The sequence below is a fragment of the Limanda limanda genome, chromosome 17 (genome assembly GCF_963576545.1).
Source record: "Limanda limanda chromosome 17, fLimLim1.1, whole genome shotgun sequence".
NCBI lineage: Eukaryota > Metazoa > Chordata > Actinopteri > Pleuronectiformes > Pleuronectidae > Limanda > Limanda limanda.
In genome coordinates this window covers 21,796,205-21,865,801 of record NC_083652.1, presented here as the reverse complement: position 1 = coordinate 21,865,801, position 69,597 = coordinate 21,796,205, and the positions used below count along the sequence as shown (strand labels likewise).

At 44.6% G+C, this 69,597-nt stretch overlaps 8 protein-coding genes across 11 annotated transcripts in view; 3 read left to right on the top strand and 5 right to left on the bottom strand.

The window, feature by feature from the left end:
• LOC133023406 (uncharacterized) overlaps positions 1–6,522 on the bottom strand; it is an 8,290-nt gene extending 1,768 nt beyond the window's left edge. The window contains exons 1-9 of the mRNA XM_061090430.1: positions 6,426–6,522; positions 3,911–4,017; positions 3,748–3,787; positions 3,630–3,664; positions 3,415–3,481; positions 1,443–1,495; positions 1,041–1,073; positions 97–160; positions 1–4 (exon numbers count right to left, since the gene is read on the bottom strand). The exon at positions 1–4 is cut by the window's left edge and continues 64 nt beyond it. Of these exons, the coding sequence (XP_060946413.1) occupies positions 1–4; positions 97–160; positions 1,041–1,073; positions 1,443–1,495; positions 3,415–3,481; positions 3,630–3,664; positions 3,748–3,787; positions 3,911–4,010 (396 nt within the window). The 5' untranslated portion in view covers positions 4,011–4,017; positions 6,426–6,522. The remainder of the gene's footprint in view (positions 5–96; positions 161–1,040; positions 1,074–1,442; positions 1,496–3,414; positions 3,482–3,629; positions 3,665–3,747; positions 3,788–3,910; positions 4,018–6,425) is intronic.
• Positions 6,523–7,481: 959 nt separating this feature from the next.
• Positions 7,482–14,564, bottom strand: spns1 (SPNS lysolipid transporter 1, lysophospholipid). Its single transcript, XM_061089400.1, has 13 exons — positions 14,370–14,564; positions 12,195–12,410; positions 11,621–11,686; positions 11,325–11,461; positions 11,053–11,204; positions 10,800–10,866; positions 10,196–10,338; positions 9,794–9,946; positions 9,523–9,712; positions 9,326–9,391; positions 9,132–9,230; positions 8,816–8,984; positions 7,482–8,644 (listed from the first exon to the last, which is right to left on the bottom strand). The coding sequence occupies exons 2-13, from the start codon at positions 12,400–12,402 to the stop codon at positions 8,574–8,576; spliced, it is 1,521 nt and encodes a 506-aa protein (XP_060945383.1). The 5' UTR covers positions 12,403–12,410; positions 14,370–14,564; the 3' UTR covers positions 7,482–8,573.
• A 1,074-nt stretch (positions 14,565–15,638) lies between these two features.
• Positions 15,639–19,826, bottom strand: nfatc2ip (nuclear factor of activated T cells 2 interacting protein). 2 transcript variants are annotated; one of them, XM_061090040.1, is made up of 9 exons: positions 19,787–19,826; positions 18,692–18,790; positions 18,553–18,613; positions 18,338–18,458; positions 18,064–18,144; positions 17,489–17,720; positions 17,258–17,402; positions 16,564–16,682; positions 15,639–16,480 (listed from the first exon to the last, which is right to left on the bottom strand). In XM_061090040.1, exons 1-9 carry the CDS (start codon positions 19,796–19,798, stop codon positions 16,319–16,321), a joined length of 1,032 nt encoding a protein of 343 aa, XP_060946023.1. In that variant the 5' UTR covers positions 19,799–19,826; the 3' UTR covers positions 15,639–16,318. The 2 variants fall into 2 exon arrangements, with proteins under 2 accessions (XP_060946023.1, XP_060946024.1); XM_061090041.1 differs by having other exon boundaries at positions 17,291–17,402.
• Positions 19,827–20,380: 554 nt separating this feature from the next.
• sgf29 (SAGA complex associated factor 29) lies at positions 20,381–25,420 on the bottom strand. Of its 3 annotated transcripts, none has more exons than XM_061089576.1 (10): positions 24,610–25,420; positions 23,647–23,730; positions 23,491–23,566; positions 23,278–23,350; positions 22,885–22,949; positions 22,673–22,802; positions 22,439–22,585; positions 22,319–22,354; positions 21,791–21,953; positions 20,381–21,418 (listed from the first exon to the last, which is right to left on the bottom strand). In XM_061089576.1, the coding sequence occupies exons 2-10, from the start codon at positions 23,710–23,712 to the stop codon at positions 21,302–21,304; spliced, it is 873 nt and encodes a 290-aa protein (XP_060945559.1). In that variant the 5' UTR covers positions 23,713–23,730; positions 24,610–25,420; the 3' UTR covers positions 20,381–21,301. The 3 variants fall into 3 exon arrangements, with proteins under 3 accessions (XP_060945559.1, XP_060945560.1, XP_060945558.1); XM_061089577.1 differs by lacking the exon at positions 24,610–25,420 and adding an exon at positions 24,500–24,603; XM_061089575.1 differs by lacking the exon at positions 24,610–25,420 and having other exon boundaries at positions 23,647–24,493.
• A 1,357-nt stretch (positions 25,421–26,777) lies between these two features.
• nupr1b (nuclear protein 1b) lies at positions 26,778–28,196 on the top strand. The gene is made up of 3 exons (XM_061089614.1): positions 26,778–27,144; positions 27,233–27,368; positions 27,905–28,196. The coding sequence occupies exons 1-2, from the start codon at positions 26,793–26,795 to the stop codon at positions 27,358–27,360; spliced, it is 480 nt and encodes a 159-aa protein (XP_060945597.1). The 5' UTR covers positions 26,778–26,792; the 3' UTR covers positions 27,361–27,368; positions 27,905–28,196.
• A 13,176-nt stretch (positions 28,197–41,372) lies between these two features.
• doc2a (double C2-like domains, alpha) lies at positions 41,373–58,120 on the top strand. The gene is made up of 10 exons (XM_061090633.1): positions 41,373–41,709; positions 43,661–43,740; positions 44,938–45,012; positions 45,663–45,772; positions 46,709–46,835; positions 47,072–47,131; positions 53,914–54,137; positions 56,321–56,402; positions 57,212–57,308; positions 57,984–58,120. Exons 1-10 carry the CDS (start codon positions 41,373–41,375, stop codon positions 58,118–58,120), a joined length of 1,329 nt encoding a protein of 442 aa, XP_060946616.1.
• A 3,460-nt stretch (positions 58,121–61,580) lies between these two features.
• On the bottom strand, positions 61,581–63,558 carry LOC133023399 (zinc finger protein 358-like). Its single transcript, XM_061090424.1, has 2 exons — positions 63,330–63,558; positions 61,581–62,635 (listed from the first exon to the last, which is right to left on the bottom strand). Exons 1-2 carry the CDS (start codon positions 63,520–63,522, stop codon positions 61,635–61,637), a joined length of 1,194 nt encoding a protein of 397 aa, XP_060946407.1. The 5' UTR covers positions 63,523–63,558; the 3' UTR covers positions 61,581–61,634.
• A 765-nt stretch (positions 63,559–64,323) lies between these two features.
• LOC133023727 (trafficking regulator of GLUT4 1) lies at positions 64,324–69,089 on the top strand. Its single transcript, XM_061090788.1, has 4 exons — positions 64,324–64,470; positions 68,188–68,422; positions 68,541–68,830; positions 68,934–69,089. The coding sequence occupies exons 1-4, from the start codon at positions 64,324–64,326 to the stop codon at positions 69,087–69,089; spliced, it is 828 nt and encodes a 275-aa protein (XP_060946771.1).
• The last annotated feature ends 508 nt before the right edge of the window (positions 69,090–69,597 follow it).

Here is a 69,597-nt window from a genome sequence, read left to right as displayed (position 1 = left end):
GATGCTGCAGAGGAAGAAGAGGAGAAGATGATGAGGATTCGATTCTGTGAATAATTTAATTAAAGACCAGAAACCAGCTGGAAGGAGTCCACCTACATGTAGCCTGGATCTTCTACATCACTGTCAGGAAGGTTTGGATCAGGGTTCACATAATCAGGTCCTGTCAGAAACAAACGCAGCTCAGCCACCATCCAACAATTCACACTGAACTACACAGTCACTCACTTTGAGTTCTTTCAATCAACCAACCAACCAACCAACCAACCAATCAATCAACCAACCAACCAACCAACCAACCAGTCAATCAATCAACCAACCAACCAGTAAACCAACCAACCAACCAACCAGTCAGCCAACCAACCAACCAACCAACCAACCAACCAACCAGTCAATCAATCAATCAATCAATCAATCAACCAACCAACCAACCAACCAACCAACCAACCAACCAACCAACCAACCAACCAGTCAATCAATCAACCAACCAACCAGTCAACCAACCAACCAACCAGTCAGCCAACCAACCAACCAACCAACCAACCAACCAACCAACCAACCAACCAACCAACCAGTCAATCAATCAACCAACCAACCAACCAGTCAATCAATCAATCAATCAACCAGTCAACCAACCAACCAGTCAATCAACCAACCAACCAACCAGTCAATCAACCAACCAGTCAACCAACCAGTCAACCAACCAGTCAACCAACCAGTCAACCAACCAAACAATCAACCAACCAACCAGTCAACCAAACAGTCAACCAAACAACCAACCAACCAACCAACCAGTCAGCCAACCAACCAACCCACCAGTCAATCAATCAACCAACCAGTCAATCAATCAATCAACCAACCAGTCAACCAACCAACCAGTCAACCAACCAGTCAACCAACCAGTCAACCAACCAGTCAACCAACCAACCAGTCAACCAAGCAGTCAATCAACCCACCAAGATCAGCAGCTCAAAGTGATAGAACGTTCTGGTTTATGTGTCAATCTGAAAATCAATGTGAAAGTGAAAGAAACGTGTTTTTACCGTCTTCTGGATTCTCATAACTGGGGTTACTTCCTGTGGGAAGGAGGAAGCGGCGCTTTAGGAGTTTCAAAGAGTTTTACACAAAAGCTTAACAATCAGTGAAGTGAAGGATCAGCTCATAGCTAACAAGCTGGATCTAAGCTCTTCTTTCTCTTTTTTAAACATCATGTTTTCTTTTTAAGAAATCAAAGATCTTGATTTCACAGTTTATGTTTTATGACAAATACATGATTTAGATGATCGGAGGTTATTTCTACCACGAGAACAAACATGTGGGATGCTCAGCCTCTGTGGAGGAACACTCTCCTCTTGTTGACATTTGAATTAAGAACAGATGGAAGATAACTTCCTGACTAACAGGATTTATTAATCCTGACTTTACTTAACGAAGGAGAATCTCACCAGTGTCTGTTGGAGTGAAGGATCGGTGACGCTGAGTTCCATCTGAAGATGAGCTGAGCAGATTAAACAAGACAAACTGTTTTCATCTCAGAAACCATCTTCATTGAACCCATTATAACACATGTATTAGGGTTATGTATTACATTATAGATGTAAAACATTGAGAAACCTTGGTTTGATGCTGTGAGCAACTTCTTATTATCATTCAAAAGAAGCTGAAAAACTCCAGAGATTCTCCCTGTTTTTCTCTGACTGGTTTATCTCCGTACGGACTAGTCTATCTCCGGTCTACTGACTGGTTTATCTCCTGTCTACGGACTGGTTTGTCTCCGGTCTACGGACTGTTTTGTCTCCGGTCTACGGACTGGTTTGTCTCCGGTCTACGGACTGGTTTGTCTCCTGTCTACGGACTGGTTTGTCTCCGGTCTCAAACTGGTTTGTCTCCTGTCTACGGACTGGTTTATCTCCTGTCTACGGACTGGTTTGTCTCCGGTCTCAAACTGGTTTGTCTCCGGTCTACGGACTGGTTTATCTCCTGTCTACGGACTGGTTTATCTCCGGTCTACCGACTGGTTTGTCTCCGATCTACGGACTGGTTTGTCTCCGGTCTACGGACTGGTTTGTCTCCGGTCTACGGACTGGTTTATCTCCTGTCTACGGACTGGTTTATCTCCTGTCTACGGACTGGTTTGTCTCCGGTCTACGGACTGGTTTATCTCCGGTCTACCGACTGGTTTGTCTCCGATCTACGGACTGGTTTATCTCCGGTCTACGGACTGGTTTGTCTCCGGTCTACGGACTGGTTTGTCTCCGGTCTACGGACTGGTTTGTCTCCGGTCTACGGACTGGTTTGTCTCAGGTCTACGGACTGGTTTGTCTCAGGTCTACGGACTGGTTTGTCTCAGGTCTACTGACTGGTTTGTCTCAGGTCTACGGACTGGTTTGTCTCAGGTCTACGGACTGGTTTGTCTCAGGTCTACGGACTGGTTTATCTCCGGTCTACGGACTGGTTTGTCTCAGGTCTACGGACTGGTTTGTCTCCGGTCTACGGACTGGTTTGTCTCCGGTCTACGGACTGGTTTGTCTCCTGTCTACGGACTGGTTTATCTCCTGTCTACGGACTGGTTTATCTCCTGTCTACGGACTGGTTTGTCTCCGGTCTACGGACTGGTTTGTCTCCGGTCTACCGACTGGTTTGTCTCCGGTCTACGGACTGGTTTGTCTCCGGTCTACGGACTGGTTTGTCTCAGGTCTACGGACTGGTTTGTCTCAGGTCTACGGACTGGTTTGTCTCCGGTCTACGGACTGGTTTGTCTCCGGTCTACGGACTGGTTTGTCTCAGGTCTACGGACTGGTTTGTCTCAGGTCTACGGACTGGTTTGTCTCAGGTCTACGGACTGGTTTATCTCCGGTCTACGGACTGGTTTGTCTCAGGTCTACGGACTGGTTTGTCTCCGGTCTACGGACTGGTTTGTCTCCGGTCTACGGACTGGTTTGTCTCCTGTCTACGGACTGGTTTGTCTCCGGTCTACGGACTGGTTTGTCTCCGGTCTACTGACTGGTTTGTCTCCGGTCTACGGACTGGTTTGTCTCAGGTCTACTGACTGGTTTGTCTCCGGTCTACGGACTGGTTTGTCTCAGGTCTACGGACTGGTTTGTCTCAGGTCTACGGACTGGTTTATCTCCGGTCTACGGACTGGTTTGTCTCAGGTCTACGGACTGGTTTGTCTCCGGTCTACGGACTGGTTTGTCTCCGGTCTACGGACTGGTTTGTCTCCTGTCTACGGACTGGTTTGTCTCCGGTCTACGGACTGGTTTGTCTCCGGTCTACGGACTGGTTTGTCTCAGGTCTACTGACTGGTTTGTCTCCGGTCTACGGACTGGTTTGTCTCCGGTCTCCGTCTGGTTTGTCACCGGTCTACGGACTGGACCGATGTGCCCCAGATGTGCTGTGTGAGGAGGCGGGACTCACAGGACTCTGGGGGGGGACAGCAGGTGAGGAGCCGAGCGGATGGAGCTCAGGTCGCTGCTCGGCTGCACTGGAAAGAGAGAGAGGCATCGAGAGCTGAACACGTGAACAGATCAAGTTCTGTCGTGATTTTCATCAAACAAAAGTTATTAGTGAGAAGAATTTCATCGTTCATGTTTTACTTCTTATTTAAATGTGTGTTGTATGGTTTTTCTCACTTGGGTGGTTGACTCTGACATGGAACTCAGTGGATCTGAGAGAATAAAAGGAAACTGTTTAATAAATTCACTTCACATACAAGTGTGAAAATATGATCATGAATTCTTGGAGACTCACGGCGTGTAGTCCTCTGAGGCGTGGGTCTGTCTGATGGACACTGGTCAGAGGGACGAGACACTGGTTATATTATATACAGATTATAAAGGGAGTCATTCTCTCATCGTGTGGCCTGTATATCAAGACATACATCTTTATATATGTGTGTATATAAAGATCTCACCCAGTGGGCGTCGTCTCCAGCAGTTCACGCAGGCGAGCGTCAGAACCACGACGGAGACGGACAGAGCAGCCGACAGAACCACGAGGAACCAGGGAGTCATGATTCTCCTGAGGACAGAAAAACACTTTGATTCTGTCCATTCAAAACTATTTATACTTTGTTAAGTATTCAACAGTTTAAGCCTCGACAGTTAGAAACTCTAAACTTATTTCCTCATGTGTTCAGTGACTCGTCGACTTTCTCTGTTAAAAAAATCAATACAATTCTGCAGCTCCATGATTTTCTATAACAACAGAAGGAGAAGATGTATTTCAGGGACGAGTTTCAGTGGAGGAAGAATCCACATTCAGCTGCTTCAGTAAAAACAAGAATCAACTGTAACCGTGCCGGTGACGCCCCCTGGTGGTTAGTGAGGTTCTGATCTGAAGCCTCTTCAGAGTCATCTTGGGTGTTTGAAACCAGAAGTAACCATATATGGAGGAGCAGGGGGTGGAGCCTGACTGAGAGCTGGAGGACACGCCCACCTACACCTGCAACCATTGGACAGTACTAACTGTCAATCACTCTGTGGTATCCCCCCCCCCCCACACACACACACACATCCCGTGCTTTATGGTCTGTTTGACTCTTAATGATCATAATTCACTAAATGAACATCAGCTGAAACTAGAGACTGAGACAGAAACTCCTGAATGTTTACTGACGTTATAAAGTGAGAAGTATATATATATATTATATAAATCAAATGTCATAGATTTCTATATAAACTGGCTTCCATCATAGTTATATAAGAGCTCAGTTTTCCCAGTGCACTCTGGGTAAAATAAGCATGACAGCACTGGTGAACATGTTGATTTGAACAGAAACTACAACACAACTCGTTGTGTGTTTGTTGTTTCTCATCTTAAAGTTGTTCTTTGATCAAATTAAGCAACAAACTGCTGGTTTCAGGTTTGAACAGAAGAAGAAGAAGAGGGTGATAGAATCTACGTCCTGAACACAGACGTGAGTCACAGGAAGGAAACGAGTTCAACTGAGCTTCATCACACGAAGCTGCAGCAGAACTTCACTCTGCAGTGACTCACGTTATAGATTCTATATCTTCATTCATCTGGAAACTTCACTTTCAAACTTAAAATCAGATCCTCACTCAACAGTGTGAACAGCCGCCATCTTGTGAGGTTTAGCTCCAAATACATGTATATACAGTCACTGTTCCTCTTTATATAAAGTTACTGTACCTCTTTATATACAGTCACTGATCATCTTTATATAAAGTCACTGATCATCTTTATATACAGTCACTGGTCCTCTTTATATAAAGTCACTGATCATCTTTATATACAGTCACTGATCCTCTTTATATACAGTCACTGATCATCTTTATATACAGTCACTGATCCTCTTTATATACAGTCACTGAATATTTATATAAAGTCACTGATTAACTTTATATAAAGTCACTGAGCCTCTTTATATACAGTAATTGATCATCTTTATATACAGTCAGTGATCCTCTTTGTATACAGTCACTGAACCTCTTTATATAAAGTTACTGTACCTCTTTATATAAAGTCACTGATCATCTTTATATACAGTCACTGATCCTCTTTATATAAAGTTACTGTACCTCTTTATATAAAGTCACTGATCATCTTTATATACAGTCACTGATCATCTTTATATACAGTCACTGATCCTCTTTATATACAGTCACTGAATATTTATATAAAGTCACTGATTAACTTTATATAAAGTCACTGAGCCTCTTTATATACAGTAATTGATCATCTTTATATACAGTCAGTGATCCTCTTTGTATACAGTCACTGAACCTCTTTATATAAAGTTACTGTACCTCTTTATATAAAGTCACTGATCATCTTTATATACAGTCACTGATCATCTTTATATACAGTCACTGAATATTTATATAAAGTCACTGATTAACTTTATATAAAGTCACTGAATATTTATATAAAGTCACTGATTAACTTTATATAAAGTCACTGAGCCTCTTTATATACAGTAATTGATCATCTTTATATACAGTCAGTGATCCTCTTTGTATACAGTCACTGAACCTCTTTATATAAAGTTACTGTACCTCTTTATATAAAGTCACTGATCATCTTTATATACAGTCACTGATCATCTTTATATACAGTCACTGAATATTTATATAAAGTCACTGATTAACTTTATATAAAGTCACTGATCATCTTCGTATACAGTCACTGACCCTCTTTATATACAGCCACTGAATATTGATATAAAGTCACTGATCATCTTCGTATACAGTCACTGAATATTTATATAAAGTCACTGATTAACTTTATATACAGTCACTGATCCTCTTTATAAACTTGCTCAGACCCCTGCTGGACAACGACTGTAGCACGCGATGCTGAACCCTCGGTGTGAGAATACGACTGTATAAAGTCTATATAAAAACAAAAAGTCGCCACCAGGTGCATGCTGGGAAGAGTCGTGGATGAAGTAAAGGTAAACTGACCTGAGTACGGACGACGGCAGCAGAGACGTTGTCCACGAGGCATTACCGTCACCAAACGTCAGACATGTCTGAAGTTTCTCTTCACTCCTCCTCCTCTTCCTCCTCTTCCTCCCCTTCCTCCCCTTCCTCTCCTCCAATCACCTCATTCCCTTTCCCGCCACAGAGGCTGTGATGTCAGCGACCACCAGCTGAGAACATGATTCTGATTGAAGATGAACCTGACGAGTGTGAAACTTCTTCAATGAACAGATTCTGTGTGACGAGTTCTTCAAAGTGCAGAAGAAGCTTCGTCTCCGTCGCTCGACGCTGACGAAGCTTCGCTGGTTTCAAAAGCTGCAAAAACACTTCTGCAGCAGAGCAGCATCCTCCACCTGCACACAGGAAACCACACCGAGCACCCCCCCACCGCCGCCTCACCCCGCGCCTCCTCTCCTCTTCTGAGAAGATTCAGAGACACAAGGGGGGAGGGGGGCAAAGCCAGAGTCTGATACCCCCTGGTGGCTGGCTGCAGTACACTATCATTAATCCAAGAAGAAGTTAAATAAAGACGGTTTAGTCACTTTAGTTCGTTCTTATCTGATGTTCGTATGAGAAACGTTAGCATCATAAAAACAAGGTGAAGAAATGTTTTCTACAGCAGCTGACCAATCAGAGCAGAGTGGACCAGCTGACCAATCAGAGCTGGGCTTCATCAGGAGGTGGAGTCTTAAAGAGACAGGAGCTCAATCGAATTTTTAATGACAGAGGCTGAAGAGAGGAGCTGCAGCGATGGACAATATGAGGAAAGTGATTCTGAACGTTAGAGCATGAAAACTTTTTAAACCAAGAACTCTCATTAAATTATAAACCTGAAAATGAACAAATCGTCTTCTTTAGCGTTCAAAAACACATTTTATAATGGATCTTAATTCCTTATCTTAGAAGTATTGATTGAAAAAACACGTTTTCTAAATGAATTTGTTTTAATTTGAAGGAGTAAAACAAAGTGAAAGGATGAGACTGAAGTTGGAATATTCACATTCGATCGGAATGTTTCTACAATAAAAACACGACGACTTCTTACGTATCAAACGGTTTAATAACATGAAGCTGAACACACATTCTGACGCGTCTCATTCTTCACTCGATAACTTCGTACGGAAGCGCTGAGAGGGAAGTGTGTTTTTAAATTAAATATTAAAGATCAATTTAAAAGTTAAAATATTTCATCTTCGAAAACAAATTTAAAAAATGTCACCAATTCGTTTTTGCCAGGATATTTTTCTAGGGTTTTAAATTTTCATCTGTGAAAACAGCGTTTATACGATGTCATCAAACTAAAGTATCTCTGGGAAAAAACTTTATCAACATCTAAAATCATTTTCTAGACTTTAAGACGTGACAGTGATGTTACAGAACTTTATTTTTTTCTTAATGTCAAAGTCTTATTTTAAACTAAAAAAAGTGTCCCTTTGAAAAAGAAAAAACAGCGGATTTAGTTTTGCCTTCAGGGCTTCCGTACTTTAGCTGTAAATTATTATTTTAAAGATAAAATCACGAGTCCACCTGAGCATGTTAATACGACACAAACACTTCGTCCAACAAGTTCATTCTTGTTTAACAGAAACTGTAAAATGATTTGAGACTAAACAACTTTGACTAATGTTCGTTCTTTAAACAACTGTCGATGAGTTCCTGCAAAACACGAAGGAAATCCTAAAATTTAATTTAAAAAAACCTCCGTTAAACACTTCAAACATTCCAACAGAAGAACGAAGATTCAAATCAGCGATGAAGCTTAAAAAACGTACACAGATAATAACTGACTGCATGTAAAGGTTAGTGTTGTTACTCAAACGAGCTCAGGGGAAAAATGAATAATAAAGTTTATCGTCTATATAAACTTCTGATCTCACTGAATAAGATGATAAGATGTTTCCACCAGTTTGTCGACGGTCGGGTCAAATAAAAAGTCAAAGTGAATCGACAGATCAGCTTCTGTTCCTCAGAGTCGCTGAGGATTCACACAACGAATCAAAAATATCTCCTGAGACGACCGCGTTCTGGGAAAGTTATAAAAAAGAGAAGGATTTAAAAATAAACTTTAAAAGGTTTCTGCACGGCAGAGAGTCCCTTCAGTGTTTCAGTCCCACGCCACGATGAACCGGTTCAGATCAGAACGCTGGACACCGGGACCCGAGTGGACCGGCCGCTCTTCGGCACAACGATCGGCTCGTCGTCTGTGAACAGAGACGACAAGAAATATTCTATTAATTTTATATTTAGTGTTTTTCCACAGCTGCTGTTTTTAACCTGTAGAAACTGACCCTGCTCGACGGTCTAGGCCGACTCATCGTTCTCCTCCTCCTCCTCTACAGCTGAAGCCAAGCCAGCCGCCCCCCGGGTCTCACCTGTAGCCACGTAGTTCTCCGCCCGATCTCGGTCTCCTTCGATGAAGAGGGCGGTGGCGAGGAAGAAAGCCCCGCCCACCACAGCTACAAAGGAGCAGATCAGCAGAGAGAGCTGCAGCGAGCGAAACTGCCAGAGGAACGAGTCCGTCTTCCTCAGATAGTCCGAGACCTGGATTCACCAGAGAGGGACAGACAGAGATCAGAGGACTGCTCGGACAACACGTAGAGATTCAAACATTCAGTGAGTGTGTCTGTGTGTGTCTGTGTCTGTGTTAGTGTGTGTGTGTGTGTGTGTGTGTGTGTGTGTGGGACGTACCACTCCGATCAGGTAGGGACTCCCAGCGTCTCCCAGCAGATGAGAGATGACGATCTGAAGCGACTCAGCTGTGGCGCGGCGAGTAGGAACGACCACGTACTGAGAGACAGTTTGAGAAAGAGAACGTTGTGAGTGGAGCTTCACTAACTGAAGGTCAGAGGTCAGAGGTCGACCTGTAAAGTCTCGTGTCTCACCAGCAGAATATCAGCCACGATGGCCCAGTTCATGCTCAGGAACGTTTCTCCCAGGAAGATGAAAACCTGAGGGAACAGAAAACACGTAACGCCGCCGCCCCAGGAGACATCCAGCTCACGTCTTAGCAGAATCTAAGTTTTATGAACACGTGAGTTTCCTGTTGACCTGCGGACGCCACCAGAGGAAGAAGACTCACGTATGTGGCGATGGTGCTGGCCTCAGCGAACACGATGGCCAGGTAGAGGAACGGTGCAGAGAGCATCAGCCCCGCGGCACAGACCAGCGGATCCGCCCTGGGCGTCTTCTTCCTCAGCTGCCGACTCAGCTGCACGCCGCTGGCCACGCCCAGAACGCCTGTGATGCAGGTGATCGCTCCGAAGATCAGGCTGCGGGGAGAAACGACCTAGAGGAGTCAGGAGAGGTTTCTTTCAACCGGTATCAGAGTCGCTCCATCGCTCAGGCGTTACCTGTCGGAGGAGGCGCAGTGTGCGTCCGTGCACGGAGCCTTGACCCCGGTGAAGATAGAAGCTCTCAAGAGGAACGTCGGGGCCCAGAGCGCCAGAGAGCCGGTGACAAACGCCACCGCGGTGAAGCCGAAGGTGGACAACACGAAGCTGCAGCTGCAGCAGAAGAAGATGAAACACAACGCAGCTCAGAATAAAAGTGTTAAATCTGAGTTTAAAGTATCAAGTTAAATCACGTTCACTCCAAACACAAAGAAACACGTCGAATCTGCACGAAGATGCTGAACCTGGTTCTTTATAACGTTTGTTAAATCCTGTCGCAGCGTTTCGGGGCCGAAGCTGAAACGAGACTTCGCTCAGACTCGATAAACGTGGCGAGCTGAACCTGAGTGAGGTGGAACCTACTTCCTGCTCAGCGCCTGCAGGTCCACCAGCCAGCTGGTCCGGTGCAGCTGGTGCTCGGGTCGAGCCTCGATGGCGCCTCTGTTGGGCTCCTTGACCACGAGCAGCAGCAGGACCACCGCCACCAGCCCCAGCGCCGGAGTCACCTGAGGGACACGCCCACAGAGACAGATTCACACACATCCTTCATTTCATACGTTCATGCAAAGTCAGGATCATTTCAATCTATCCTCAAACAAATGATGAGAACTTGACTTTTGTTTGTGAAAAGCCGCAAATACTGAAACGTTTACTTTACAGATTAGAATCTGCTGTAAAATATTCAGACCAACACGTTTCTTAAAATTCTTTAAAATCAGTTTTAGAATCCGACACTTGATTCTGCCCGAGTTGATAAATGAATGATGATGAACTTAACGTTTTGAGTTTCAGCTCTTTTCTGTTGCTCTACTACATTCAGGCTCATTTATAAAAGACTAAGATATTTGACTTTGAAAACTTTATTTGACTTTTCACATTGACTGCAGAAGAAAGAGTTAAAGATAAATCTGAAAAGACGTCTGTGCAGCTACAGATTGAATCCGTTTAACTGGTAATAGAAACGTACCCGCAGAGCCCAGTGCCAGTCCTTCGCTATGTTGCTGACTTGAGAGCCGACGATGTATCCGAGGCCACTGAAGAGAAGAGAAACGAGACGTGATGTGGACACAGGAAGAAGAGACGTGTGATGAGTGCGTCGTTCTCTCAGAGACATATGAGCAAGTACAGCTGTCATGAGTTGTGAGTAGAACCAGGAACCCGGGAGGTTCTCAGATCTCAGAGCTGGTGTCAGAGTGGAGAACTGCTCAGGATCAGCTCACCTGCCCACGGGGATGGCGAAGTAAAAGACGGACAGCATGTTCGTCCGCTTCCCTTTGACGTAGAGGTCTGCGATGATGGTGGGAGCGATGGTGGAGTAACTGGCCTCGCCGACCCCGACCAGGCCGCGTGTTAACAGCAGGGCCCAGAAGTGCTGCAAGAAAACAAAAGGGATTTACACTGGACAGCGTCAGCTCAGCCGAGGAAGACGGAACATCCACCGAACTCAAGCAGAGGGGAGGAGTCACTGAACAGAACAGGAAACGTGTCTCACTTCTTTGGGGGTGTAGGAGCTGGCGAGCGTCACCAACGACCAGAACGTGATTCCGACGCTCATGATGATTTTTCTGTTGTACCTGTCGCCAAGGTAACCGAAGATCGGAGCCAGGAACATGTAGCTGCAGATAAAAACTGGACAGAAACAAATATGATGAAGATGTTTATGTTTGAAACTATTAAAACAACAATAAGATAAGATCAATATCATCCGCTCTGAATTAATCAGTTTAAAAGGAGAACGCAGCTTCTCTGATGTGATTCATAGATTAACAGATTAAATATTCTTCTTACCCGTTTGGAGTAAACCGGATTTCCCGTCATCGATCGAAAAGTAATGCTCGATGTCCGGGAGAACTCCTGGAGGAACGAGAGAAACCAGCAGTTTGACATTTTGATCGATTGTTCAGTGTCTAAAGTAAAAAGCACGAAGGTAAAAAATATAAGTTTATCTGCTGCATTTCAGTCAAACTGTTCCACTTCCATACTGCAGAGGGCGCTGTGCACAATCTGTGATAGTTACTGTGGATTTTAAATCAACTAAGTAAAGATGGACGACAGGAACCCTTCTCCTCTATGTTAGTGATGTTAAATAATATAAACTGTGAAATGTTCAAGTGTTTGTTGTTAAAAAGATAAATCTAGAAAATCAGCAGATGCTCAAAACTAAAAAACACTGATATTTAAAACACTTATTTAATAAAGTTGACTGGAGAACTTGATTTAAAGTTGCTCCCTCTATGTCTTCTGAATGATTTAAAATCTCCTGATATTCCTCATCTCGCTCTCTGACGCTTCAAATGACCGGAGGCAGGTGTCGCCAGTGTAAAGGCTTCTGATTGGCTGTGGGCGGCGCCCGGCGTCCTACCTGCCACAGTGAACCTGTCCATGTAGTTGAGCAGGTTGATGAAGCAGAGCACCAGGACGGTCATCAGCGCCCGGACGCTGGACACGCCGCTGGCCGGCTCCTCCGGCGCCTGCTGGCCCGCCCCCCCGCACTGCTCCTCCTGACCCTCCGCCTCGCTGTCGTCAGAGAGGAACGGCGCCGAGTCCGGCGTGTTCTCGCCCAGAGACATGACCGACGCTGGAGAGAGAGAGAAAGCGTTGCATCATTGACACCATCGTTCATTCATTTGAACCTGAACAGTGATTTAAACAGGACGCTGCAGAACCTCCAGAATAAAATCTGCTTCTTTTCCTGGTGTGAAATCGCTCGTCTCCGTGGGAACAGCTGGGATCAGATATCCCATAATGCTCTGCCACAGTTTCTCTGATGCTTTAACATATCGTTAAGATCGTCCAGTGTGGAGGACGAGCAGCGATCACATGTTCCCAACTAGAGAGAAGTTACCAGTCTACTCTCAATCTTGAATCACCCGGATTACCTCTGTGATTGGCTGGAGACATGTTAAGCCACGCCCCTGGACAAGCAGCACTTGATCATGTGGATAATAGAAAGTAGATGATAATGGATTGTTCCACTGGAGCCAGACGTGATCAACAAACTGACGACTGTTGAGTGAGACCTGAACTGATCCAGATCCTGTTTTATCTGGTTTTGGCCACAGCTGGATCATGTGATCAAATCAGGAAGTCTGAACACTTCAAAACACAGAACATTGATCCGTGTGTCGTCTGCAGTCACCTCTTTGTTTTTAATAGTGAATGAATATTTATTTGAGCTGAATCCATCCCTGACGTAGATAATAACAATTAGATTCTGTGATAATAGAAACAATCACCAAGTGAAAACTATGGAATTGAGTTGAATCAGTAAAAACCTGACGACCTCAGTGAGGATTCTACGAACTTAACAACAAACCACGTGTCAGGTAAAAACCACTGAGGTCTAAAGGGTTTTGATAAATTTATCAAATAAATGAGGGGATTTGTCATAAGCACTTATTTAAAAGAAAATCTGCTTCTTTAGCTGTGAAAATAAGGAAAAGAATCAGTTATCGTTTTTCTAATGATTTTTAAAAGATGTTTAAAACAATTACACGGCTTAAATAATTGGATTGATTTTGGAAATTTTGATTTGTAGAAGGTGAAACACAAACTCATTTCATCAGCTGATGAACCCGAGTCACAGAAACTCTGCTCACGTGAAGCTCCTGAGTTTGAGAAGAGGAACAAGCAGTGAAAGAAGAAGCCGCGGCATCGACCCGCTCCAACATGGACTCCAGGCAGGAAGTGACTTCTGTCTACGCTCGGCAGGAAGTGACTTCTGTCTACGCTCAGCAGGAAGTGACTTCTGTCTACGCTCAGCAGGAAGAGCAGCTTGTGGAAGTTCGATGAACCCGTTTGTTCAGAGTATCTTTGAAGAGAAGGTCCTCGTAGGCGTCTCCTCCACTCGGGTGGAGACCTGGATCTTTTGAGGACACGTCACTGGGCTCAGAAGCCGAACATCTGTATGAACACATCAGCTGATGTTTCTCTTCAGGGTGATGATGTAATCAGAGCGTTTTCATGCTCTAATGTTCAGAATCTCTCTCCTCGGACGCTGCAGCTCCTCTCCTCAGTCTCTGTCTCAAACTTGTCGGCTCCCCCCCTCCTTATAACGTCTGCCATGATTGGTCAACAGCTTCCAGCCCTTGCAGGAACCCGTGTCACACCAGCTGCTGGGGGGGGGGTTCTGGTCTTTGTTTGGAACCAAACACGAGAGGATTCGATTTCAAACTAAAAGTTTAGACTCTGAGGGAACGTCTTCGAAAAGCTAATCCGCTCATTGGAGAAACTCAGGCTGATTAATCTCTTGATCCTTTCTCATGCTAATTATATATAAATGATCGTAATCAATGCGATCAATCATGAGTGAAGACAGGATGATAGAGACAGACAGAGAGAGAAAGAGAGAGACAGACTCTTTGTTCCAGGAGCAGCTGAGGATCTGAAACCTCGTCAATCTGCTTCATCTTGTTTTCGATGAATTCTAACGTTAAAAAACCGTCTCGAATGACGTCACAGATTCAGAGAGGAAATGATCGTAAAGATTCTGTAATAAAATCAGTTCGGGATAAGACGTCATCGTGTTGTTGTTTACCTGACGATGACGCTTCTTCTTCTTCTTCTTCTGTCTCCAAACTTCTTCTTCGTGTGTCCCGTCACTCGGACTTCATGCCGGCGGGTCACGGTGACTCTTCCCCGGGCAGCAGCGCCTGTGTGTCGGACTCTCAGCGGCTCGAACCACCGTCCTCTGGTCCGCTGCTCACTGACGCCTCGTCTCCACCGCCGCCATGACAGCTCTGTGCACACTTCCGGTCCGCAGATCACGTGACGGCAGCCTCGGAGTCACATGACCACATGAAGTTGGTTTGAGTTTCGATGCCCTGAGGGACGTCAACAAGTTCCGGTCTGAACCAGGAGCTGTCATGTGACCCACGGACTGCTCATCACGTCAGACTCCATGTATCTAAGGCTGAAGACGCAATGCATGATGGGTAGACATTTAGTGTCTGCAGAACGACATCATGTCACATGACCTTGGACCTCTGACAGATGTTCTCCAGCTGCAGCACCTGGATCCAGCTGTGACGACACTGCTCTGCTTTGATTGGCTGAAAGCTTCACTCATCAAGTCTTTATTCTAAAGATTCTCATCTAATTATTATCATTATATTACTATTACTATTATATTAACTGTTGCTGCCATTATTACTATATACTGCTATATATACTGTACTATTTTTATATACTGTCTAACAATAACATTACCATCATATCATCAGTACTATTACCATCATCTTGCCAATGCACCTTATATACCTATTTTATTTTATTTTATCTTGTGCTTCTGTTTTTTTATTCTTTCTACCTCAATATTTTTTATTTTATTCTATTGTATTGTATTTTATTGTATTCAAATATACCGGCTGCTATGACAACTTAATTTCCCTTCGGGGATGAATAAAGTAATCTATATATCTATCTATCTCCTTGACTAAGCTCCTCCCATTTGCCTCTGAAATCAACACAAATAGTACACGCCCCTTTTGACTGAACTTGTTTTTTACTTAAAATGAAGTAAAATTCATATAATTTCCAATCACAACATATTATGGTAACTGTTGACAACTTAGTTATTATGAATATCCGTATAAAATACCTCTAACCTCTAAAATCCTCTACAGACCTGGTCTGTTCATCTACAGAAATAATACAAGCAATTTAATTAACAAGAAATCGATATCAATTATACTTATAATGGTGAACGTAGAAGAGTCCATTAAAAAGAGGCGTGTCTTGTTAAGCTGTCAAACAGTGGATATCTGATATAATATGAAGTCACATGATGAGGATGCATTTATTTGAGTTCCTGTTCAAACAGTAATTTATTGTCGGCCCCTGAGAAAGTCTTTGAATATCCAACATAAAACTGACTTCATAGCAGTTATCAATGATGACATGCAAGTTACAGATGAGTAATCAGTTACATGAGTACTTTTGTTCATACTTTTACTCTCTAACTTAAGAAATATGTATATAAACTTTTTAATTTTCTTCTTTGTTGCTATAAATAAAACTTTAGTTTACTTTACTGACGTAAACTTATGGAATTGGCACTTTAATGTAGAACCCATCAATTTACTGAAAAGTGAATGTGCTGAAACCAGCGAGTAGACAGATCATCTTGATCCGTCTCAGGAACATTCAAATAAATTTACATTTGTACAGTGATTTCAATTCCTGTTCTCTGTATTTCATAATTTACAATTCAGTCACTTTTAAAAAGTAACTAAACAAAACGTACATAAAATCTACACAAAAACCAGCGTTTCCACAACGATCATTTTGCACCAGCGACTGATCCGGTTCTGACGGTTCTGTTTTGTAATTGTTTGACTCAAACTAGAATTTATGAGGTATAAAAATAAAAAAATGAAAGAAATGTCCAACATTGCACGGATCCAGAATCCCAGAGGAAATACTGCAAAACCTCAGAGGTTTAATATTTGTTTCACGTTTAATAGAAAGAACAATTCATCTACAGGCTTAGATCCAAACTTCGATGATGTCTCCGTCCTCCATGTCCAGCTGGGCCGGCGTCTGGCCGGGCTTCACCTTGGACCCGTCGAAGTGGAAGCGGACTTTCCTCTGAGCGCTGAGGGTCATGCTGGACAGGTACTGGGAGAAGACAGGGCCCAGCGGTGCGTCCTGAAAACAACAAGAGGACAGGTTTGTGTCTCGCTGCCACTGAAGACACGCAGCAGACAACGGAGAAGAGGAGCAGTACGAACTCTGTGCAGAGAGAACTCCTGGGCAGCGGCTCGGTCTTTGCTCTGCAGTCGGACCGTGAGGACGTCGCTGCCGCCGACGGCTTCTTTGCTTTTCTCGTCGTCGGCCATGACGACGCACTCTGCATCGAGAAGACGGACAATCTCAGTTAGTTCCTTTGATCCTCAGCAGTTTGAGGAGTGGGACCATTTCATTAACTTCAGGAAACTGTTCATACATGCAGTTGTACTGTTTGCCTTTGTGGCCTGTGCATTTCTCCGTTTTTTATTTATAACTTTATTTACTTTGATTTTACAAAATATTTTCAAAGTATAGTAGAGGCAAATTCTATGTTTCAGTTGTGTGAAATGTTTCTGACTTGGGAGCAGTAAGACACCTATCATTTTAAATCTTAATTAACACTAAATGTATCTAATATTGTGTTGGTCATATTTAAATCATTCATTACGTTTTGTTAGGGGAAAAAAATTGGATCAAATAAAAAAATCGCATATTAAATCGCAATCGCAATATGGGAAAAAAAATCGCAATTAGATTATTTCCCCAAATCGTTCAGCCCTAGTTCTGTCTCTTGCTGGTCGACTGCCACACGGACACAAACAGAACTGGATTCTGATGAGAATCTGTGAGAACAATTCACCAATTAGGTTTCTTAAAATAACAAACAGCTGGACAGTGAATGGCTGATTTACTGACCTAAAATGTCTGCGATGCCGAGACCGATCTCACCGACTGTGGAATCCAGCGGCAGCTCGACGTCTTCCCTCAACAACAGGAGGCGGGGGGGCGGGACGAGAAGGACGACCGACAGCTGGGCCAACACGTCGCTTAGAGGTGTCGACTAAAACATAAAAACACAAACTGTCAAAGAGGACAAACAGTCAACACCAGCTGATGCTACGATACGGATTTGAATGTTTAACGAACCGACAGCACAGGGATCTTGTGGATGTCCGTTCTGCAGCGGATCTTCAGGGAGATCTCGTGGAGTGAGGAGCTGTACGATGAATCCCAGGAGCCCGAGTCAGGGTTGGTTATGATGACGTCATCTTGCTCCTCCTCTGACGCCGGAGTCCGGGAGCCTGGGCGGCGCCTGGTTCTCTTCTGTGGCTCGGGAGACATGAGGGAGCTCATCACCTTGAGCCTCCGGTCGATCTCACTGGAAACAAAACAACCAGCAACCGTTTTAAAGACCAAAATAAAACAGGAAGCAGCTTCAACAAGGAAACTGACGGATATGAAGTGAAATTAGTTGTTTAATTAACAGTTAGTGGATTTATACACCTGGGCAGGTCGTAGAATATATAAGATAATTTGGTCAACTTTTAATAACTGAGTGAAACCTGGAGTTAATCCCAGTGTCCAGTCATAAAGTGAGAAAAATGTAAATCAATTTTTCTCACTTACCCCCCTTGTTCTAACACGTTAAAACCAGGAGGTTTGCGTCTTTACAAATCAAGGGGACACAATTCAAAGCACCTGAACCGGGAATCCAGACTCACCTGATCTTCTTCTTCACCTGACTGGACTGTTTCTGGACCAGACTCTCGGGCGGCGGAGGAGACGGAGAGCGAACGGTTTCTCTGACGTGACATGTGTGACAAGACAAAGCAAACAAACTCAGTCCCTGTGAATTCCATCGCACTTCTTCATTTCAGATGTGAGGGTGTTCTGTTTTGGTAGAACCAGGGAGTGAAGGGACTCTGGTGAACTGCAGCTTGTTCTACGGTGGATTATAATAAATAACATCACGGTTCTCTGAGCTTCAGCACTTACAGTCCACCATGTTCTGCTTTGTTCTCCACATGTTCTGCCTCCTCCTCCTCCGAGTCGCTGAGGCCGATGACAGCTACCTTCGTTTCCCGAGACGACCACAAGCTGTCGTCTGCAGCGTCCTCTGGTCACAAACAGGAACAATCAGCTGCCACTAACTTCCATCCGGGATTCATCTTGTTCCCACACTTACAGCATATTAAGAGTTCCATTTCTACCTGTGGTTTCCTTTTTAGTGAACACGTGATCCATTGGCTTCAGCCGCAGACTGCTGCTCACCTGGAAACAGAAGCACTCAGGTGACAGGAGGAAGACATGGTCAGAGAAGCTTCTGTGGGCAGAGTGCTGGTTCTTCACCTTGTTGGAGTACACTGGCACCGGGACAATTGCCGAGGCGTCGAGGATACGTCTGCGTTTGGGCGGCGGCTTCACAGCCTGCGCTTCACTGTCAGATACCTTCAGACCGTGAAGAGAAGCTCAGGTGAGACACGACATCGGATTTACATGAACCAGAAGTTGTGCTACAGTGCGTTTGATTCAGGAGACAAAACAAACTGGCTCCAGAGTTTGTATCTTATCTGAAGGCCACCACAGGTTCATGATGTCCGACTGAATAAAGATGGAGCACGTGTCTCCACTTCTTTTGTTCATTAGGAATGAAACCAAATTATCTTGGACAACCCAAATATCATTAAAACTCATGTAGGAATATCCAGTCTCTCGTGTGGAGCCGTGGCGTCGATACACAGACTCTACCGAAGAGTCTCAGCTGTCAATCAGCTGTCAATCATCTGTTTTCATATCATCAAATAACTGATTAAAAACCAAACTGATCAGAAACACTTGAACAGGGAGAAGACAACAACCTAAAAATGACAGAAACATCTTTACAAACATTTATTTAAAGTCTTCTTTGAGGGTTTCTAATTTAGCCCTTGTCCCATATGTTAACAGGGAGGAGCTTAAAGACCGATACTGCAGCCAGACACCAGGGGGCGATCCAGACCTTTTTGAGGCTTTACTTTTGGTCGCTGCCAAGTCGGCCATCTTGGTTTTTTTCAGGCTTTGTGAACTCCTGAACTCCTTCGGGCGTTGAAACTAGTTTAACGTGAACTTTATTCCTGTTGGAAAAAGAGCCGGGAACCAGCGGGTTGTCACGTGGTTCCGTGTTTATCTTCCCGTCCCTTCAGAGTTAAAGCGAAACAGTTGAAGCACTACCACGCAGTAGCAGAGGAAGCTTTTATTGTGAAAGCCTCCCTGAATGCTAGATGCGCTCATGCTAACGCTAAGCTAACCCTGTACTTTTACACCATCTACGCGGTCTTACGTGACTTCTCACGTTTCTCTGTTCGCTCGCGTTAATTGAAACATCGTTAAGCTCCTCGCTGATGACGTCACTCCTGCTTTAAGTGTAGGTTAACGGTAAAAAAACAGCGGAAGTTAGAAACTCACCGGATCCGCCATGTTGGCTCCACTACCCGCGCTTTGTTTGTCGCCTTCACGGACTGTGGGACATCCCGACTGGTGTTGTGTTCAGGGTCAGTGTCGGTAACATCAGCCTCCACAGTGAGGTTCTTATAACTTCACCTCCATGAACACCAGACTTTACTCCGAGTTTTAATTTTAATATTTGAATTTTCTCATTTTATTTACATATTCCCAATCCTTCTCTTTTCAGAACTGTCTATCGTTCATTTTCTTTTTTTCCTGCCTTGTTTTCTCATTTTCAGTTTTATTTTATTCCAGTTCAAAGTAAAAACCAGATCAAGAACTGATTATGAATAAAGACCTGTGACTGATGAAGTTTTTCTTGTTTATGTTGATTTTATGTTGTGTGTGGGTGTGTGTAGTGAATAACGAATAAGCGTTGTGATTTCATTTTAAAACATGAATCAGTGACAATAAACACTCAAGGTCAGAAACAGACGCTCAGACTTTTGAAAGGTGTTGCTCTTGTACGCGTCACGAGAAGCAACAAAAAATTACTGAAATCAGCGGGAAAATGTCGGAATGGTGAGTTGATGTGATCCAGTCTACACACAAAGAGAATATTCTCATCTTTATCATACACAAAAAGATTTTATATACATCATGGCCATAAGAAAACAATGTTTTACAATTATACTTTTTTTTATTCCACCAACGTCCAGAATTCGTTAGAATCTGTTTTTACTTAACACAGCTGAGGAGGCGTTCAGGTCCCCACGGTTAATTTCAATTCTTCTGAGTCTGGGGTTAAATAAGCTGCTTTCAGACACTGAACTCCACAGTTCCTCTGTATTTTCTCCGAACAAATGTCAGAGTGAGAGAATCCACAGTCTCTGCAGACTTTCTCTGCCTGACCTCCTGTGTAAAGTCCGTAAAAATCCAGGAGAATCCGATGTGAGACCACAGCAGAGGATCCTCCACTGATTCACTTAGTCAGTGGGGGGGGGGAGCTTCTAACACGGGACAAAAACATGAAGAAACTAAAACAAACCTCTCTGGTGAAGAAGTGCAGACACACACGATGAAGACACAGACGAAGATGTGAAGAGAGTTAGTGGAGATCAGAGCTGACGACGTGTCAGGTGATGTAAACATGGTCACATGACCTCTGCAGCAGAGGTAACAGGTCACTTCCTGTGTGTGTCTGCTGTACCCGGCTGCTCCACCTCTCACCTGAACCATGAGGTGGCGTTCAGCTGTGAAACACAAACTCTGGAGAAGCTCAGGAGACGATTCTCTGGATCTGAGCTGGAGTCTGAAACCAGCTACAGCCTCATTTTAAAATGTCTGTTCGGGGAAGTTTTCACTCGACTAACGAACGTCTCCCTCTTCAGCTTCAAACCTTTTTTTTTTTGATTCTTCACTAGTCATCCAGAACCTGCTCCTGAACATCATCTCTTAAAAAAACTGAAAAAGTTTCAAACTAAACAATCAAACAGGCTTCGTCGGTGCGTTCATGCTTCAGCTCTTCAGCACCCGTCACTTCTTCTTGTTCTCTTTGCAGGCGACCACGTATCGCTGAGCCACGTTCAGAGGGGGGGAGTAACCGTCAGCGTACGACGTGTCCTCGAACAGCACAGAGTAGTCGTCCTGAGGCTGTCGACACACAAAGACACACACACACACTGAGGTCAGAGGTCACAGACAGGAAGTCATTCACTCGGCTCCTCTGATCATCTACAGACTGACTGGAGGTTAGTTATTAGTTTTAAATGATCGCTGGCAGGATTGTGAATATATCTAAAGATTGTGCTGTAAACACAGATTGAACTATTATGATTTAATTTTAGATTCAACTTAAAGACAATCATGCAACAATCTCCTGCAGAGAGTTCCCAGCAGGAGGCGTCTGTTTTCAGAGGGTTCATTTGAGCTGGTTCATTTTGTGCAATGTGAGGAAGTAGAGGTGTGTCGTCCATCTTTGTTTAAAGTCTTTGTGTAAAAAGTCTGCTGAGCTGCGAGTCTCACCCTGTGTGGGGGGGTGTGGATAAGGGCCCGGTAGAAGCAGGTGGTCTGGGGGTAGAGGGCCAACACCAGCTGGTCTTTGCTGAACAGGGCCTCAGGGTCTGTCTCTGGGTTTGCCTTCCACTGAGGCAGAGGGATGATCCTGCGTCTGCTCAGAGTGTGTCTCCTGATCCACAAACACAGACAACAACCTTTACTCCTCTTCATCAAATCTCATGAACCGACTGGAAGCAGCGACTCGTCTGAGCTCACAGCTTCACAGAGTCTGAGACATGAGACACACTAACTACACAACATGAGTTCCTGCGTGAAAAACATCGAGAACAAATCATGAGTCTGTGTTTAATTCTGACCAATAACCACAGAGTTGTGACAGAGAGAAATGTTATAATGGATATAAATGAATGAGTTGAATTACAGCCAATCAAAGTTTATGGTCAATAAACAAAGTGATCAATTAAAAGTTTTTCATAAATGAGATTCATGTTGGTGATAAATGTGAGAGAGAGTGAATGTGAAGCTGTGACTCACTCTTTTCCTTCTTCATCAATGTCGTCCACTTCGTATCTGGAGGAAGAAAACATTCAGAGCTGTGATGTCACATCCTGTTCTATAGCGTTATGATGCGTTGGACGCGTGCTGCGCTCTCACTTGTTGGTGGAGTGGTTGTAGCTGACCACCTCAGCCAGGATCCACTGCTCGTCTCCGTCCACGGCTTTCACCCTCGCTGCCACTTTGTCGCCCTGCTTGGCCACGTAGTCGCCGCTGGCGGGCGTCGCCCCACACAGAGGGGGGGGGCTGAACGCACAGCGGGAACGTTCAGAATCACACAAACTTCTCTGTGGTTCATTCAGTGTTGCTGGTTTTAGTTGGTGAGTGAGTTACCTCTCTCCAGGCTTTCCGATCCACAGAGGGAGCGTCATGGCCGACTGCTGGAGGAGCGTCATCAGGACGCCGCGCCTCATCGTCTTCCGGGGCGGGTCGCTGTCACTGTAGACGCCGGCCATCTTAGCAGCTGTTGGACAATTCAGAAATGAAATTAAAAATACACAAAATGGCAAAAAACACAAGCAAGAGTGTGATGTACTTGTTCATACCTATCCTCCTCTCCTCCAACAACGACTTGATTTCTGCGATTTTATCAAGAGCGTGACGCAGGATGCTGTGGGGGGGGGGGGACAACACAACACACATTGATTTTCTTTTTATGCTCAGCAGCCTTGAGAAAACTATGAGTAGTGTATGAGGGGTTTTAACTAGAGCTCAAACTTTATTTGATGAAAAACAATTTAACACCTAGTGTTTCAAACTGTCTTAGACCCAAAGGAACAACGTTACGTCATCATACACAACACATACACACATAATACAAAAACACAAGCCCGTAGTTGGTAAAGTGTGGACGCCAGGTGTAACCGTAGCAACAGTGGTGTGTTTTCAAACTGGAACATAGTGTGGGCGGAGCCTCTGTGGTCAGCGTGGTCACTCACCTGCACTCGGCCTCGGCGTCGGCTTTGGCTGTGGTGTACAGGCCCCTCAGCTTGGTCCTGTAGTACGGAGACGCTGAGGAGAAAGACAAAATGCTGGAATAAGTTTGGAGTCAACAGAGACACAGGTAGAAAAGGAAAATGAGGTTTGAAAACAGCAGAATATTAAGGTGTGAGGATCATGAGTCTGTGGATGGAAACCGTGAAGTGACTGACTTTTGTTTTCAGTCTGCATCCTCTCGTGTGTCTTTTGAATGTTGAGTAGATTGTGTTCACTCCGGGATCTTTCCTCCTGAAAACAGAGAGCATGTGGATCTGGTTCAGTTTCACTGACGACTCTACGTCCAGGTGAAGACGTGACTCCACCCTCACCTGCGTCTGTTTGATGAGCTGATGCAGCTCCGTCAGCAGCTCTGCAATCTTGGTATCAGCCGACATGTCCGAGCCTCCGAGATTCTGACAGTCAGAGAGTTTAGTTACAACCAACATACAAACAGTTTGAGACCAGAGGAGGATTTAAGACGGATCCACATTCATGGGACGTTTCCTTCGGTTCAGTATCAAGGCCAAAATAATAAAAAGCACGAGTAGAAAGCATTTTCCTCTTGGACTGGAGAGAATAAAACTCATTTACAATTTGTATCTTTTCTGTTTCTGATGAACGTATTGATTAATTACTTATTGCTTAAGTTATCGCTTTAATATAAACTGAACCATTTCACCTGGGATCTTATTTGTAGGAGCACAAGCTAAATTGTACTAATTTTCCTTAGTGTTAAACTGCTGAATAACTAAATTAACTAGTTAGTGTTATTATGAAATTTAAGGTTAAATCAAAGCTCACCCGGTTTTTAGATTCCAGGAAATCAGATCATGTCTGAATTAACAGATTCTGAGTCAAATGTGGTTTAAGCTTCTCTGATCGGGAATTCGTATTTTACATTGTATTCAGAACAATAAACTGGTTTATAACATTAGCTACAATGCTAACTGTACGTTTACACTGTAAATAAACTGGTTTATAACATTAGCTTCAATGCTAACTGTAAATTTACCCTGTAAATAAACTGGGTTATAACATTAGCTTCCATGCTAATTGTACGTTTACACTGTACATCAGCTGCTGTATAACGCTAGCTTCCATGCTAACTGTACAGTTGATAAACAGGTTTATAACAGTGTAGCCACTGTGCTAATCGTTAGCTGAGTTAGCATCTTCGCTAACATTCGCCCGGGTATTATCCGCTGAGCTTTGAGCTCCAGGCTCCGCGTCGAGGATCCGCTTCGTTCGAGCGACTTCGTGTTTTCATCCGAAGCGGAAGTTCAGTTTCTTACTGTGAATCTTTCTGTTTGTTTACTGACGAACTGTTAGCTGCACGGCTTAGCTCCTTCTTCTTCTCCTTCGTGCTAGCGTGGGTCCGCGAAGCTGCGCCAAGCTCTACACCGCCCCCAAGCTGGAGGGGAGTGGAACTGCAGGTCTGGTACAGAACACATGGAGCCACAGACAGTTTAATACAAACAAACTGTGACTGACACGTGGTCATTTACAATCACATGACATAAAACATCACAACACAATAACACATCAAAACATAACACAACAACACAGCGCAACATAACAACACAATAACACATCACAACATAACAACACAACAACACATCAAAACATTACAACACAACAACACATCACAACATAACACAACAACACAGCACAACATAACAACAACACATCACAACATAACAACACAACAACACATCACAACATAACAACACATCACAACATAACAACACATCACAACACAACACAACAGCACATCACAACATAACAACACAACAACACAACAACACAACAACACATCACAATATAACAACACATCACAACACAACACAACAACACATCACAACATAACAACACAACACATCACAACACAACAACACAACATATCACAACACAACACAACAACACATCACAACACAAAAACACATCAACACGTCACAGCACAACAACACATCAACACATCAAAACACAACACAACAACACATCACAGCACAACAACACAACATAGCACAACAACACATCACGACATGTGGACAGACTGAGGCAACTGAGGCAACCAGTCTGTTGGACGTCCAGATGTCCCCGGGTTCGATGGAGTTCAGACTAGTCAGAGCTTCATGAATCCCTTGTGACACACACACACACACACACACACACAGACTCAGGTCACTGCAACAGGTCGAGTTGTGTGAAATCTGCAGCTGCTGATAAAGAAAGAAAAACAGCAGATTTGAAACGAAGGTCAAACACGAACACCAGTCATCAACTGATCTGAGGTTTCAAATATAGAAAGTCAGTGTTTAATAAGTCATAGATTAGATTAGATTAGATTCAACCTTATTGTCATTGCACAAGTACATATGCAACGAAGTGCAGTTTAGCGTCTGACCAGAAGTGCAAGAAAAAGGCAGTAAAAGTGCAGAGTATCGTGCATATTAAAGTGAAAATGTAATGAATAAGATCTGTACAGTAGAAATATATATGGAATATTACAGTATTAACAGGAGAAGTAAGATATAAGGACTGTGAATACACTATGAGCAGGATAAAAATAAAAAAATATATAAATATGAATACACTATAGGCAGGGTAATACAGTACTAAAAAACAATAGTAACAGTCAGTGCAATGTACGAATGTTCAAATGTTCAGTTGTTGGAGGAGGGGGTGTGGCAGTCCAAGCCAGGCTGGAGGGGGGAAGTCTAGTCAGTGGAGAAGGTGTGTGTGTGTGTGGGGGGGGGGTTCAGCAGGGTGAACCTGGTCCGGGAACAGAGGACCCTGTAACGCCTCCCAGAAGGGAGGAGGGCAAACAGTCTGTGGCTGGGGTGAGAGCTGTCCTTGTTGATATAGGTCAAGTAAACAGTTAATAATTAAATATGACACAATCTAAATTCCCCCTCCTGTTAGCCCATGTTTGTTACGTGATGTGATTTTGTATATTTTGTACACTTCAGCTTTAACACTGTTTGGTTTATTTCAGTATTTGTTATAAAACTTATTATAAACCAGTGATATATTATTGAAGTTGTTATGTTTTTATACGACCTCACCTGAGAACACACGTCATGTTTGTTCTGTGTAAAATAAAAAAATCAGCTGGAAGACATGCGTAACTGGGGCAGCCTCTAGTGGCTGAAGGTAGTATTACACCAGCAAAAAAAACAACAAAATAGGAACCAGTCAGACTAAGGATTAGTAAATATGATCCTGTCCCGAAAATAAATAACAACCGTCTCACAGATTAAAAAAACAAAATAAAACTTAAAAATATTATTTCACAGATGAATAAAAGACCCCCCCCCCCCACACACACACCACCACCACCAAAACAAACAAACAAATACAACACATCAAAAACTAGTGGAAAAGCCTTTCAGGGATTCTGCAGACTTTTGGAAAAACTGATGCAACACTTACAGCAGGAAAAAGGGGAGGAGGAAAAAGAGGATAAGAGGAACATATGAGTGTTTATGAAAGGAGGAGTGAGTGTGGAGGAGGAGCAGAATGTTCCCGTTATAAAAACTCAGAGAACAGAGGAGAAAATAGATCCTGTTGTTGTCCTGCTCTGAAGAAGAAGAAGAAGAAGAAGAAGAAGAAGAAGAAGAAGAAGAAGAAGAAGAAGAAGAAGAAGAAGAAGAAGAAGAAGAAGAAGAAGAAGAAGAAGAAGAAGAAACTTCTGCAACTTTTATCAAACTGTTTTTTTTGTCTCACAAACATGAGTCACGTCGACGTGAAGAACATGAAACCCTCCTGCTTTGAAGACGAGCATTATGATAAATATGAATATTATAATCTGTCAGATAAATACTCAGGTGAGGAATCTTTTTAATAATGTGTTTGTTGAATCATTTGTGTGTCTAACACTGTGTGTGTTTAATACTGTGTGTGTTTGTTTTGCAGAGGGTTCGGCTCGTAAAGGCCGAACCAAGAAGGAGGCCAGTGACAACACCAACAGACCGAACCCTTCAGGACACGAGAGGAAGATCGTCGAGAAACTGCAGAACAGTGAGAAGAAAACCAAAGAGTGAACTCTGAGGTGAGACCCTTCATCATGTGTTCACGTGTAGAGAGCAGAGAGAATCATGTGTTCACATGTAGAGAGCAGAGAGAATCATGTGTTCACGTGTAGAGAGCAGAGAGAATCATGTGTTCACGTGTAGAGAGCAGAGAGAATCATGTGTTCACGTGTAGAGAGCAGAGAGAATCATGTGTTCACGTGTAGAGAGCAGAGAGAATCATGTGTAAATCACGTTTATTTACTCAAAGTTTACAAACAAATATTAAAGACAATCCTCACCAAGTTACTTTTCCCTTTTTAAAGTTGTCTTCCCCTGCACTTCCTCCACTGACCACATGAGGGCGCTGAGCTGCAGAGAGAAGAGTTGTCGGTTCACTTGTTTCAGTGATAAAGTGGATTTTATTTCCTGTTTTTTTCAGCAGATCCATAAAATAGAAATAGAAACTTTGAATTCAACCGTTTCTGAATGAACTTTGGAAACAGAAACTTGTTGAAGCCAATTGAAGTTTAAACATTTTAAATGCACAGTGCATTAAATCACTTTTGTTCTTCAGGGAAACTCGGCCTCTTTATCCCGGACACTGACCTCGGTTTCCCTGGCGACAGAACGAGACGTGTGGATGGCAGGAGCGTGTTGTGGTGTGAGGAGGAGGAGCCAGCACATCCAGATGTTCCAGCTGCAGAGACCCTTTCCCCCAGTGGGCGCCGCGGCTCCTCGGCCTGAAGGGCCTGGAAAGCACTCACCTGTGGTGGCGTGCACTGTGGTTGTGGTGGTGGGAGTTTGGTGATTTCAATGTGTTCATTGATTCACAAAATGTTTCCTTTCTATTAAAACATTTGAAGTGACTTGACTTATTATTTTTGTTTCTCTCGTGTCTCACGGGATCAAACCTGTGGTGTTTTCTCGCTGATCCCGTGACCTCTTGACTCTTCAGAGTTCAACTCTACAAGTTCACACTGATGTTTAACCTCAGGATTTAACCTGTTCACTATGAATCCAAACGTGAGATCAGACAACTCCTGGTTTTAAATGATGAAATGATCGTTTGAGGTCATTTAGACGTGAACGTTATTAAGAGGAACCTGGTTCCTTCTCAGACCTGAAGGTGTGACGTGCGGATCCACCAGCAGGGGGCAGCATGCAGAGACTCGAGCTCAGGAAAGTTTCACAGAAAGTTTTTGTTACATAACAAAGTGAGTCTGCAGAAAGTCAAAGGTTGGTTAAACAGCTTCAGTGGTTTCACACAGAACTCAAACTGCACGTTAACTGGATCAGCCTCGTTCTAACATCTGGACCCAGTGGTTCCACAGTTCTCTCTGCAGCAGCTGGATTTAAATGAGCTGCAGAGGAACCAGTGGTTCCTGGATCTGAGGTAGCAGCAGAATCAGATTCATGGACTTATAGTGTGTGTGTGTGTCAGTGTGTGTGTGTGTCACATGTCTTTATTATCGATAGTTGGACTCTGAACGAAGTGTATTTGTTGAAGCGGACTTGACTCGTGACTCGTGTTGATGCTGCTGAGTGAATCTGCTGCTGCTCCACCAACAGGAAGCAGAAGGTGGAGAACAGCTGCAGCCGGGACGCAGCAGGACCTGGCAGTGATGTGGAGACAGGGATCAGGAATATTTATAGAGACGATCATACAAGATGGCAACGACAAGACGTCCTTACATAACTAGCTTCCCCATCCAACACACACACACACACACACACACACACACACACACACACACACACACACACACACACACACACACACACACACACACACACACACACACACACACCACACACACACACACCCCTCTGCAGAGGAGATACCAGAGCTTTTAGAAACTCCCCTGGTTGCCTAGCAACTAGTCCTCAGGTTTGCCAAAAGAGAGCTGCCTGCTATGAGTCTCTAATATGATACTGTAAGTGTGTGTGTGTGTGTGTGTGTGTGTGTGTGTGTGTGAGAGTGTGTCTCTTAAGACTTGTTCAGACCAGGTACAAACATCCGATCACATGTTCAGGTGTGAAAGGAGACACAATGACGTAGAAGATTGAGAGTAGTTGGCTCCGGTCTGTTCGTGAGAGTCCATGAAGAAGAGAAAAGGTTGTGGCGAGCTGATGACAAACTGTGGAGCGTCCGACTCGTGCTCCTCTGTCGGGTTGAGGCTGCTGACGTGTCTCCATCTTTCAAACAGGAGGAAACCAGGGCTTCAACAAAAGAATCATTATAAAGTTGTTGTGTTGTGGGTTTCTGTCAGATGTGTGATCGGATAAAAACATCCTGCTGCTGCTGCACAGATCTGATACCATGTTTATTACATTGTGTGTGTGTGTGTGTGTGTGTGTGTGTGTGTGTGTGTGTGTGTGTGAGAGTCTATGTGTGTGTTGGCTCACGCTGTGTGGCAGGTTGTGGTGGAGCCGAACATGGACAGCAGGGGCCGGGGTCAGAGGTCAGAGGTCACTACAGGCCACTTTAATAACATACCTCCTGTTTGTGTAACAGATCTCCGAACACACACACACACAGACACACACACACACACACACACACACACACACACACACACACACACACACACACACACACACACACACACACACACACACTGATGCTGGTTCTCTTCACTCTCTCTATAAAAGCATTTCCCTGTTAACGTATAACGAGAAGGAACCAAACATCTAACGGCTTGAGAATATTACAAAAAGACAAACACAAACATTTCCTTAATTAAAAACTGATTGTGTGGATCTTTGTGTCTGTGTGTGTGCGGAAGGAAAACAAAGATTCATCGATCACAGACACATGAAGCAGGATAAGAAAAAGATTTACAATATTCCAACGTCACAGTTATTGAAGCTGCTCTCGTTGGTTTCACTGGGATTTGTCAACACATTATTAGAAACATCAATCTGCATCTGGAAATCAATGAGTTCGATGACAGATGTGTCTGAGTCGACTCGTGGCTCCGAGAGAAACATCCGAGAAATACTTTCAACGTGCACTTTATGAAACCCGTCTGTGGGAGGAGAACTCATCTGGATTCAATGGTTCAGACACAGAAACTGAACACGAGACGAGAAAATACACAAAGTAACAACGAAAAGAATTCAACAAGATGCAAAATGTCCACAAAGATACAAAACAACCACAAAATGTGTGTGAGGTTCGTCTTCACTGCAACAAACGACTAATTATCAGAATGATGGTGTCACAGTTTACAGATCAGCTGATCACATCTGCAGCACGTGCACACAGACACGCACACAGCCACAGACACACACACAGACACACAGACACACACACACACACACGTATAAAATATTCACATCACATAAAAACTTGTTTGTGAAAGAAACAATGAGAAAATCAGTTTCTCTTGTGACAAGAGGATTTATTGAATCTCAAACCTCGGAGGAACAATTTGACTCCACAGACACGAGAAGCATCAGAGACAGAAACTCGGCACGAGAGGAAACCAGAGTCAGAAATAATGAGTCTCACAGGGAGCGAGCTCACATCGAGGTGGACGAGGTTGTCTCACGATGACCTGGACGCCATCAGCCGCCATCCCCACCGCCGTCATGTGACCACACAGATCCACAGACACCTGCCAACACCAGTTACACTTCAGACCTCATCAATACACACTGTGTGTGTTTTAAATTAGGTTCATTCACATATTATCAGCTGTTTGATCAGCGAGGGCAGAACGTCCACCAGACATCTGGAGATTCACCTGGACGAGGAAGAAGAAGAAGATTCTACTGACCTGATTCTACAGCTAGAAACTCCCAGAAGCTTCATGAAGTGAAGATTGAAAACTTTGCAGTAATAACCAGTGAGCCGTTAGGCTTGTGAGCAATCTCAGTGTAAATAAACCCATCAGGACAGAATTCAGTGTGGAGGCCGACATCAGATTCACCAACAGGAAGCTGAAGAAACTGAACTCAGAGCTCACGTCTGAGAGAGGAGACAAACAGGAGCTTAAACAGAAATGACTCAGATTTATTTTGGAAGTTTTCATCATTCTCGTGTGAACACAGGATTTAGAGGAAAAAAATCAATCAAGTCTCAGATTTTAGCAGCTTTGTTGTGACATCCATTCATCTGTTTATATAGATATATGTAAGTGCTGTCAAACGATTAAAATATTTAATCACGATTAATCGCATTTATGTCATAGTTAACTCGCGATTAATTGCAATTAATCGCAAATTTTTATCTATTCTAAATGTCCCTTCATTTATTTTTTTTCCATAATTTTACTTTCGTTTTAATGCTCTTATCAACATGGAAAAGTGGATTGGCTTGCTTTATGCAAACGTTTTATTTTATTGAAAAACAACATTGCCAAACAGGGCGGTACAAAATAAAATTATAAAGTGCACATTTCAGGTAAACAAGGACTCAGCCTATAGTGCAGTTAAACCATGGCTTAATATTTTTTTTTCATGTTTGCTGTGAACATAGCAGTCAGGCCTCTTATTTTAAGAAACAATGAACCGTAACAGTTAGGTTACCAATAAAAGGTTAGCCTACTACTTCTTTGCTTTCAGCTAGCTACTCAAACAGACAAGTAACAAACTAACAAACAAACAAAATACACAGGCATACTTTGAAATAAATGAAACACAGAACTTTGTAGGGCTATTTGAGTCCTCCCCATATTTGTGGAAAATGTATGAAATAAGAAGTACCCTATTTTGAAATAAAAACATATAGCTGCAGCCTAATAGTGTAACGGACTGGGTTTATGTTTATGTTTGGTTTTCACGTATGTTCAGTAAAACACTGTGTTGAAGGAGCGTTCTGATATCCTAAGGGTCAGTGAAGGGGTCGGGGTGGGACATGTGACTGTTTGGACCAATAGGATGGGGTTGTTTGGGGATCGGGGCTCAATGAAGAAGTTAAGTGTTGTTGATGTGTGCGAGTGACGGAGCGCACATGTCCGTGTAGAGGATAATAAAAGCTACTAAACCACGAAGAAGTTCCGTGTCCTGTGGAAGCGGGGACGCTACAATAGCTTAAAAATATATATTTTAGTTGGCGAAATATTAAAACAAAAAGCGAGAGCAGGTAAGACTGGAGGCGAACACAGATACTGAAGCTGCAGCTCTGCTTTAACTCGCGTTAAAAAAATTGACGGCGTTAAAATGGGTTTGCGTTAACGCCGTTAATAACGCGTTAAACTGACAGCACTAATTTATATATATGTATACATATAGAGAGCTTGTGAATGTGCGTGTCACTTAGAGGCACTGCTCGGTTTCCTCTGGATCCGTAAAGTTTCAGAAGACGGTTCCTGTGTGTGTGGGGGGGGGGAGTTCCTGCAGAGGAAACATTCATAGATGATTCTGTTAATAACACAGATAGAACACTTGATTTGTCTTCATGTTGAATTACAGACACACTGTTATCGTTGTGATCGTCACGGCTCGACAGGTGAGTCTCATGTGACACTCGAGATCAGAGAGGGAGAGAGGGAGAGAGGGAGAGAGGGACAGGGGGACAGGGGGACAGGGGGACAGGGGGACAGAGGGAGAGAAGAGGAGGAGGATGGACGAGAAATGGAAAAAACAATCTCAGGGTTCCCTCGTCCATTTGGCATGCATGGGTGGAGAGAGAGGAGAGTGTGTGTGGGTGGACGAGATGCAGAGAGGAGAGGAAGAGGAAGAGGAGGATGAAAAATGAAGGATGGAGGGGGTAGATTTTTTTTAACAAGGGATTCCTTCCCCCCAGGAGTCCGACCACGGGAGTCAAGAAAAGAAAGAGAAGAAACAAAAGGTTGAGGAGGTTGTGGAGGAGGGATGATGAAGAAGAAGAAGAAGAAGAAGAGGAGGGGGAGACAAAGGGGGAAAAGGAGGGATGGAGCTCATCTACACCCTTTCCTGGAAGGGAGGAGTAAAAAGAGAAAACACTGCAGCTCTGGGTGTGTGTGTGCGACTGTACATGTGTGTTGGACGCACACATGTATCATTAGACATCATTAACCACAAATTATACAGAGAGAGAGAGAGAAAGACAGATGCTGCATTCTGAGAGGGGGGGAGAGAGAGAGAGAGAGAGAGAGAGAGAGAGAGAGAGAGAGAGAGAGAGAGAGAGAGAGAGAGAGAGAGAGAGAGAGAGAGAGAGAGAGAGAGAGAGAGACATAGACAGAGAGACAGAGAGACAGAGAGACAGAGAGACAGAGAGAGATATAAAGACAGATGCTGCATTCTGAGAGGGGGGGGAGAGAGAGAGAGAGAGAGAGAGAGAGAGAGAGAGAGAGAGACAGAGAGAGAGAGATAGAGAGAGATATAAAGACAGATGCTGCATTCTGAGAGGGGGGGAGAGAGAGAGAGAGAGAGAGAGGGAGAGAGAGAGAGAGAGAGAGACAGAGAGAGCTAGGGAGAGATATGGAGAGGGAGAGAGAGAGAGAGAGACAGAGAGGGAGAGAGACAGAGACAGAGAGAGATATGGAGAGATAGGGAGAGAGAGAGAGAGAGAGAGAGAAAGAGAGAGAGAGCTAATCTAATACATGTGTAGTGTGATTAAAGGACGAGCTTCATCACTGTTGACACTTCAGATGAATGTGAGGCTCAGTGAAAGGATATTAAACATTGAAAAAAAAGAGAAACGAGGGATGAGAACGAGTTAAAGAGTTAAACCAGCATCTCTCTCTCCCTCTCTCTCTCTCTCTCTCTCTCTCTCCCTCTCTCTCTCTCCCCCCCTCTCTCTCTCTCTCTCTCTCCCTCCCTCCACCACTCGGCTGCTCACTCCCTCTCTCTCTCTCTCTCTCTCTCTCTCTCTCCCTCTCCCTCTCCCTCTCCCTCTCCCTCCCTCCCTCTCTCCCTCCCTCCCTCCCTCCACCACTCGGCTGCTCACTCCCTCTCTCCCACCTGTTAGTGCGGACCCCTCATGCTCTCACATCCACTTGTTTGTGTTGGAATCTCCTGCACTCGCACAACCTGAGGTAAGAAAACACCTCGGATCCTTTACGTGTCTTCTCCTTTTCTTTATTCACCTCATTCTCTGTCTCTCTCTGTCTCTCTCTGTCTTTCTCTCTCTCTGCATCTCTCTGTTCTCTCCATGGAGTGGAGTGGTGGAAAGTGACAAAATTATAATAATCATAATAATCATAATAATAATCCTAGTGATGGTGATAAACTCTAAATCTTAATAAAAACTCAAAGTGCTTTAATAGGAAAAGGTCGTTACAACAAAATAAAATATAAAACTGTAAAATCTCTTTTTACGACATCGTCTTCAAAAGTTCAGATCTTTTAATTTAATCCTTATTATTTCTAATTTAAATACTTGTTTCTTTCAGCTCCTGTGAAGTTTGAATGAACCTGTTGTAACATATATGCATGAGACCATCTTTTAAAATATCACGTCCTCCGCCTTGATTTAGTCTCAAAATACTGTTTAGCTTTAAAAGGATTTAAATGTGACAAAATAAAACCCTTTGTAATCTATTAATGGCGAATAAAGAAAATATAATATGACGCTGCATGATTTGAATAAAAGTCGTGGCTGTGGTACAGGTCATAAATGATCCTCCTCCATGTTGGTAGATGGGACATGGTCCAAACTGACAAATCAAAGTAAATGTTAAATAAATGTTTGTAAAGATGTTTCTGTCATTTCAGCTCGTTCTTCTCTCACTGATTTTTTTGGTCAGTTTGAATCTCTGTTGTACAATTAAATGAATAATCTTTTAAAATTATTATTAAGTGGAAAAATTGCACCTCAAATCACCTTTTAGTTAAAGTTACCACGCTAATTATTTAATCAACAACTAAACAACAGATAGTACAACCAGCCTAAAATCAAAAAGGAGTATTCAACGTATTTCAATCACCGTTTGTTAGTTTGACATTTGCCCAGTGGGGGGTCTGAGCCAGTTAGCGTTAGAAAGACTGACGTGTGCAGTTCTGACTCGGTATCAGGGCTCGTGGAATCGAACGTGGAGCCACAGTGAAGACAGAGGAAGTGACCCGCTCGACCCGGATTTATAAATACTGTGATGAGATCAGGGATGGTCCCGAGAAAGATGATCTGTTGTCTCCGAGTCTGGATGACACACAGATACTGGACCCAGCGTTAAGCAGTTTTATTCAATATATTTGCTGAATATAAAAATCAGGACTTTGACTTGATGAAGGATGTGAACCGTTCTGCTGCTCTGTCAGTGAACCTGAGTTAATCCACAGCAGAGGGATTACTCTTCATCCTCTTCAGTCACGTTTCCTCTTCTTCACGTTTCACTTTCACCACCATCGATCAACACCGCAGATATTTAATCCTTCCTGACATTGAGCAGCAGGTTGATGGGTTTCTTACCTGAGCAGCTGTGAAGCTTCTCTCACGACTCTCTCTGTCTTTTTAAAACCAGAATAAAACACATCTGCTCCAGAGAACATTTTCTCTGCTTTTCTCCGGGATTTGAAAACCTCCAGTCACCCAAACATCACATTACAATTCATACCCACCAACGGCTGCATCTAAATCGATAGCGCCTCAGCTCCGACATGTTTCTGCTTGTTCTGAGGAAACGTTGCTGCAGCAGAGAAGAGGAGGAAAAATCATCACAGACATTTGTTGACTCATAACTTTCAAAAGTTCCCACATGTCTGCGACTGTGTGGAGGTTTTCAGCCTCTTCAGTGTTTCAGTGTTTCAGTGTTTTCAGTGTTTTCAGTGTTTTCAGTGTTTTCAGTGTTTTCAGTGTTTCAGTGTTTCAGCAGCAGGATCAGTTTCCATCAGACCTGCTCAGCAGCAGCTGCTGAACACGCACCAGCAATTAGCTGCTAAGTGTGTGTCTTTCACACACAGCTACACTTACTCATGGATTAATATTTACTTATCAGCTGCTTTATTTATTCATCTTCTACACATCTGCTGCATATACTTTTTATTTTACCGATCCTCTACATACGTTAATATAATCTTCATTATCAATACTCACCCTAACTGTTCATTATCCGTATATATACTCATCTGCTGCTACCAGCTCCTGCAGATAAATCCTTATTCACTTTCACTCTATATTATCTACGTCTGTATAACTTAGCTCAACGCACTCCGATCACTTTTCACTTCCTGTTCATCGTCACTTCTCTGATGACTCCTTGTTTCCTTTCTGGTGTTTACTTGTGTTATCACACTTGTGCCTTATAAACCGCCTGGGGTCAAATAAAGTTGTTTTTTGAATTTGAATTCGATTGAATTTGAAATAAAGATCCTGAAATCTCTCTGAGGAGGAGGAGACCAAACATGGAGATAACAGCGAGGGAACACTGTAGCTGAGGACGTTTTCTGATCTGAGACTGTCGTGTTTGTTCCATGTTTCATCTGATCTGTTACTTTTGGTTTCACATTGTAATTTAGGGACTAAATCTGGTCTGACAGGTGAAACTCCTGTCATGTTTGTAGACGGTGCCTGGCGTGGGGGTGTGGTCAGCTGGTTCCTCTTCTCTCAGTGGTCAGGAACTCACCAGGTGCTTAGGGAGCTGTTAGAAACCTGACAATAATTCATTAAGCTTTTAACTTTGGGGAGCTCTGTGTTTCCTCACCTGTCCGTCAGACATCCTCCAGTGTGTGGGAGGGAGTGGGGGGGCGTAGGAGAGCAGGCAGCAGAGAGGGGGATGAAAGGCGCGGGGGGACGTCAGCAGGTGAGAGGGGAGAGAGAGAGAGAGAGAGGATCACTGAATGTGTCCTGATTAGCATATGACTATGTGCTTCCCCCTCAGCTTAGCGCTCCACTGCAGAGTTCCACCAGTAATCCCAGTGTGACTGAACCTCCGCCACTGGGCGAGCAGCCGACTCCCTCTCATGTGGGAGAAGGTTTCTGCTGATAAACACTGCTTCTCTGAATTAAACATGAGGAGCAGTCGGCTGATCACCCACAGCATGAATGTAAATCACACAACATGCTCACGAACAACGGAAACTAAATGAGTCAAACTCTAGTTCGTTAACATGCACGAGAAATTATTATATATGTATATATATATCTCATAGATTTACATCTTATGTTCTGTTATTGCATTGATGACTTAGAAGATCATAAATATCACTTTATATCTTGTGATTATAGACTTGAGAGTAAATTGTGATGTGTCTCATAATTATAACTATAGATTCATTATTACATGAAATTATAATTATGAAGTTTAGAACCTTCAGAGAGAATCAACGTTGAATAACAGACTGTTTATAAAAAGAGACGCAGACTAGATGTGCCTGAAACCTGTCTTCTGTCTAGTAACCAGCAGGGGGCGACTCCTCTGGTAGTTTCTAAAGAAAGTGACTTCTCACTTTCTAACGTCAGTAACATTCAGGAGTTTCTGTCTCAGTTTCTAGTTTAAAGTCTTCTTCAAACAGCTGATGTTCATTTAGTGAATTATGATAATTTATAGTCAAACAGACCATAAAGCACCAGATCTAAGGTGCTTTATGGGGGGGGGTTCCACAGTGTGATTGACAGCTGGTACCGTCCAATGGGTGCAGGTGACAGGTGTAGGTGGGCGTGTCCTCCAGCTCTCAGTCAAGGCCCGTTCAGAACCTAGAACAATCTCTTTCTGAACACACTGCTTGATTCTCCGAGGTGTGATCTCCTCTGGTAGCGGAGGCTGGTTGTTTCCATGGTCATGTGACACGAGACGAGTCAGTGAATCAGCAGGAGGCGGGACAAAGGTCTCTGTCCGTCTCTTCATCAGCTCGTGTCTCGGTCTGTTGTCCCCTCCAGGTTCTGTTGCTCAGCGCTGCTTCTGTTGTTTTTCTAGCACATTTAGTTTGTGGGTTCCGGGCCCGGTGAGCCCTCGGCTCTCGGCTTTGTTCTTTCCTCGTTTGGAATTCTTAAATCTTCTGTTCATCCATTAAAGATTCATGACTGCACTGACCGGCCTTGTCCTTGTAAACCAAACATCCAGAATCACTAGACAATCTCACATCTGTTTTATTACTTTGTAAAACACATTTTCTGAGGTTTACAAAGAATGAGGAAATCGATAATTACATTTTTGTCATAAAACACAATTATAATTCTCCATGAAGAGATTCAGCATCTATACAAACGTTCCTATAACTACATTGATCGTCTGATGCTACCTGTAACCAGTGGAAGCCAGACTCAGACCAGTCTGGACGTTACTGCTGCCTCCTTGAAGCTGCTTTGATGCCACCTCGTTCATTTCACCTTGAGGCACCGTTGGACTCATATGTATGAATCAGCACATTCCAAACCTCTGAGGGAAGAATTCAGCAAATAGAAAAGATCAACATTTTTTGTTAAACCGGGCGGATCACTAGTCCTCACGTCCTGCAGGTCGAGCAAAGGAGAGAAACTCAAAAAGAAAGGGACTGAGATGCTTGATATCAAAAGCTTGATATTTGGACCATGATTTCCAATTCATGTTTTTTATACAAAGGCTACACAATGTTACACTTGATCATCACAATACAACTCAATTGATTAACTTTAGTGTTTGGACACCATTTAAAATGTGATCAGATTCTTTACTTTAATGGAGCATTACCACTAAAAAAAAACTCAACACTATCAGACTTAAAATACAAGGGACTGCAAAAACAACAGATGAGTATCATAATTCTGAATAATGAAAAAAGCAAACTGGATCCAGTTTTTCACAATTACAGACTTTAGGGACTATCCTCACTCTGTCACACTTTCATCTCAGATATCAGTTCCTGCCTCAGCCTCGTTAAAGACGACCCGCAGAGCACACTGAATATATTTCATCCGACATCAGGTTCTCCCACTGTTTCATTCCTCTGCTCTCCCCATGTGTCCTCTGGTCACATGTTCTCAGATGGAAGATCAGGAGACATGCTAACGAGGAGTCTTCAACACTTCAAAACTCTTTTCCGATGGAGCGTTCAGGTGCTGCTGGAATCATCGGAAAAGCACGTGGGTGAAATGTTCTGATGTGAACGGGTCAAATGTTAAACGTTTGTTCATCTCTCACAAAGCTCTGCTACTTTTCAATCTTTAACATGAACATTAAAATCATTTTTCTTCCACTTCTCAGCTCTTGGTTATCATGTAAATCTCATAAAGACAAGGTGTCAACTTTGTTAAGACATTTGGTTTAGGATGTCCACGTTATTCTGTCTCTACAACACGTAGATAGACCACCACAGATTTCATCCTGGACTGAAACAGCAGAACAAACTGTGAACAGACAGGAAGCTACAGGACAAACAGAGAGCTCGTGGTCAATCCTCCAGCTGCGGCGTCCAGGTCCAGATGGAACCGTCCTGGTTCTTCTGCTCGCGGCTCAGAATCATCACAGAGACGTGAGGTGAACCGGCTCGATTCCACTGAGAATCCCTTCATCAGGCTCAGTGATAATTAATACACTGATGTTGTGCGACTTGATGACATTAACGAACAGTGTGTTAGGAAGAATTAAGCAGCTGCTGTTGCTTTTCCTGTTGATTCCAATCAGCTGCACGCGACTGCTTATTTTATATATTTCTAAGTTGATTTTGGCTTCAGATGATATCAATGTTTCTGTGAAAGTGCCCGAGGCTTTGAGCTGTGAGACCTGAGCCCAGTGGAGCTGTTTGACTTCCTGTTCAGGGGAGTGTCTTCAGGGAGTCTTCTCTTCACGCTCCGCTGCCTCTGCTGGGATTCATCTTTACTCCTTGACTGGTCATTGGAGACGTCACTCACCTTCTCTTCCTGTTTCTCAAACACCTCCAATTTATTTTCTCTTTTCACGTCAGGCTCATCACCTGCTCTGAGATTAAACTGGGCTTTACTGGCTTCCTTCACTTGTCACCTGACCATCTGTTCCCCCCCCCGACGTTTTACAGGGGGGAGGTGGGACCCCAAAACTAGAGATATCATGACATCACACAACGGGGTCCCTCATTGTACAGGTCAACAAGTATTCTAACAAATAACACCTGGAATAGTGTCAAAGAGTCTGAGCATAAAGGCTCCAGTATGCTCCTACGAATCCGTTACGGACGGACGAACGGACGGATCGGACGGACACTTTGTCCACGCTGTTTATTTACTTACTCCCCACTTGCACACAGTGTAGGCTACGATGGCAACTAAATAAAATAAAGTGACACCCAGCAGGTCAAAATGCTGATGTAATCGTTTCTTAGCGCAGCGGTTCCCCGGTCTTGTTTCCGAACTGTGTTGCTAATCCCACAGTTTGAAGCTGTGGGATTAGCAACAGCTAATGCAACTACACGGAGCTAGCTAGCTACCCCCCAGCTTCCACACACAGTCAGCAGGGACTCCCGACACTAACTACTACTACCCAGTGTTATTGTAGAAATTTTACACGGTATTGTAGAAACAGTGTCATGATAGAAGTGGAATTAAAGTCGTGACAGCGGGATTTTGCACTGTTACCATCCTAGTTAGCATGGTTGCTAGCCAACTAGCCTAGCCCACTAGCGCCGTTTTGAAAGCTCCTTATAACCGTATGTGACCGTGCACACATGCCGTCAGTGCTCTAACGAGCCACCGTCAGCCGGACAACTCCGCTGGCTTAACACACACGTCACATTAATCGTAGAATCATAGTTGTGTTTGGGTTTGTTGTGACAGGGAAGGAAGCAGGAAGTTTGAGGTCCGGAAATGTGAAATACGGAAATGACGTCGTACGGAAATGATGTCGTTCGCGGACCAATCACAGCCAAGGTCTGTCCGTTGGGTCTCCGAAATAAACACGGACAGTTAGAAAAATCAGAGGTGCACGAAAAGCTCTCCGAGGCGCTCGGAGAGGGCGGTCCTATCTGTCCGTATCCGAAAAAACGCAGAAGCATAAAGGAGCCTTAAGAGTCGAGACGCCTTAAGCTTTTAAGATGTCATCATGTTTTATAACCATGTTCAAAAGATCTATTGGCTAAAATATACTATATATCGTTAACTAACTTAAGTGAAACTAAACTGATTGACCACTAAAGTTTAAAGTGAAGCTCGACTCGTTAGTGTTTGTCTTCCTGTGCTGATGAAGCTGATCCAGATCCTGATTGGACGTGTTCTCCTTTCAGACTCTATGACGGTGCGGAGAGGAAAGAAGCTCAGCATCTCCATCCAGGAACACATGGCCATCGACGTCTGCCCCGGACCAATCAGACCCATCCAGCAGATCTCCGCCTACTTCCCCCGCCTGTCTCCCACCTCCCCCAACCCCACCTCCCCGAGCCCCGCCTCCTTCCCCATCCCCGCCTCCTCCCCTCGGGCCCTCAGCCCTGGGGCCTCCAGGATGGGGGGGGCTCACCTCCTGTCCCCCCTGATGGCCCATGGCCGGCCCGCTGGGGGGGGCTCCTTGTCTCTGACCAGCAGCGTGGACACGTCGGTGGAGATGAACAGCTCCGACAGCGACGACTGCAGTGAGCCTCGCTGTCGTTGTGTGTGTGTGTGTGTTTGTGTGTCTGTGTGTCTGTGTGTGTGTGTGTGTGTGTGTTTGTGTGTCTGTGTTCGGAAGCTTCTGCGTCTTTTTGCTTTTCACACCAATCATATCGTTATTCTCTTTTTGTCACCACTCGATTAGTTTGTTGCACGTTGGTGTGTTTACAGATTCAGTTCTGGTCCAGATAGGATCTCCATCCACTTACTGCTGAACTCACAAGGACGTTAATCCACGTAGGACAGAGACACTGAAGATAATTCAGCTCTCACATGTTCCTGACGTGTTCCTCACATGTTCCTCACATGTTCTGCAGGTTCTGTCTGTGAGAACAAATGTGTGAGTCAGTGTCTCTGGACATGTTCTGGATCTTCTCCTGCAGCCTCCTGGTAACATGTGTGTAACATGTCCTTGTGAGTCCATGTGAGGAACCAGCAGGACAATGTGTGGAAGCTTCCCAGAGAGCGAGTGGACGTGTGGATGAGGTTTCTAACTCGTGACAGATGTGAAACTGGAAGAACACGAACATCTCAGGATGAAGAAGAGGAGCCGGACACGTAGAAGACGAAGACGTCCACTTGGAAACACGAGGAGATTCCAGATCTTCTGGTGATGAGGCCGACGCCGTGTGGAGGAGCTGGAAACAACAACACTGATCTTTCCACAGCAGAGTTTGTACGTCATGTCCCGCCTCCTGCTGCTCTACAGGTTCCACCCCTCTACACAGGCTCCGCCCCTCGCCTGTTTGAACGAGTCGGACCCGACAGCCTGCTGCTGTTGCTTCGCAAACACTGACTACACAACCTGTCAGGACCAATTCTCCAGAGTTCCTGTCTGAAAGCAGTTTGAGGAACGAGCTGGACGCAGCAGCAGGTGAAACATGACCTGAGCTTCAGAGACGAGTCAGTTCCACACGATGAGTTCTCTGAGGGGAGAAGACCAACAGGAAACAGAACTCATTTCTCACTTCAGTGATTCAATGAGAATAAATAGTGATGAATGGTCTCAGGACTCGTTCACACCTTGTTTGTTTCAGACCTTCAGACTCTTTAGTTTAGTCTGAACCTAAATATCAGGTGTGAATTCTTCTAAATGATCGTCAGCATCTGTCTCCTCCAACTCGATGAAGGAAGGAACCTGCAGAGACAGAATCCACAGACTCGTCTCATTCACTGAGATGTTCCATCGTCTCGGCCTCGGGGGGCTCCCTCACTGCAAGTGGGCGGAATCATAAAGAAAAAGCATTTCAAAAAACTGCATTAAACACGTGAGTCCTCTGCTACACAACATGACAAACCTCTGCTACACAACAGGACAAACCTCTGCTACACAACAGGACAAACCTCTGCTACACAACATGACAAACCTCGGCTACACAACAGGAAAAACCTCTGCTACACAACAGGACAAACCTCTGCTACACAACAGGACAAACCTCTGCTACACAACATGACAAACCTCTGCTACACAACATGAAAAAACTCCGCTACACAACAGGACAAACCTCTGCTACACAACAGGACAAACCTCTGCTACACAACATGACAAACCTCGGCTACACAACAGGACAAACCTCTGCTACACAACAGGATAAACCTCTGCTACACAACATGACAAACCTCTGCTACACAACATGACAAACCTCTGCTACACAACAGGACAAACCTCTGCTACACAACATGATAAACCTCTGCTACACAACAGGTAAAACCTGTATCTATACAACTTCAGTCCCTATGAATCATACAGTCCCTCTAACCAGTATGTTTTGTGTGTCACTGGTATGAGAAATGTTTGTACATTGTGTGTGTTTGTGATTCAGTGTGTTGTCGAGTTGTGTCCTTGTGTGTCGGTGTCATGTCTCTGTCCTCTGATGCAGCGGTTGTGACTCTTTTCCTGTGTGTGTTCCCATGTTGTGTGTCTGCTGTATGCAGCTGCTCTGGGGACTCTGGAGTTCGAGCTGAGGTACGAGCGGAGCTCCAGCGAGCTGCACTGCACGCTGCTGCGAGCCAAGGTTCGATTCCCGATGTCCCACCGCACACACACACACACACCCACACAAGTGAAGCTGCAGGTGGATTCTCATGATGTGGACAAGATGCTGGTCTGTGTGAGGCTGTGTGTGAGGCTGTGTGTGAAGTTGTGTATGAGGCTGTGTATGAGGCTGTTTGTGAGGTTGTGTGTTAGTGTGTGTGAGGTTGTGTATGAGGCTGTGTTTGTGTGAGATTGTGTGTGTGTGAGGTTGTGTGTTAGTGTGTGTGAGGTTGTGTATGAGGCTGTGTTTGTGTGAGGTTGTGTGTGTGTGAGGTTGTGTGTTAGTGTGTGTGAGGCTGTGTGTGAGGCTGTGTTTGTGTGAGATTGTGTGTGTGTGAGGTTGTGTGTTAGTGTGTGTGAGGTTGTGTATGAGGCTGTGTTTGTGTGAGGTTGTGTGTGTGAGGTTGTGTGTTAGTGTGTGTGAGGCTGTGTGTGAGGCTGTGTATGAAGTTGTGTATGAGGCTGTGAATGAGGCTGTGTGTGAGGTTGTGTGTTAGTGTGTGTGAGGTTGTGTATGAGGCTGTGTTTGTGTGTGTGAGAGGTTGTGTGTTAGTCTGTGTGAGGCTGTGTATGAGGTTGTGTGTTAGTGTGTATGAGGCTGTGTGTGAGGTTGTGTGTTAGTGTGTATGAAGCTGTGTATGAGGTTGTGTATGAGGTTGTGTGTGAGGCTGTGTGTTAGGCTGTGTGTTAGTGTGTGTGAGGCTGTGTATGAGGTTGTGTGTTAGTGTGTATGAAGCTGTGTATGAGGTTGTGTATGACGTTGTGTGTGAGGTTGTGTGTTAGTGTGTGTGAGGCTGTGTATGAGGTTGTGTATGAGGCTGTGTATGAGGTTGTGTATGACGTTGTGTATGAGGTTGTGTGTTAGTGTGTGTGAGGCTGTGTATGAGGTTGTGTATGAGGCTGTGTATGAGGTTGTGTATGACGTGTGTATGAGGTTGTGTATGACGTTGTGTATGAGGTTGTGTGTTAGTGTGTGTGAGGTTGTGTATGAGGTTGTGTGTTAGTGTGTATGAGGTTGTGTATGACGTTGTGTATGAGGTTGTGTATGACGTTGTGTATGAGGTTGTGTATGACGTTGTGTATGAGGTTGTGTGTTAGTGTGTATGAGGCTGTGTGTGAGGTTGTGTGTTAGTGGACCAATCATCTTCTTCTGTCTGAGTCTCCGGTGTCTCCTCAGGGTCTGAAGCCGATGGACTTCAACGGTCTGTCGGACCCGTACGTGAAACTGCACCTGCTGCCCGGCGCCTGCAAGGTGACACGCCCACCACACCCCACTCTCACAGGGGACACGCCCACCACATCCCACTCTCACAGAGGACACGCCCACCACACGACACTCTAACAGGGGACACGCCCACCACATCCCACTCTCACAGGGGGAATCTCATCTGTAAATCTGATTTAAAGTCTTTACTTTGGTTTGTTTATCCAAGGAAATTATTACGTAATAAAAAAAAGGTTTCAGTATCGAAAGACACAGACACGTGTATGAATATATAATAATGTATATAAATGTGTAAGTCACATACATATAAATAAACATCTTATTTACGTGCAACACTTTGTTCTGTCAGTTCGGATTCAGAAGGTTTCAGGCTCCATTTGAAATCTATGAAATTAAATCTGTGACGCATGGAAGAAATTAAATAAATGAAAAAATTATAATAAATGAAATAAGAGAAGCGTTGACTGACGATGAGGAAACTGAATCTGTTTTTCTGGAACTTCACAAAGTTTAAATGTGTCTGTGATCGAGCTGCTGCAACTCTTTATTACAAACTGTTTACTTTTTGTTTAATTCAGGTTTAATGAAAACAGGAATAACACATTAAAACACATATCTTAATGTGTTTGTGTGTGTGTGTGTGTGTGTGTGTGTGTGTGTGTGTGTGTCTCCTCCAGGCCAATAAGCTGAAGACAAAGACGATCCGTAACTCTTTGAATCCCGTGTGGAATGAAACTCTCACGTACGTTGGGATCACGGAGGAGGACATGCACAGAAAGACGCTCAGGTGACGCTCACAGATCGTAAATAAAGACGGACGACGTGACAGCTCCACTAAAGACCCACCAAAATGTCTCGATCGCCCCCTGGTGGCTGACCTCAGTATAGGTCATAAACCTTGTCTCTTCCCTGTACGAAACAAAAATAAATCAAAGGTCACGTTAAATCCCAACAGTCCTTGAACACACCATGGCCTCTCTCCTCAGGCTCAGAGACACGTGTCAGGGCATCTGAAGCTTGGAGGTTGTGGGTTAAAATCCTCAGAGTGTTGAAGACGAGCTCAGAGAAGCTCCTGTGCTCGGTAGCTGGATTATGGGTTTTAAAGGTGAAAGATGTTGAGAACGATCGGGTATGAACGTGTTACACAGGATCTCATTTCAGCTGATTACACTCCCCGCCATTAATCACGTTGACATTCAGATGTGAAGCTCAGATGCCATCTTACATTCATCCATCAGTGCTGAAACCTGCAGCGTGAGAAGCAGCGAACGAGCGCTGGATTCAGACCAGGAATCAGGAGGTGAAGCCGACTGAGCTGTACGATGACCAGGGGGCGGCGACCAGGGGGGCGGGGACTAGAGGGCGGCGAGCAGGGGAGCACGTCCATCATCAGAAGAAGAAGAGTGAAATAACAGGGCAGGAAACTGAGATCACTGCCATCTAGTGTCAATGAGGTCGTCTGCAGTCAGGGGTGGAGCCATGTTGTCAAGATCCCGCCTCAAACACGTGCTTGACCAATCCTGAGTCAGTCTCAGCTGTCAATCATGACGTCTCACCCTGTTTTTATTAATCATCAAATAACAAATGAAAACCAAACTGATCAGAAACAAATGAACCACGTCCTGAACAATGTGCTATGAATGTGTTCTTTATAGTAACTGATGATTTGGGCCATTGAAGGGTCAGTTGGAGGTCAAAGGTCGTCTCTCCTCTCTGTCCTCAGGTTGTCTGTGTGTGACGAGGACAAGTTGACTCACAACGAGTTGATCGGCGAGTCGCGGGTTCCTCTGAAACGTGTGAAACCAGAACAGACCAAACATTTCCACACCTGCCTGGAGCATCCGCCCCCGGTAACACACACACACACACACACACACACACACACACACACACACACACACACACAAACACACACACACACGCACACACACGTCTTATTTTCAATCCAACATCCACAACACAACTGAGTTTTCCAGTCACTTACTTAAAGACACATTTTTAAATCCAAACATATTTGTGTGGACGTAAAAGAATGTCCACAACGTCTCTTCTCTGATTGACTCTGTGTCTCTCGTCCTCTTCACAGATCCCGTCGCCCACGGCGATGGGCGAGGCTCTTCGGGGAATCTCCTGCTACCTGAGAGAGGTGAGACAGCTTGTGTGTTTGTGATGCTTCACATTCTTGGTCCTAACATTCACATGTAAATAAGCAAAAGCTCAGGTTTGAAAACAACTGGCCCCACTTCCTGCAGAAATGAAGCTAAAATAACTTGCATACGAACGCTGCCACCTTGTGGTGATGAGGTAATTCGCAGTCAGAGTCGTCAGTGGTGACCCTGGAGTGGAACCGCGGTGTCGAGGTCCCACCCAGATATGCTCTCGACCAATCAGGAGTCTGAACAAACTGATCAGAAACACTGAGTGTTCATCAGTGAGAGAAGAACGACCTGAAATGACAGAAACCATGGAGGAGGTTTATGAGCTATATGGCATCTAGCCACCAGGGGGTGCTATAGATGATTTGGCTTCAGAGCTACAGACTTCTAGCAGACTTGTCTTCACAGGGGCCACCCCCCCGCTGTGGGCTGCTGTGACATTACTCCGCCCGTCACTCAGTTTCCACGCTTCCTCGCTGAATTATTTCCCCGTCATGGGATTTTGCACAGATATAAAATCACATTATCTCTCAGCTGTGCTTATTGACCTTCGCTGGTTCAAGTGCAGCTGGAGGGAGGCGGAGCCAGTTTGAACCAGTTCACACAGATCCTGCACGTTCACGTCTGTCTGCGTCCATCTGAGTTATGAGGATGTCAGGCTGTGAAGACAACCTCTCAAAACGTTCTGTGTGGAAGAGCTTTTATTTGACGTCTTGATATATTAAATACATTTTTGGAAGAAGGAGATGAACACAGGCGATGGTGCACCTGGACGTTGGTGGCCACCACTCTAATAACTGAGCTGTCACCATGTTCTGTAACTAAGATGGACAACTTGACGGCTCTGAAAAAAATGAAGTCAAAAATCTATTGCCCCCTGGTGTCTGGCTTCAGTATAGGTCATAAACCTCCTGCTCCATGTTAGCAGATGGGACATGGACCAAACAAAAAAAAACTAAAGACGTTAAATAAATGATTGTCACAGATGTTTTCTGTCATTTCAGGTCTTATCTCAATGATGTTTGTTTCTGATCAGTTTGGTTTGAATCTGTTATGTGATGATATAAAACGAGTTGAGATGAAGGACAGCTGACACTGACTTGTGATTGGTCGAGAGTGTGTGGGCGGGACCTCGACACCAAGGAGACAGATTCTTTCTGCTCTGACGCAAACGAGCAACTCAGTGTTTCCTCTTCACGACAGAACTACGACACCAAATCATGTCCAAGGCACAAAATGGTTTCAACATATTTGGAGGAAGTTAGTGAAGATACATATTTATACAGTCAATGGTTTCTATTTATAAAAAACATCATTCAGTTAGAACTGCAAGTGAAGAGGAAAAAGAGTCAAACTGTTGTGAGTGTGGGACAGAAGACGCCGGGTCAGAGAGAGGACGCCAGAGGCCTCCACACCAACCAGACAGAGAAGCCATGAAAAGAGCCCAGAGTGACAGCTGCAGGAGAACGAGTGTGAGCGAGCGACAGCTGACGAGTCGCGAGGAGCTTGAACTCTTAACGAGTCCAGACGCTGTGCAGGGACACACAGGGACACACAGGGACACACAGAGACACACAGGGACACACAGGGACACACAGGGACACACAGAGACACACAGGGACACACAGGGACACACAGAGACACACAGAGACACACAGAGACACACAGAAACACACAGAGACACACAGAGACACACAGGGACACACAGAGACACACAGAGACACACAGGGACACACAGAGACACACAGAGACACACAGGGACACACAGGGACACACAAAGACACACAGGGAAACACAGAGACACACAGGGACACACAGGGACACACAGAGACACACAAAGACACACAGGGACACACAGGGACCCACAGAGACACACAGAGACACACAGGGACACACAGAGACACACAGGGACACACAGAGACACACAGAGACACACAGAGACACACAGGGACACACAGAGACACACAGGGACACACAGAGACACACAGGGACACACAGGGACAAACAGGGACACGCAGGGACACACAGAGACACACAGGGACACGCAGAGACACGCAGGGACACGCAGGGACACGCAGAGACACGCAGGGACACGCAGAGACACGCAGGGACACGCAGGGACACGCAGAGACACACAGGGACACACAGAGACACACAGGGACACACAGAGACACACAGAGACACACAGGGACACACAGAGACACACAGGGACGCACAGGGACGCACAGAGACGCACAGAGACACACAGGGACACACAGAGACACACAGGGACACACAGGGACACACAGAGACACGCAGGGAAACGCAGAGACACGCAGGGACACGCAGGGACACAGGGACACACAGGGACACACAGGGACACACAGAGACACACAGGGACACACAGAGACACACAGGGACACACAGAGACACACAGGGACACACAAAGACACACAGGGACACACAGGGACACACAGGGACACGCAGGGAAACGCAGAGACACGCAGGGACACGCAGGGACACAGGGACACACAGGGACACACAGGGACACACAGAGACACACAGGGACACACAGAGACACACAGGGACACACTGAGACACACAGGGACACACAGGGACACACAGAGACACACAGGGACACACAGGGACACACAGAGACACACAGAGACACACAGGGACACACAGAGACACACAGGGACACACAGAGACACACAGAGACACACAGAGACACACAGGGACACACAGAGACACACAGAGACACACAGAGACACACAGGGACACACAGAGACACACAGAGACACACAGAGACACACAGGGACACACAGGGACACACAGAGACACACAGGGACACACAGGGACACACAGGGACACACAGGGACACACAGAGACACACAGGGACACGCAGGGACACGCAGGGAAACGCAGAGACACGCAGGGACACGCAGGGACACAGGGACACACAGGGACACACAGGGACACACAAAGACACACAGGGACACACAGAGACACACAGGGACACACAGGGACACACAGAGACACACAGGGACACACAGGGACACACAGGGACACACAGGGACGCACAGGGACACACAGGGACACACAGAGACAAGCAGGGACACGCAGGGACACACAGAGACACACAGGGACACACAGGGACACACAGGGACACACAGAGACACACAGGGACACACAGAGACACACAGGGACGCACAGGGACACACAGGGACACACAGAGACACACAGAGACAAGCAGGGACACACAGAGACACACAGGGACACACAGAGACACACAGGGACCCACATGGACACACAGGGACACACAGAGACACACAGGGACACACAGAGACACAAAGGGACACACAGAGACACACAGGGACACACAGAGACACACAGGGACACACAGGGACACACAGAGACACACAGGGACACACAGGGACACACAGAAACACACAGGGACACACAGAGACACACAGGGACACACAGGGACACACAGGGACACGCAGAGACACACAGAGACACACAGGGACACACAGAGACAAACAGGGACACACAGGGACACACAGAGACACACAGGGACACGCAGGGACACGCAGAGACACACAGGGACACGGAGCAGGACTTTCTCTATGTTTGGAGACGAGTAAACAACCTGCTGAGCTCTCATCTCCTCTCGTGAAGTCAGGACGCTGAGCTTCCGTCAGACTTCACCAGCTAAATGTGAAAGCTTCAGAAGACTCACAAAGACAAGAAGTCCACACACGAGTCAGAGAGAAGCTCAGGAAACAAATCAATCAAAAGGTTTCAAACGAATCGAAGACGCTTCAGTGAGACAAGCTTCTGAGACAAAGTGAATTCAGGCAGGTCAGCAGCAGATCCGTCAGAAGGCAAAAGACAAGAGAAGAAGTGAGAGGAGAAAACAGAGCATGCGGCTGCTCTGTGTTGAAGGATCTTTTAGATGCTTGGAACTGACGACACTGTGGTGGAGCTTCGACAGAACCAGTGACCGACAACATCAATCACCACAAAACACTACACACAGACAAACTGCAGTTTCATTTTCCATCATGCAAATGAGGAGACCAGTCCTATGGCTCATGTTGCAGCCGGACTCCTGCATCTGGACAACTCCATTCACTCCCAGGTGTAAAGATCTCAACAGTCACAGACTCAAAGGCCTGTGGAGGCAAATGAATAGAGCAACATCCACCACCAGGGGGCAAGGGCGAGTAAACAAGCTGAATCACCTGCTTACGTAATCGGAATCTTTAACAACAGTTACTATGTATAATTTATAAACATGTGAGACACAGGTCGAACCAAGATGATTCCCTGTGGAACGCCACAAGATATATATATATTTTTTTACGTGAATGTTTTTGCGTTGAACCTATTTGACGGATAAACCCTGTGAGGAGGTTCCACAGCTGGAGGTCGGTTGTGTTGTTGAATCGCTCGGCCGGTTCCCGTCCTCACACGGAGCAGATCTCATCCTGATGAACCTGCACACCGAACACACACAGTCTGATTTCTGTGTCAAAGAGAATTCACTGGATATCTTGTGGTTTACAGAGAAAAGTGAGTCGCATTTGGTTGAGCTGCATTAAACTGAATGAAGAATATAATGATGCAGAGGCGGAGAGAGGAGAGAAACCTATTATCTGAATAAGTCCTTAATACACTCTCTCTCTTTTCCAGTGAATTAAACCATTATGAGACGAAACCACTTCTCTGAGCCTGTGAGCTGCAGGTTGGTGTTAGGATTCATCTCTCTGACCCCGAGGGATTTAGATTCATTACTCTGTCTCTTCCATTTACCAAACTAAAACTCAGCTCGTCCACTGAGACGAGTGATGTGTCCAGTGGAGGATTGGTAGTAAACGTATTCAGCTCTGTGTGTAGCATCATTTTTCACTGTGAAATATTTCATATCTTATAATGGGTGAGAAATCAAAGTCTCGTCCCAGTTGCTCCTGTGTCTCAGAGAAGTCTCATGTATCTTCTCCTGGAACCAGAGGTTTGATCCAGTGAAATAATTCCACCTGTTCCCAGTAGAGTTTCTCCTCTTTAGATTTAAAGTCTCGAGGCTCAGACTGAATCTCCTGCATCGTTTTGGATAATTTATGTCACTATGATTAAAACCTCAGAGATTTACTGAATAATGAATAATATAATAACGTTATTGGTCTTAAATAAGGTCCTGGGACGAGTTGGTCATTTTTTGGTGTTGACCCGTGTGTCTGCATCCATTACCGACAGCGAGTTGTAGAGGACGACGCCGTCTTGACTCAAGTGATAACTATGAGTTTTGTTTTATTAGAAATCTTTGGCTGGTTTCCTGCTCTGTGTTTTTTTAGTACCAATTATACAAACTGGTGGAGGCACAAAATATGTCTCATTAGTGGCCTTGGTCCAAAATATATTTATTTATTGTGCATTGCAATCTATTCTATTCACATGTGTCTGTTGTTGCAATGAATTATTTATCCTTTCTCCTGCTGAATGTGGAAGAGGTGGAAGAACAACCTCACATATTGATGGGCATCGTTTTATAATAGGTTTTTATAGGTAATTTCTATATTAGCAGATTATGGATGTGTTTTGATGGAAAGCAGATGTTTGTTTGATTATGTGATGATATGATTAATTAATGCTGCTTTTCCTCTTTACGATTATTGGTCTTCAGCCAAATCTTTTTCATTACCAGAAAAACTAAACAGGAAAGATTATGACCTAATTCAATCATATTACATAAACACTAAGCAGAGGTCCTGTCAACGTTGGTTCTTCTGATCTTTGTAAGAGGACCATTAATTCTTCTCTGGTCACTTTATTCAGAACTCAGACGATATAGTATAAAGTGAGGATCCACAGCTGAAGGTTTATTTCACTTTGTAAATGTTGCTGATCTGAAATCTGATTCAGCTCAGGTCTCATCTCCAAAGCTCCTCTCCCACCAAGTGCAGCAGGCGGGAGAGAAGTCCAGCCAAGCTCGAAAAGTCATCGACCTCCTTTCTGACCTTTAGCTGCACTTTTATTGTGAAGGACAGTGGGAAGCAGGAGCTGAATACCGACTGAGTTTAGAAACAACAGAGTACAAGTGTGAAGGTGAATGAGGTGAAGGTCAGATGATCTGTGATCCGTGACATCTCGCCCACGGGTCGGAGAGAAGAAGAAGGATAAACCGTCAATCTTCCCTCAGCTGACCCCAAACATCCAATCAGATACCTGCACTTTGTAAAAGCACCACCAGGGGGTGCTGGTGCGTTTGCAGCTCTCCTCTGAGTGAGAACGTTTCTGGATGAACCTAAATTGAGCAGCTCATCCGCAGAAAACAGGATTATAGCGAGACTGAAAAGACTCGACTCCCACCAGCATCAGGTTTATTTTGAGATGAAGGACGTGATCCTCTGTTACTCACTCCACCCCCACAGGTTGGGTGGGGGGGGGGTAACAGCTCGGTTTCGAGCCTGCTCTTTTCCTTCACTGTTTCCAGTTCGGTCCGGTTACGTCGTCAGATTTTGTGAATCAAATGATCAAAATCAAGTCTAATAAAAAACACTGAAAACAATCTGACCAGTTCTGAACAAATCCAACAAAACAATCTGATTCACCTGAACCTGATTCACCTGAACCCGATTCACCTGAACCTGAGTCACCTGAACCTGATTCACCTGAAACCGATTCATCTGAACCCGAGTCACCTGAACCCGATTCACCTGAGCCTGATTCACTTGACCTGATTCACCTGAACCTGAGTCACTGATCTGATCTCACTCCTCTGGTTTGTCCGCAGTGGGAGAACGAGCAGCTCCACAGTCTGGAGGAGAGAGGTCGTCTTCTGCTCTCTCTGCAGTTTGTGCCTCCGCTGGGTTTGGACGATAAAGACGTGGAGGGAGGAGGAGGAGGAGGAGGAGGTGATGAAGGCCGTCGCAGCGGCGGTCTGTGTGTGGGTGTGAGGCGCTGCGCCCACCTGGCGGCCATGGACGTCAACGGATTCTCCGACCCCTACGTCAAAATGTAAGAACTTTATAAACATTAAAAACACTCATGTCCGAGGAGTCATCTTCTTTCTTCGGTAAAGATGCTCCAGTGTTTCAGATGAAAGACAATCTGCTCCTTTAAGTTTGCTCTCATCACGGCTGCTGCTTCATGTGCAGACGTTTCCTGACCTGCAGGAGCACAACGGCTTTTTAATGCAACTGTGAATCTCAGGTTTTTCTGTTAATTGGCCATTTTTAGTTGTAAACTTATTGGCGGTTTCGTGGATTCCACTGAGTCGTGATGAACACATCATGGATCCTCGACTATTCAGACACTAACTTCCTCCTTCAGGCTGGTGAGTGAATCACTTATGACACAACTGACAGAAGCAAATGGTCAGAAAGCAGCTGGTGTGCGTCGCCTCACACAAACACTGGACCTCAGTGTGACGATGAAGGCTGGCGTGCTGCCATCGTGTTTACTCTTTCTGCGATGGTGCAGTCGTGCTCAGAGGAGAAGCATCTGCTCCTCGGCTGGAAAGACAATCAGCAGCTCTGTCAGGAGGAATCACCCGGGGCCTGGTGGAGGATTCAAGGCGTGTGTTTCCTGCGTTACTCGGAGGAAACACGTCTGAATACGAAGCCAGAACCAGAGGGCGACTGACAGAGTCCGACTTTCACCAGTTTGAGAGCCGGCCGATGCTTCCTGTGTCACGACTCAGTTCATCAGCTGACATCAGGGCGATGATCTGTTTAAAAACCAGACGCGTTCGTTTCACCGATAAGTTAAAGACAGGCCGACGTCACCGTGAGCTGGATTCCACAGCTTCCTGGTCCTGTGACCTGTGACCTTTAATCACGTCTCAGTCAGCAGCAGATTCCAGATGCTCTCAACACCATCAATGTCCCGGTGGAGTTTGGAGAAGTGATCGAAGGATTCATCCTCTGGGGACAATGAACACTGTATAAACTGCTGTACTAGTTGATTTATTCCTGATGATGATCTCAATTTACTTCGATTACACCACAAATGAATATGTATTATGTTATATATTGATGACACATTATTATTATGATAAAACTCAGTTGATGTGACACATTTATCTCATTTCCAGCTGATAAACGTTTGATGCTGTGCCTCATTAAACCGGTGATTAAACATCAGGTGATTAAAGAGCTGCAGTGGCAGAGGAAGGTTCATCACATTTGATTTGTATATCCCATAAACACAAGTCAGTCCAGTTTAAAGAAGGTCACAGTGCGACAGGTCGAAGGGAATCGATCCGATCGCTGCTGCACAGACTGACTGTTTGACATCATCACCACAAGGTGGCAGCGTTCGTTTCGGGAGCTGGTCGTCCGAAAGACCCCTAGTGGCAGAAAATCAAGTACTGGGCGTTACATGCAGATCGATCATGTGCATTAAATTCATTCCTTCATTTGGAATCAAACAGTAACGAACAGTGAGACGCTGCGGCAGAATGTGATCGAGATCCCTCTGATCAGAAGTCACAGTCCATTAGACTCAACAAGGAAATGAAGAGGAGGAAGATTCCAGCAGGAAGCTCAGAGCTTTTTAATTTCCTGCACAGCTTCCCTCAACGCTCGCTCATCATCCACAGTCAGAAATCACAGCATATTAGGGCCCTGAACACAACAGGGCCCTGAACACAACAGGGCCCTGAACACAACAGGGCCATTAGCCTTCAGCAGTTTGCAGAGAGGAGACTGATCAGCACTGATGAGAAGCTCGGCTTCCACCTTCCTGCTCTCAGCCAATCCCTGAGCTGCACTGTAACACTGACTCTGATCCATTATTAATGACCGATTCATTAAAGATGATGTACACGACCTCAGGCTGCAGAATGAAACTCTTAATTAAACGCACTGCGTCATTTCTAATCAAAAAGTCTCTAATTAGTCTCAAGACATCAAGCTTTATTAAAACTAGTCTCATCATCTCTGATATGATGACTCAGTTATCAAGTGTCCACAGGCCAAAATATACAATTACATTGGATTAAATCAAATAAATGAAATAGATCCATAACAAATAGCTGGATAGAAAAAGATAAGTGTTGCAAAATAATGAAAAGTGTACAAATTGGAGCAAACTAAACAAAGTCACTTTGCTGCTGCTCATGATTTCTCTGTCAGTGTTGGTTTGTTTGGAAATGAACAAAGAATAAACTAACGGTCTTTTCCCTGCGGCTCCGTCAGATACCTGAAGCCCGACGTCCAGAAGAAGTCCAAGCACAAAACCACAGTGATGAAGAAAACCCTCAACCCTGAATTCAATGAGGTAAGACCCCCTTTGAGACTCCTCATTGCTTCACACTTTACACAAACATCCTGTTACTGCCTCACACTACTTCCTATTACTGCAATCACCCCTTCACAATAAAATCCCAACTGTACACCTGTTTCTTTTTAAACTTAGTTGATACATTCCTCGCTTTTATTAGTTCATGCGGTAACTTTTTAACCTTATTTATAACACATTATGTTGGTTTTGAACTTAGTCACATATTTATCTTAACAGTATTTTTATTATAACATTAAGATTTTTTAACCAGGCTACATATGAAACACTTATCAATCAAAATAAATAACAAAATATAGACAAAGCAGCTTAATGTATTAATCTACAACCACAAATCCCTTAAACAAATCGATTCGCTTCGTAAAAAAACCATTCGATTAGATTCTACTTTGTTGTCATTGTGCATGAAGATGCAGTAAATAGTATAATGCATAATGGTAATGCAGATAATAACAATAATAATAATAATAATAATAATAATAATAATAACAATCATATATATAATTTGAAGACACAGAATTCAAATGCTAACTTTTACAACAGTAACCATGACAACAGGCAAAGCTTTGTTGTGCTGGGTCATTACGTCACTTGAAGCTATAATAAAAAATGTTTTAGGGATTATTCTCAGCGGCAGATGAATCCACATCAGGTGCAGAGGGACTGAGTCATGTCTGTGTGTGGAGCAGTGGAGCAGTGGAGTTCTGAGACCTTTCAGAGAAAGACAGATGAGGTGTCAGGGTTTGTTTGCAGTCGTTCCCTCAGGTTGAATCTGTGTGTCCCTGCAGGAGTTCTTCTACGAGATGTCTCTGACGGAGCTGAGCACCAAGACGCTGGAGGTGACGGTGTGGGACTACGACCTCGGACGCTCCAACGACTTCATCGGTGAGCGGCTGCTGGCGTGACGGGGCTCACACTCAGAAACAAGGAATTCTATTGTTCTGTGCAATGAAACTTGTTCAGTTGAGAGTAAAAGAATCACAGACTGATTTACAGAAAAGCATTTATTAAATTGAACGTGTCCGTGTGAGCAGATCTGATCGTCTCCTCCACCGAGCACCATGAACACGTGTGATGATTCACCTGACTCACGTTTGATCTGATCAGACTAAATAATCTCACTTATGTGAAAACCACTGACAGGATTCAACATACAATATTTTATTAAATAAATATTACTGAGCTGAAAACATGCTGAATCCAGGACTGTAGGAAATGTCTGTTCCTCATATCGTCCGTCACAGAACCAAAGGTTGAGAATCATCATCATTTTATTCATCAGCAGAGAAACAGAGAAACGTCTCAGGACTCGTTCACACCTTCAGACATCAGGTGTGAAAGGTTCCTCAGAGCTGAACCTTGGTTCTGTTGGTTTGAAAAGTGAAGACACTTTGTAGTTCAAACTTTTGGACCAATCACAGCAGGTTATACAACAGGAATCATTGGATTAATGATGGGCCTCTTGTTCAGCTGATTTATCAGCTCAGGAAATGTTTTACTCTCTAATATCAGAATCTGCATCCGCCTGTAAAGCTGGTCATCTTTACTCGTGTTGTTCAGGTGGCGTCTGCCTGAGCTGTCACTCGCAGGGCGACGCCCTCCGGCACTGGACGGACTGCCTGAAGAACCAGGGCCACAGGGTGGAGAGGTGGCACATCCTGACCAATGAGCTGCCACGAACCCTCAGCCACGATTAGTCCCTCTGCAGGGTCATGTGGTTCCTCTGGTTCCTCTGGTTCCTCTGGTTCCTCTGGTTCCTCTGGTTCCTTCACGGACCGACTCCAGTGTCTTCACCACAGGAATCAGCCGGAGCAGCATGGTGCTGGTGTGCCTTCCATAGTCAACAGTGAGTCGTCCACAAGAAGAAGAAGCTTGTTGGCTGAATCACACACACACACACACACACACACACACACACACACACACACACACACACACACACACACACACACACACACACACACACACACACACACTTATGAGGGGTGGAACCTACAGAAAAGAAACTGAAATCACGTCTAGCTTAAATTAAATTGCATGATGTTTTTCGACTGTTCTCTCCGTCATCGAGTGTCTTTGCTCCAAGTCAAAGAGTCTGAATCCAAAAAGAAGAAATTAACATATTCACGGTGACATGACAGCGCCCCCTGTCTGTACATATTCTGATCGCAGTAATTCTGTTTTTGTTCTCTCGTGTTTTAGTGAAACACTGGAGTCTCAAAGCTGAGCATCAACAACTAAACTGGTTTAATGAAACATCTGAATGTATTTCTCTTTAAAGACTCCTCTAACATCTGGATCAATGTGTTGTTTTTAAAGATTATAATCATTTAAATGCATGAAGCAGCCATGTTACCGTTGTGCTGAGCGTCCCACACACACTGCTCTACTGGCATGACCACGAGTTAGTGTAGTTTTGTCGAAGCATGTTGTGCAAAGTTTACATGTTAGTATAATAATTGCGAAGGTAAGACAAACTACGTTTTCTTCTTGGACTTGAGCTGTGAGCATGACACGTCTGGTGTTGCACTGTGACTTGTTGAACAATCTAAACACTGCAGCTGAGCAGCCTCAGAGCCGGAGGAGATCCTCCTGACTCCAACCAGGAAGTGACTCAGAGCTCAAACCTCTGCTAACACTCCCTCAAGCTCAACACACACACGTAGTCCTGTAAACAAGCCTGCTTTTCAAAATCAAGATCCATGAGACATCAGTGAAAACCTTGAACAACACCTGCAGCGTTAGAGCAAGTGAACTTCAGTAGTTCTGTGTAAACCTGGTAACAAACAAACAAACGGATGAAAACAAACTCCTCAGTGGAGCTACAGATCAAGTTGGATTCGATTCGTTCGATGTTTCCCAGAAACATTTGTGTTGAGATTTTTCTCGGACTGACTTTACTGCTGCAATGCAACTGGTCAAACTGATAGTGAGCGCCCTCTGCTGGGTCACAAGGTTACGTTCACTGTCTGATGTGCCTTGAATTCAAACAGGTCTTAAACGGTTAGAATCTAGTTGAACTGTTAGTCACATAATCTCCAGCAGGAGGTTCAGCAGCAAAAAGACAATTTATCTTCGGATTAAAGGTACTTCAAACAGCAGAAGAAGAAGAAGAAGAAGAAGAAGAAGAAGAAGAAGAACCGTGGAACAACAAATCGTATGACATTCAAACAGATCTCTGGAGCAGAATCCAGTTTTCTCTCTGTTTTGTTCTCCACCAGCAGTTCCACCTTCATATGTTTTACTTTAGGTACACGTCACATTTTCCTGGTCTTCACCTGATCAGTGTTCAAGGGTTTTCAACCACAGACGACACATAAAGATGGCAGACATGACAGCCCCCAGAAGGGAAGCCGAAATGCCTTGATCTCCCCTAGTGGCTGGCTGCAGTATTGGTTATAAACCCCGCCTCCTCCATGTTAGCTGTATTCTATGGAGGCAACTTCCATTTAAAAACTGTCTGATGTTTCAAACACACATGACGACTGTTGCTAGCAGGTTGAACTAGTTGACGTTAACTTTATCTTAAACTCTGATGGTGTCGGAAACTACCTGAATTTTTGTTACAACATTATTTTTAAAGCCACAAGCTGACATGGGAGTTAACTAACTGCTGCAGCTGAAACGCTAACGAATGCTAACATTAGATAAACCCACTGTTAAAGGCATCCCTATCATTTGTTTGATTTTTTGAATTTTGGAGAACAGACATCAGAACTGTCGGCAGCTTCCATCTTAATAGTGTCCCATGTTTTGTCATAAGGCTTCACAACAAACACGCCACATTTCTATTGCACTCAATGAGACTGTGAAAGAATTAACTGCATCCTATTGTTGCCATGACGACTGATGATGATTATATATCAGTACCAGTGGTTCTTCCTTGTTGTTGCATGATGCAAGATGTTGATATACTGCTTTATATCTCTTTACGCCTGTTTTCTAATTCCAAGTGTTACATGGTTTCTCTTTTATGCACGACTGAATGTATGAATGTGACTTTCTATACGATACTGTTGTTTACACTGATCTCGTGCTTTACAGTTGTTCTTACATTTCTATCAGGTGTTTTATGTACGATGCGAAAGTAAATTTGGATTCAACACGAAAACAACTGTGACTTTGGTTTGTTCTCATTCATTTCAGCTGAGTGGGTTTATACTGCCCCCCATAGATAGAAAAGAGAACTACAACAAGAAGCATTTCACCTATAAATGATTTGATCGTTAAATTAAAGCACTTCATACTTGTAATCATAATGTTACCTATATATTTAGTAAGATAACATATATATCCTTACTTTTTGTCTTTTCAATGTTAATGTATTAGTATATATTTTACATAAGCAAACACAAACCAAACACTTAAATTAATCAATAGTTTAGATGCACAAGTTTCATTCAACATTTATTTGGCCTAAAAACCCAAAATATTTGACATGATTACAAAATACTCATGAGACAATCTGCAGAGACGATGGACACATTCACACTGTGACTCCTTCATGTGTCTTCAGTCGTCAAACTCTTGAGAAAATAAATAATATTCATCTTAACTTAGCAGCAGCCAGAAGCAGGACTTCATCAGCGTGAAGACAACACACACACGCACACAAACACACATAGGCACACACACACTCTGTCTGTATGAGTCAACATTATACAAGGGACAACACTGACCTCTAGTGGTCACTCTGCTGTTCCCCAGTTCATGTAAAACTATTAGTTTTACACAACCATATTTGTTTCATTTGGCTTCTATGCATCTAAAACATTGATCAGCCTGATTTATAGACACGTGTGTCACACATGTACAGGTTGGGGTGTACCTAATAAACTGACAGCTCATGTTTATAGGAATGATCTCTTCTACTGACACAGAGTTAAAGATGATCCTGTACACAGATTTATTTCTGAGCTGTAAAGAAACAGATTCCGTCCATTTGAGTCGTGAGAAAGAAAACGTGAAATATTCTTCGATTCTCAAGTTACAGTCAAACTTTTTTCCTTCAAATCACTTTTCATTTCAGCTGAATCGTCCTCTCCAGGGTTTAGTTGACCTAACAAAATGAATATAAATAAATTAACACAAAAGTCATGAACAACATCAGTCAATAAAGCTGTGCAGCTGCCGAGAAGCACAACTCGTCCCGATCCTTCAGCGGCGTGCGTCCCCCCCCCCCCCCTGGCTGCATCACTTCCTCCTGTCCAATCAGGCGTTGGCCACGAAGCACATGTCCTTCTTCAGGTGGATCTGCAGGCCGCTGGCCGTGGTGAAGGTCCTGGAGCACTGGACGCAGCGGTAGGGTTTCTCTCCTGAATGTGTGCGCTTGTGTTTCTTCATGGTGTCTCCGTCGCTGAAGGTGCGGCAGCAGCTCGGGCAGCTGTACGGCCGCTCGCCCGTGTGGATCCTCAGGTGGCGCCGCAGGTTCCCTCGCTGGCTGAAGCTCTTGGAGCAGAAGGTGCAGCAGTGCGGCCTCTCGCCCGTGTGCGTGCGCAGGTGGCGCCGCAGGTCGGCCGACTGCGCGAAGGACTTGCAGCACCAGTCGCAGGCGTAGGTCTTTTGTCTCTGCTCCAGATGGAGGCGGAGACTGTTTGCCTGGCCAAACGCCTCGCCACAGCGGGGGCAGCGGTGGATGAGCTCCGAGGGAAAACCAGCTAACGCACCATCATCAGCTGGAGCCGTGAACCTCTCCTGAGAGGGCTTCTTGTTTGGATGAGCTTCGTGTCGGCCTGCAGGCGCCGCCGCCGCCCGGTCTGCGTCTCTGAGCGTCGACTCGTCCTGTGTGATGCGAGCGTGCGACACCGCAGACTCTGTGTGACCTTCATCTTCACTCACGCTGAACTCCTCGGGTTCTGTTTTGATCACAGCAGGAACTCGTGGCTCTTCTCTACACGCTGGGATCTCAACGTGGTTTTTGGCGGCAGAGGCGGAGGGAAGATTGAAGGAGGAGTCTCGAGGAGGAGGTGACGCCCGGCTGCTCGCCTCCTGCTGAGGATCGGGCTTCAGCTCCGGCTCCCAGGCTCCAGAGGGGTCCTGGGTCCTGGGGGGGGTTCTGTTCTGGACGGACAGCAGACGCACGGACACGATGTGCTCGTGAGGCTGCTTCTCTGAGGGAGGAGCCGGCGGTCGCGGCTGCTTCAGGGAGGAGTCAGGCTCCTCTGGGCGTGGCCTCGGATCAGGAGCCTCCAAACCAAGACTGGACCTGGATCCTGGAACCACAGAGAAACAAATGGAACTATTAAAATCCTCCTGAGAGGAAAAGGAACATGAGAATCAACCAGTTCATTTCCAGTCTAAATTACATTTTCTCAAGGGTCATGTGACCTCTGACCTCAGTGTGACCTTTGACCTCCCAAATATAATCAGATCGTCCTGAATTTGTGCTTCTGAGATATCGTTTAGACAAGAAAGATTTCTAAGGGTTCTTAAATTCAGATATGAAGGAAAATATATATTTAATTTGATATTAAATATATAATGAAAATATACTAAACCAATAATCTGAACCACAGACACAAGTTTGATTAGAATCTGGATCCAGCTGAAATATTAACGCTCCTCTTCACAATAACTGTCACACGATGAGTTGGTTTATTAGAAGCACGCAAATGATAATTATGGAATAACAATAACAAAACAACACGTGCGTTTTTCGGAAGCTAAAACACGTCCTGCGGGAAACTGATGCAAAACGGAAGTAACATGAAAATGACATGAAAAGTCAGTAAATCTTTAAAGTTAGTTAAATTAACAGAAGCCGAATAACGAAGAGAATCTTTAACGAACTACGAACAATTAAAGTCTGTGTTTCACGTTAGTTTTCTGCCTTAAATCGCTTCGTGAATCTAAACCGAGCTCTTTTCTCTACGCAGTCCGGAGCGGAGCTGTGTGTCTCGGCCTTACTCAGCCACTCGGTGTCGGTCTCCAGCAGCAGGAAGTCCCGCAGCTGTCTCCGCAGACTGTCGTTCTCCCGCCGGGTCCGGGCCGCCTCCTCCCGGTACTCGGTCACCGCGTCGTCCACCAGACCCAGCACGTCCCGGAGCAGCGCGCCGAGCCGCTGCGACAGGAAGGAGCCGAGCTGCGGCAGCTGGCTCATCGTGATCCGCTGAGGCCCGGAGACAGCAACCCGACCGGAAACACTACCGGGAACACCGGCGACAACAACACACCGACCGGAAACACCAACAACAAACCGACCGGTAACACCAGCGACGACAACAAACCGACCGGAAACACTACCGGGAACACCGGCGACAACAACAGCCCGACCGGAAACACTACCGGAAACCCCGGCGACAACAACAGACCGACCGGAAACACTACCGGAAACACCGGCGACAACAACAGACCGACCGGAAACACCGGCGACAACAACCATAGACATATATAATATAATAAAAGTATACATATATCTCATGTTGCCATCCTGTATGTTCAGTTTTAGTAGCCTATATATTGATTTGACATAAATACCTTGTGCATGTGTGTATTTATTGCACCTATCTGTTTTGTTTAATGTTATTTTCATATGAAAACCCATGGTTATAATTATAATTATTCATAAGTATACATCTCTGTAAAGGGTGGGGACTTCAACATGCAGCATTTCTTGATGTATATTTGTAAAGGGAAATCTTGTACCTATTTTTAGAACATAATACTATTTTTTAGAACAAAACAATTATTCATAACAATGCAGTGTCATAACTATATCTCTGATGTTTATAACAAACCAATCCGTTTAAAAATCGGTTGAAAATTGAGTAAGTTATGGTTATTTACCACTACCGACACAATGTTATGGGTTAGCGAGCTGCCCGATGCAAGATGGCCGCCATGTGGTGACGTTCGTCTCCGTTGGCCGGCAACGCGGCCGAGTCATCTAGTGTTTATATCTATGACAACAACAGCCCGACCGGAAACACCAGCGACAACAACAAAACGACCGGAAACACTAACGGAAACACCAGCGACAACAACAAACCAACCAGAAAAAAAAGCGACAACAACAAACCAACCGGAAACACCAACAACAAACCGACCGGTAACACCAGCGACAACAACAAACCGACCGGAAAAAACAGCGACAACAACAAACCGACCAAAACCACCAGCGACAACAACAAACCAGAATTTAGGACTAAACACAAACTGTGAATACGATGCATGACGTGACAGCTACCTTTGATCGCCCCCTGGTGACTGGCTTCAGTATGGCTCATAAATCCCGCCTCCTCAATGTGAGCAGATGACACATGGTACAAATGGTAAAAGCTCTTTGTTCCCTTACTTTATGACCATCACTGACGTTTACAATATTCACATAGATAGATGGACAGACAATGGACGCACGGATATAAACATTAGAATAATAAAAGTTCAAAATAGGTCAAGAATAAGTTCACCGCAGTGAAGTCCCCAGAACTACTACAAGTCACTATAAAGAAGTTTGTGCTAATGGAGATATTTACAAATATTTTAAGGTGATTAATAACTGCATTAGACCATAGACTGTAGACTAACATAGTGGGCCTGTAGAATAATGGTACAGCAGATGTAAGGGAATTTATAAAAAGTGCAAACAGTGCAGGAATCAAACTTAAAACACAAGACTAGAGAAGAAAATTTAAAATCAAATAAATATTTTAAGATTCTGTGGTTTTGATATCACGTGGTCTCTGTGCATGTGTCTGCATTGTGTTGGTCTGAAGAGATAAATGTGACTTTCTCCAGATTGTATTTTACAATGCAAAATACAAAAAATAATAATAGTAATAATTGTTGGTTTGTGATTCTGTATCTGGTGCAGTTGGTGCGTTTGAACGACTCTCAGGTCAATCCTCAAAATATTATATATTCAGATCTAAAACAAACTGGAAGAAGATACAGTTTCTTTTATTTAGTGTTATCACATTTATTTCATAATGCATTTCAAACGCTGAAATATATGATACATCACCACTGACATGGGTGTAAATGTCATGAAAAATGATAATGATAGAAATCAGACTTTTTAATGCTGCATTGTTGGATTTTACTTTGTCAGCACAAACCTCAGGATGGGACAGAAACAGGTTCAGTGCGTTTCCGGTTTCAGCCAACACTACACAGGACATTGGCACATTTGCCTTCAAAATAAGAGCATCACTGTAACACACTTCAGGTTGAATTACAAATGTAATGGGGGGGCTTAATTAATGACCCTGCAGAGCTCCCACTAGGCTTTTATTTTGAATTGTTTTGAGAGGAACTGCTATTAGCTCCAGTCAGCTTGACCCTGTGGAAGATGAACAGCAGTGACTGTACTGCAATTACTGCAGCACACACACACACACACACACACACAGACACACACACACACACACCGACACACACCTCCCTCCCCTCTTACCTCTTGCAGAGGACCAGAGCTGCGGCAGGACACTCCTCCACTCTGCATCACAAATGAAACATTAAACTGCTGCAGAGCTGCTCCTCCACCTTCTGAAGGTTTGTACTGAGTCGTGATTCACATTTGGTTTAGATCTGATTCGGTGGCAGGATTAAAGCCTGTTTCTCCCTCTGAGAGAAGATGAGCATCAGCCTGCAGCTTCCTGAGGACTAGGAGCAGGTGAGAGCTGCTGGTCTTTTTATTTCACATGTGTGAGGAACATGTGCTGCTGATCCTCTGTGGGTGTGTCAGGCTGCCTCCATCTGGATTCAACCCTTTTCCTTTGTCTGCCTGCAATGCATTTGGTGCATTTAGATTGTGTGTGTGTGTGTGTGTGTGTGTGTGTGTGTGTGTGTGTGTGTGTGTGTGTGCCTGTGTGTGAAATGATATCAGACATGCTCATGCATCAGTGTGTGTCAATTATGTATAAAGACTGTTGTGTTGGTGTTTCCTCCAGAACCAGATGTGTCCGATTAGTCGAGAACTGGTAGATTCCACAGAATCTGGTCCCGCTTTGTCTTTCCAATGAAGCACAAGATATATTAATCATAATCATAAAACCAACGAGGAAATGTTGATTTGTGACACAGTGAAATCTAAAAACATAGATATTCAACTTATGGAGATGGAAAAATATACATGAGCAACAAATTATGCTTTTCCACAATAAATTTCTTAATTTATCAAATATTTTGCTGATTAAATATTTCGTTGAGCAGCAAATTAGAAGATAAATGAGAAATTAAAACACTCATAGACTCCGGGTCCTGAAAGCGAAGCCAGTGTTGAAGATCTTAAAACCTTTTTTCTCTCCCTGACCAGCAGGGGGCGATTCCACTGGTAGTTTCTATAGAATTCTATAGAAAATGAATCTACTTCTGTTGGGGGGGTGAGTACCACAGTTTGATTGACAGCTGAACCATCCAATGGGTGAAGATTGGCAGTGTCCTTGGCGCCACCCCCTGCTCCTCCAGATATACAGAACATTCAGATGAGAACATCTTCAAGTGATTTTTTATTCACATCTAGTTATAACAATATGACATTTACCTTATCACAAAAAACGTATTTTTTTACATTTTATTTTTATTTTTGCGAAAATATCTAATGTGAGAACATCTTTTTATGTCAATATAAGATATAATATAATGTAAAAAAAATTTAAAAACAGATGAGAGAGAGACAGAGAGAAAGATAGGGAGAGAGAGAGAGACAGATAGAGAGAGAGACTGAGAGAGAAAGAGCGAGACAGAGACAGAGAGAAAGAGAGAGAGAGAGGGAGAGAGACAGAGACAGACAGAGCGAGAGACAAAGAGACAGAGAGAGAGGGAGAGAGACTGAGAGAGAAAGAGAGAGGGAGAGAGAGAGAGAGAGAGGGAGACAGAGAGAGAGAGAGACAGGGACAGAGATAGAGATAGAGAGACAGAGAGAGAAGGAGAGAGAGAGAGACAGACAGAGAGAAAGAGAGAGGGAGAGAGGCAGAGAGAGAGACAGACAGAGATAGAGACACAGAGAGAGAGAGAGAGAGAGAGAGACAGAGAGAGAGCGAGAGAGAGAGAGAGAGAGAGAGAGAGAGAGAGAGAGAGAGAGAGATGCTGCATTAGTCTTGAAGTCCTGGTTCTGGATGGGAGGTTTGCTCAGAGGATCTTTGAGGACCAGGATCTGGTTTCATGAAGAGCTGCAGAGAGAACGAGTCTCTGTAAGAAAACCCTGAGGCTCCGTCAGCTCTTCCAGTTGTGCTGCAGTGTTTTCTCCCTGGGGGCGACCGAGGGGAACCAGTCATCAATCTGATGGTGACTGTGAGATTCACAGAGGAGCCTTCCTCGGAACCGGCTCGGCAGCAGTTTACACACATTCATCTGAAGTTCGTAACATCACGACACGCACACAGGAAGCACACACACACGCACACAGGAAACACACACACACCACACACCACAAACCACCGGATCATGTATCTGTGTGGACGCAGGAGCCAGAGACACTGGACGTCTTTCCACTACTTAAATACTGATTTATTGATCCAGAGAAACTGGGTTGTGGTCGTTCACTTTTCATTTAATGATTTTACGAGAAACTGCATCAAGACAAAATCATTCATGTTGAGGATTTCTGGATGAATCTCTCACTGATTTCCTCTGAGGCGTCGAAGCAGGAGGTTCATGTTAGAAAAGGAAAAAAGGAAATGATGACACGTTGTCAAAAAGAAACTGAATTGCTCCTATTGGCTACACTGCCCCCGATGGTTTCCGGTGGTACTGCTCTGTTGCGTACAGAGACTTCAAACAGAATCCAAAAGAAAAACCACGTGATGTCATCCTTCCTTTCCAGAGCGAGCCGTCACCTTTCTTCAACACGCAGCTTCGTCAGTCGGCCACTAGTCCCAGCAGCATGGAGGAGACACAGCAGCCAATCAGCACGCAGCCAGATGGCGGCCAAGCAGGCCACGCCCCCGTGACCTCTCAACCAGCTGACCAGGGAGCCGCCTCCTCAGCGGCAGAGGTGATGAGAGAGGAGGGAGGAGCCATGGAGCACCTGACTGTGATCGGCGACAACATGGAGACCAGTAATAAAACGTCTTTTCTTCTTCTCTTCTTTCAAATGACGACAAACAGGCAAACGTCTGTCGATCAAAAGAAACGTTCACTCAATCGTCCCTCGTTCTTCTTCTTCTCCTCCTCCAGGTAACGGCGTCGCTCCGGCGATGGTCGACTCCTCCCCCACAGTGTCCTCTGTGTCGCCCATGCTGCACGCCAAGCCGGGCGGCCACGCCAACGGCCGCTCGGGCCTGGGCAGCCGGTCCGGCTCGTTAGTGGCGGGCTCGCCCCGGCCCTCGCTCACCCGCCGGCCCAGCGGCTTCGTAGAGGGCGCCGTGGACGGGTCCAAGCCGCGGGACTACCTCCTCCTCGCCATCCTGTCCTGCTTCTGCCCCCTGTGGCCAATCAACATCGTAGCACTCACCTTCTCTGTGATGGTACCAGTGTGGAGGGCTCACACACACAACACAACACAACAACACAACATTGATTTTTTGTGTGTAACTTGTAGTCACGTGTCCCTGTCTCTTCTGGTCTCAGTCCAGGAACAGTCTCCAGCAGGGGAACGTGGACGGCGCCCGGCGTCTGGGCCGTAACGCCATGATCCTGTCCGTGGTGGCCATCTTGGGAGGAATTGCCATCATTGCTGCAGCCATCGCCCTCAACTGGGGCTGTAAGGAACTGCAGGCTCTTTGACTTCTTCAACCCAAATTAATTAAGTTTATTCATCTTAAATTCAGCAAGTGCAATTATTGCAGAATCCTAAAGTCAGAGCTTCTTAATAATCTGATTGATTTCTGTTGAAATTTAAGTCTAAACCAACTTAAAGTTTCCATTTTTTTTCACCACAACATTTAACCACCGAAGCATTCAAGTCGATTTTGTTGTCTGGTTTTAGTTTAATATTTTTTAAATATGGTTAAAATAATTGCATGAATGAAAAAAAGCAAATACAAATCTGATGTTTATTCATCTTTATTCTATAAATGTCTCTCTCTCTCTCTCTCTCTCTCTCTCTCTCTCTCTCTCTCTCTCTCTCCCTCTCTCTCTCCCCCTCTCTCTCCCCCCCTCTCTCTCTCCCTCTCTCTGCAGTGATATTAAAGTCCTAATGAAATGAGCGTCAGCAGTGAGACTGATTTCTGGGCTTCTCGACTTCTGGACTTGTCGTTTCCTCTCGTTCCTGAAGCACCTCCCCTTTTTCACG

Coding starts and splice junctions, on each gene's coding strand:
- spns1 (XM_061089400.1), bottom strand. CDS start 12,402: ATGTCTCTGGGCGAGAACACGCCGGACTCGGCGCCGTTCCTCTCTGAC. Junction 11,205..11,324: donor GCTCCTACACCCCCAAAGAA/GTGAGACACGTT, acceptor GTTTTCTTGCAG/CACTTCTGGGCCCTGCTGTT. Junction 10,867..11,052: donor TTCGCCATCCCCGTGGGCAG/GTGAGCTGATCC, acceptor TCTTCTCTTCAG/TGGCCTCGGATACATCGTCG.
- nfatc2ip (XM_061090040.1), bottom strand. Junction 18,459..18,552: donor CACTAAAAAGGAAACCACAG/GTAGAAATGGAA, acceptor GTTTGTGACCAG/AGGACGCTGCAGACGACAGC. Junction 17,403..17,488: donor ACAAGATCCCTGTGCTGTCG/GTTCGTTAAACA, acceptor TTTATGTTTTAG/TCGACACCTCTAAGCGACGT.
- sgf29 (XM_061089575.1), bottom strand. CDS start 23,763: ATGTTGGTTGTAACTAAACTCTCTGACTGTCAGAATCTCGGAGGCTCG. Junction 22,803..22,884: donor GTTGGAGGAGAGGAGGATAG/GTATGAACAAGT, acceptor ATTGTCCAACAG/CTGCTAAGATGGCCGGCGTC. Junction 21,419..21,790: donor TCCACACCCCCCCACACAGG/GTGAGACTCGCA, acceptor GTGTGTCGACAG/CCTCAGGACGACTACTCTGT.
- nupr1b (XM_061089614.1), top strand. CDS start 26,793: ATGAGTGTTTATGAAAGGAGGAGTGAGTGTGGAGGAGGAGCAGAATGT. Junction 27,145..27,232: donor TCTGTCAGATAAATACTCAG/GTGAGGAATCTT, acceptor TTTGTTTTGCAG/AGGGTTCGGCTCGTAAAGGC.
- doc2a (XM_061090633.1), top strand. CDS start 41,373: ATGACGGTGCGGAGAGGAAAGAAGCTCAGCATCTCCATCCAGGAACAC. Junction 45,773..46,708: donor ATGCACAGAAAGACGCTCAG/GTGACGCTCACA, acceptor CTCTGTCCTCAG/GTTGTCTGTGTGTGACGAGG. Junction 56,403..57,211: donor TCAACCCTGAATTCAATGAG/GTAAGACCCCCT, acceptor GTGTCCCTGCAG/GAGTTCTTCTACGAGATGTC.
- LOC133023399 (XM_061090424.1), bottom strand. CDS start 63,522: ATGAGCCAGCTGCCGCAGCTCGGCTCCTTCCTGTCGCAGCGGCTCGGC. Junction 62,636..63,329: donor GACCGACACCGAGTGGCTGA/GTAAGGCCGAGA, acceptor CTGTGGTTCCAG/GATCCAGGTCCAGTCTTGGT.
- LOC133023727 (XM_061090788.1), top strand. CDS start 64,324: ATGACAACAACAGCCCGACCGGAAACACCAGCGACAACAACAAAACGA. Junction 68,423..68,540: donor CGGCGACAACATGGAGACCA/GTAATAAAACGT, acceptor CTCCTCCTCCAG/GTAACGGCGTCGCTCCGGCG. Junction 68,831..68,933: donor CACTCACCTTCTCTGTGATG/GTACCAGTGTGG, acceptor TTCTGGTCTCAG/TCCAGGAACAGTCTCCAGCA.